We start from the raw sequence: 72,089 nt of genomic DNA on the forward strand, positions 1-72,089 counted from the left end.
ACTGAGCCAGAGAATCTTCAGCACACAGGGAAAACACTCATCAAATCTAATGTTTATCCAGAGAATCTGAGAGATTCATTTTGGAGATTTTACTGGAAAAAAGAAAATCATTTCAGTTCTTCAAATCAAACTAATTCAAAATTATCACTGTGGCATTCACATGCAAACTAAACAGCTGTAAACCGTCTGTAACAGCATGAAAACACTGTGTGAAAATATCTTAAAACACATTTCTAATTTGAAACCAGACCAACATCCAGAGTGTAACTTAGTTTTTCTGTCTCTTTGTGTGAGTAAATTAACCTTAAATACAGTAATAGCTCAAAGGATGCTTCATAAGATTCACACCCATTATGCCATTTTGGCTGTTCCATGTTCCCTCTCACAGCATGTTTGAAATCGGCTCTCTGTACTGCCAAAACGGCCTCCGATCTCTGAAAAAGCTCCTTCGTGTTCACATACAGTAACAACACAAATTTCCTTTCCTGTCCTCAAATATGATCACTCCAAACTTGCAAAATTCTTCAGCTTTGTCAGTGGCCTTAAGGGTGCTATTTGTAAGAAAAGTTGATTTCTGAGTCTCATTCCCAACTTGTCAAACAATGACGCTCTGAACTGGCAGCGAACCCATCTTACAATCCTAAAGTGTCAGTTTTTGACGAGTTGGGAAACCCAGAGCGTCATTATGTTGGCAACACCCGGTTAGACTTTCAAAAATAAAAATGGCTGACAGTTTCTATCGTGACTCATTATTACTTTTGGACTGTTAATAACGTTGTCAAACATATGTGGTTTCGTTAGGTTTGAGGAAAGATCGTACTTTGGGTTAAAACAGCTACGTTGAGTCTTGTCACTCACATCACTTACAGTCATTTACATGCATTAACTTACTTACTTAACACAATTTAAAAACATATCACTCTTGACTCTTGGTCACAAACGGGATGTGAACTCCGGGCTTCGGTGGGAAAGTCCAGTGAATGACCAGCCACACTTGTATCGTATTTTATACACCAAGAAGTGAAAGAGTGGTAACTACAGCGTCAAACTAAGAAGCGTAGGGCCACTGACCAGGTTGCTGTATGTGTCACAGCAGGAGTGAGAACAGGCTGTCGCATTACTCCTGAGTGGCTGTCCAGCCAGACACCACTGGTAAGTACTAAACTGCTGGATATTTTTAACTACATGTCCATTTCCCATTTGTTTGTGTTTGTGGCGACAAAACCAGGCAAGCCAAAAAACGATCTTTTCTGAACCTGAACCAACTGGGTTTTGTGCCTAAACCTAACCCGACCATAAGCACAATGTATAGTTGCAACATGTCTGTTAACAGAAATGTACATTGCCAACATTTATTCTGATGATTGTCTTAGATATGTCACAAGATACCAGATTGAACAAATCCTGATTTTACTCAGTTATCAATCCGGGGATTATCAATATGGCAAATCATATCTCTGAACTCTCAAGTTAAGCAAACTACTGCTGGGGAGTGAAAACGTCATATTTTGGGATTTTAATAATTTGTTATTAGATATATCAGTCTTGGGTCACCACGTCTACGTTAAATATTCAAGTGATAAACATAGGAAGGCAGCGTCAGCGCTTCAGTCTATTACATTTTCCACATTGTGGTTTCCTGTAGTCTGGATTGTCAGCATACTGTACCTAAACTGGTGTAGTTTTCATTACACTGTCTGTTTGATTTATCAAATATATGAGCTATGCAGCTCGGATGAAAATGCAAACAGGATTTACGTATTTATGTTGCTGCTTCAACATCAAGTAGAATTCATGCAAAAACCTGCCTGCACGGACGAATGACTAAATTAGGTTTCTATTTAAATATATAATATATGTATTCTGAATTATGTATTTTCCACATGTAAATAAGCGATGCATTCATCCATCCATCTATTATCTACAACCGCCTATCCTTTGGAGGGTTGTGTTGGGGGGGCTGACATTGGGTGAGAGGCGGGGTACAGCCTGAATAGATAGCCAGTTTATTACAGCGCTGACACATGGAGACAAACAACCATTCATGCTCACATTCACACCTACAGGCAGTTTAGAGTCGCCAATTAACCTGCGTGTCTTTGGACTGTGGGAGGAAGCACCCAGAGGAAACCCACACTGAGAGACAACATCAACGCAGAAAACCGGCCAGCAGGTTTGAACCCAGAACCGTCCTGCTGTGAGGCGACATAATAAATACTGCAACACTATTCTGCCCTGAGCAAAACGTAATGATGAATGCGGTTTTTTTTTTCAGCCTGATTTATAAAATCACAGAGGAAATCCTCTCTCCATTATCCACTCACCTACAGTTGTCTTTGACAAGTCTTCTTTAATGAACAAGTTCCCGAAACAAATGTATTTATGAATACGTATATGTGAGGCAGTCAAGAAAAGAGCTGGTAAGGTACGCCAGATGGAGGAAAGGATCTGTGATAATAAATAAGGGGGGATGGCCGGCAATAGCTGAATCTTTTTGTTTTTGTTTGGAAATTTGCTTATGTCATTCGGTACGGCCAGGGCCTTGAGGAAACTCTGGCGCAACATGAAAATGAGACTCCCCTCTTCCCAGCTCCCAAGAACCACCAGCAACAAAGTAACTGCGGCCATTTTAAAATACATTTGACAAAGAAAAGGACTGCTGGAAGTCTGCTGGAGAGAGGAGGAGGCCACAGGAACTGACAGAAGCCAGCCTATTAACTGCTGGCTCCCTGGGACAACACACTCAGTCATCACTCACTCAGTCAGCCAAACACACCTGCAGCCAATCACACACTCCCGTTTCACACACGGTCGAAACACATCAGAATAAATGAATACATTTATAATATGTATGATTAATATAATCTGATCTAAACTGAATGAGTGCTCTATCATGGAGGTTAAACTTCTTGTATCTTTGTTTGGTCCCGTTTAACAGAAAAAATTATAGGCTTTTGACCATAAAGGTTTCAGAAACATGGGCTGCAACTCAATCACCAGAATAAATGTTGGCAATGTCCATTTCTGCAAACCCTGTATTTTCTGTGTTTCACCTCTACGCCTCTTTAGGTTTACATATGACAATGTGACAATGCTGTGGTTATCGTCTGGTTAGGTTTAGGCACATAAACCTCTTGATTAGGGTTAGAAAAAGATCGTGTTTTGGCTTAAAATACCTGTTTTGGTCGCCACGAACACAGCTGGAAATTGTCCCGAGGTCTCCTTAAATATATGCAGTGATGTCACACTTACAAATGGATAAACGCAGTCTCGAACAAAAGTCAGGTCTTAAACTTGTAATGTGAACATGATATGACAGCCTATGACACGTACAAGTATGAACATATTTGTGGTTTGCAGAAACATTAACTGTCAACATTTCAATCAGGAGAGACGAGTGAGTGAAGTAAAGAAAATGTTTGTAACAGCAGATGATAAGTGATGATGAGTCTTGTCATAAAGTCTTTGGTGCTTCGACTCAACAGAGAGATTCTGTGATCGAAGGTTGCCGCCCTGACTCGGCTGATGAACGATGAAGCTGGTGACTCTGCGAAGACTGGGTGGGGTTGGGGGGGGTGAAAGGCGCATGCAAAACAGCAGCATGAATGAAACAGAGGCAGGAGACAATCGTATTGAAAAAGACAGCAGCAAGATGATAGGCTGACAGTGAAGGTGTGTCACTGTGCTATTGGACAGTTGTGCCCGGCTGATGTGAGCAGCCGATGTCAGCTGACGGCAACGAAATAATAAAGAGAGCATGAGTGAGGGGTGAATGACAGCATGGTGTGAGAATTAAACTTAGGACTGAGCATGTGAAAGAGTCTTCCTGTCTGAACTCACGCTAGAGCTTCATTTTATTCTGTGGCTCGGCTGTCAGGAACAAAGGACTACTACAACCCTGGTGTTTTGTCCTTTAACTTCCCCGACCACACAGGAAGTTGGAATGTTCCGTGTCGTGTAGCTGATCAATGATGTGCCTCCATTTGATCAAATATCTGACCTGTTAGTCTGTAACACACAGTGTGAAGCACTGACAGAGGTGGAAGACAATGTTGAAAATGTCAAAACAGCAGTCGACAGCTGTTGACATAATTAGATCAGTTCTCCTGGACAGGTCTGGGATCAGCCGGTCATGTTGCTGTGTTTGTAACAACATGATATCATAACAGAAGTTGTCTGTTCAAAACGTGTGTTAATACAGTGATTCTCCATTCAATAATACACCATGATTTTTGATTAATTAATCCAAATCGTACATTAAATAAAATGTAATGTGTTACTTTGTGAGTACAAATATTTGGCAGCTCAGTAGTGAGACAGTTATTTTCTGCTATTTGGATCAACATTCAGGAGATTATGTAAGGGATTGTGTGTGCTGGATGCTAATTTGTTCCACCGCCATCACTGTAATCCTGATAATGACCTCAAACGATAACTCATTATTACTGCAGATTTACAGAATCAGTTCATCTGTGCCTGCACAGTTACTGCCAGAGACAAAACAAAAACAACACTGGCTTTTACACTCCTACCTAACTTGAATCATAATTGTGCTGAGTCGCTGTTATGAAGCTCTTCATCATGTATTTACCAGGTTTCAAAGTGCCCCTTCTTACTTTTTCATGACTTTGGTTTTGTTCGCCGCTGCAGTCTGAGGCCTGTTTGTCCTCCGTTCAAGATTTAGACATTTCTATTATTCACGTCCTCTGATGAGGCTACATGATCCCATTAGCTTCAAACACTGGCAGGCCACACGATGAGCCAGCAACAAGCTGTCTGTGTGTGTGGGACAGTCAGCTACTGTTTAACCTCATTTATGGCTGCATCTCAACAGCTGACCTCGACACAATCACACCTTCACTGCACTATTGAGAGTGAATGTCACTTAGTAGCACGTGCTGTCCAGAGGTGATAACATGTAAAGCAGTTATGAAGTGAGGGCTGTAGCTGACACTGGAGTCATGTCCTGTGTAGAGGCTGACCAATATAAAAATTATTGGCTGATACAGGCCCACAGGTATATTGGTATTGGTGTACATGTTGTCTGACATGCTTCGATATGATTTAAAAAAAAAAAAAAATAGAGATTATGATGCTGAAAAAGATGCTTGGGATAATAACAAAGTTAATTATTTTAAAATATCTGCCTCCATTACATATCTTTATATCTAGTTTGATAACCACATTTAAGGGATTATTGCAAAAAAATGATCCATTGATATCTGAAAGGCGTGACTTCGGCTTTCTATAAACATCTTGAATCTTCAATGTGTTTATCAAGTGCTTTTATCAAATGTGCTTTACAATTTGCTTCTCATTTATCAATTCACACACACAGCGAGTACCATGCAGGTTTCTGGTCGGACCATCGGGAGGAGTTTTGGCTTCAGTGTCTTTCTCAGTGACACTTTGACATGTGGACAGGAGGAGGGACATCAGGGAGGGATCGAACCACCAATCCTGTGATCAGAAGTTGACCAGTCTTTCTTTCTAAGATGTTTTTATTCTCAGTAGGTATTTTATGAGCCGACTGCAGTGTTTTTTGACTAAATATGTTTACATTTGACAATAGTTAAGCCCTTAAATAAGATTAGAAAACACAGTGTTTAATATTTCCCCCCAGAAGGCTGTGAAACAGGCTTTCAACCTTCATGTTGGGAGATAAAATTGACTGTAAGTATCGCTGAACAGTTAACTATGAAATAAAGTCTGAATAATCCAACATAAAACTAAGGATTTCTGTTAAGAATTTGAGGAGGAGAGTTGTAAGGATTTCTAAAATCCTGCCTGTGGCGGTGTCTGAAGTCATGAAAGTAAAAGCCCACTTCAAATACAAACTAATATTCTTTGATATTTCTTTCGCGGCCAAACCAGAAAAAACAAAATCAAATAAATAATGAAAAATTTCTCACGGAGCCATTTCACATCCTGGGAGTCTTCTTAAGTAGAACTTTATGTGTGTACTTCTGTGCGGCCTGTTTCACAGGGAACATATTAAATACTTAATACTAGAATTAATGATTATAAATAATGTACATGATTTATAGTGTAGCATATAATGAATCGCTTCTTGTGCTACTTGTATTATCTACAGCATGCAGAACAGTTGACTTATACAGAGATTTTTATTGTGTGCCTGGTGTATTAGTACGGAGCCCCTCTAGGGTCACCTGGTAGAAAAAAAAACTGGATGTGGAAATCCGTGTGAACGGATTTGTAAACCGTGCGAGCGGATCTACAATCCGTGCACACGGTTTTACAATACATTTCGTTTTTTCTAACATACATGCATGCATTCCCCATAGTGCATTCTGCCTGCGACCAGCAAGTATTTCACCCGAGTTAAATCTGCCGTTGAATCTAGATCAGGGGTCAGCAACCTTTACTATCTAAAGAGCCATTTTTGGCCCCGTCCCTCACCAAAAAAATCTGTCTGGAGCCACAAAACATATTTGCGTCTTATAATGAAGGTAACACAGCCTAGAAAGTCGAAATTAGCCTATCAAGATTATTAATAGGCCTAAATAAGCATTCATTTATATTTATACAAACTATAACTCAAGGTACTTTCACTTTCCATTTCAATGATGCCATGTTTTGGTGCATTTATGAAACAAAAGAACTAACCTACAACAACTAGAAATAGAGTAGCAATACAGAACTATATATGCAGACCTACTTAGGTCTTCCCTGTGTTTGCGAAAATGTACAAAATAAAAAGTAGCCTCATTTGATAAGAAATAAAACACATAGCAGCAGCCCAGACTTAAAAACACAGGACAGTTTAAATTGTATTTTAGTCCATTTCAGTGTGAGTTAATCCGTCTTATTTTATCCTCAGCCACCTACAGCGATCAACCCTCGAGCGTGATCATAAAACACAATGATATTAACTCAGGATCATTCAATTAATCACAACTTGATAGAACAGATACAATTCTGTGTGCAGGCTGCGCACTTCTACAGTCGGAGAGTGTAAGAATCACTGTCGGCCTAAAACAGTGGTGATGATAAAAAAAATATATACCTGTATATATTATTCACTTCCATGTAAAATGTCAAAGCCACAGGGAGGGGCAAAAGAGCCACAGGTTGTAGACCCCTGATCTAGATAAAAATTTATTCACCGGTTTAGATTCGGTCATCGCGGTCAGTGCAAGGTGGGCCCATTCGCTGAAGAACAGAAGAGGGCAAAGTCTGTGCGCACGGGTTGTGAATCCATTCCCACGGATTTCCACATCCTTTTTCTTTTCCACGTAGAGTGATTTTACAAAATATACATCTACTTTCATTTAACCAGCTGTTGTGGTGCACAGGCCTGACTTTTCATCATTCTTTACTCTTAACCATTCTTTACCTTATCTGAACCGTGTTTTTTTAGCACCTCGTAAGACATAACGCCTGACGAGGTGTCCATTATCAGGAATTAATGGACAACATGGAGTTCAGCACTGTAAGATGTGTAGTGGAGGATGGTTTCCACAGTCATTTAGTTCCTGATAATGGACACCTCATCGAGTGTTATCCCTCTTATACCATGGATACTTGCCAAAGAAAAAATAATAGACCATTAATGCCAGTAATATATATTTTCTTGGGTTTTCAGATCAAAATATAATGTTTTTCACAAGCAACAACACCATTTTCATGTCAACACCACAGAGTTTGAATGATAGCTGGAACAATCATTACAATCACTTGTTCTCATTACAATCACTTAAAGCCCACCTCCAGTCAGTGTTTGTCAACAGTCAACCGTCTTTCTGTAACAGAGAATGGACGCGTGGTCAATAGTCATACGTAGTTATTACCATCGCAACCAGACTGCCGTTCTAGCAAGATCAACCCCACTAGCATGGATTAGCGACAGCATCCATATAAGCATAAACGTGCAGCATGAATATTAGCAGGGATAGAGATAGCTGTCACTCAAACAGAAGTTGTAACCTGTACTGTACATTTTTTGCTAAACGCACATAACGTCAGTCTAACCAGCTTTTCTAAATCAAACACAGGGTTTACTCACCTATTTATGACTTAACCGTGACTTAACAGTGGACAGTTCAGCCAGCGGACACTTCGGTTAGATCATTTTTTAATTAACCACTAATAGTGTCTAGGGTACGTCTTGCAGCTTGTGTTATAAAACACCATCCTGTGGTATTCAGAGGATGATGAACTGAAGGACTTCATGTAGTGTTTTAATTAAAATCATTTAATTAAATGTATTTCTAACGTTGAGGTGTCAGCTGATGTCAATGCCGCTTATTGTAGTTACAGGCTATAACAATGTGAACGTTTTCACTGGAGCTACTTGAGTAGATCCACAGTATAAAACCAAGTATTCACCCAGACCATGGTATGATTCCCTTTAGCTGCTTCAGTTTCATGGTCCTGGTATTGTGCATGCTGGCTCGCTTTCACACTGTCATGGACACCGGGATATAATGGAGCAATTGTTAATGATATTAGTAGAATCTCTGACAAAGCACATGTAATGTTGAGGTTTTTCTTTTCAAACTCGAATTAAATTCGAAACGAATTTGAAGGAAGGACACTTTTCAGATTCATTAACAAAACAAGTGCTCCTTGTTCTTAACTCGCCAGAGCACACTAGCTTGGAGTGCCACTTCATCCACCTCACTCGTGGATTCAACCACTTCATGACTCAGTTAACTGAGGAACGAGACAAAAAAAGAAAAAAACACACAAAATCACCCGGGCTCATCTGACGCACGGTACCTGAGAGTTCACAAAGTCACACGTCACCAGGTAGCCTGATATAGACCACAGACAAAGGCGTGGATGAAACCCGAGCTCGCCAGCCTCCTTTCTGTTGCCATGACGACAGCAGCCGTTTCCAATGCCTCGTTGAGAATGAAAAAAAGGGCTCAGAGGACCTGTGGCCAGGGGCTCCACCCACTGGGGGAATTCACAGCTCCAACCTGGCAACCAAAAATGTATATATTCAACTCATTTAAATGGGAACCAAACTGACTCATTGGCCAAAGCTCCTCGATCCTCTTACCCTTCGCTTGTCCTTTAATTTACTTCCATCCCTGTCCTGTGTGGCCTTTTCACAGCATGCTGCTGGATGAAGTTCAGGGCGTGTTGCTGTTACTGGCAGGTGTAGAAGCAGGTTGAGCAGGTTGTTCCCTGAATGCCACTCTGCTGGGCCCTCCTCCCCTCCCTCCCCTCCCTCCCTGCCTCTCTCTCCGGGGCCGACTGCTGATTCACTCTCACACGTTGGCAGCTCAGTGAAGAGATTTTGTTGCCTGTGCACCTGTTCTCATCTGATATAGCCTAAGAATAAGGTAAGGATTTACTGTGGAAGGATTTAAGTCTTTGTCTTATTTTTCTCAGGAGGTGTGTGGGAATATAAACTGGATGGATGATTTATTTTGTCTAAATACATTTAATAAGATTTAAGTCGCTGTTATATTTTTACATTGAACTCAAAGAAAACACAAATAACCTATTTTATTTATAGTGTTAAGACTTCTTTTCCATTTATTCATATATTTGGCAACTGTAACATGAAAATGTTACACCTGAAACACCTGAAAATGTTCAAAATGTAGTTCTACCTGGCAGTTTTTGCTGCTGCTTCTTCTTTTTAATGACTAAAAATAAAGGACAACAAAAACATAACTGATTTTATTTTCAATGTGAAAGTGTGTCACTGGGTGCCAAAACATCCCAACAAGTGACATACGTAGTGTCTTACATAACCTCAACAGGGGAATGCACACAATGCAGTTACATGCGTTGGAAGAAGTATGTCATCTACTCGAATCAAAGGAGGTAACCAAACACTAAAAATATTCTATTAGGGAAAGAAGTGATTGAATATTAACAAAAAATGTACTAAGAGTATAAAAAGTCAAGTGTTTCATTATCGGATCATTGTCTGAGCTGTTTTAACTGCTTCATATGCTGCTGGGTAGTTTAAGCGGTAGCTGCTTTTACATGGATACTTATACAGTATTTACTAATAATCAAAATAAGATGCCTCATGTGACCACCTTAATCGGAAGATACTGGCCTGATCAATGCCTGATCTGAATCAGGGTTTAAACTGGTTGGGAGGTTGTGGTATAAACCTTTGATAATCCGATCAATAGGAAAATATTAGGCCCTCTTAACCATGCAAACTTAACATTAACCATGCAAAGCTGATCATGTCTCTTATTTTGGAATAAATGAATTCTTTCTGCGCAAGTTTGCACAATTTAGGTGTCATGAACAAGTTTCTCGGAGGTAACAACAAATGTACTGTACTCTATACCATTTACAACAAGTATCTCTTACAACAATTAAAATATTGGCTTTCATGATCAGCCAGCCTGTTGTTGCTTGGACCACTAATTTACTGTACCAAATTCTGTCTGAATGATTACAGTTTTGTGAAACGAGTATATGCCAAATTAAAAGAACTTCAGATCATCGTCATGTTTCACAAACCCTAAGATGTTTATATTTACTTAGAAATCTAAAATTGTGATACTTTTATGGGCATTTGGCAAAGCAGGCTCCCCATAGAACAGAACAAGCCAAATTCCATTCAAAAATCTGTCGCTTTAAGCGACTGTGCCTTATCGGCTGATATATGATGATGTATATTGACAGATTAGACGCTACACAACTGGTTGAACCATTTTGTCAAAAAAGTTATAATCTGATCAAATTCTCTGGTGCATGTAAACACACATCTTCCAATCTTCCGATCCAATCAGGTTGAAGAAATATTGTCCGTGTACCTGCGGCTTTTGCAACACATTTTTAAAAAACTGATCTGATTTATATGTAATCTGAAAAGTAATTGTTAACCATAGCTGCTAAATAAATATGTTGGAGTAAAAGCCACAATATTTGTGATTGAAATTTAGTAGAGTGGAGGTGTTTAGAAGCATAACATAGAAGTACAGGTGCCCCAAAACTGTGCATTAGTGCAATACTTGAGTAAATGTACTTAGTTACATTCAAACCCTGCTTTGGATTCTGTCTAACACAAATATTAAGGTTGTACGATGCAGTAAATGTACAACATAAATTAAAGTTGTCAGATAATTAGCGTCTGCATGTGGGCTGAAGCAGCTCACAGTGTGTATTTGTGTGTCTTTAAGTCTGTGTGAGCGTGTTTATGTGGGACTGAAGTCACGGCTGACAGAGCTGTGGAGGTGATAGCTGCTACAGTCTCCGACAGAGCAGCTGAGTGGGAACTCTTTTCAACAGAGAGCGAAGGGTCGCAGAGAAACATCTCTGGCTGTTTCTTCGACCCACCCCGGCACAGAGACTCTTTGGTCAGACAATGACGGCCAAACATTTGCTCAGCAGGCGGGTGGTTTGCTGTTGTACTTTCAAAAGGCAGGTGGAGATTTTGTTCAACACAGCTGTACCCAACGCGATGACGGGTGTGAGGTGTTATAATCTATGTGATCGTAAATATCACCTATGTGCATATATACACAGTGAAGTACATCAGAAGAAGGCTAAACAAACCAGCCATGCTGCTCTTCCTGTTACACTGGTTCTACAGTGAGTCCACAGTATGTTAGGAGTCACACTGGTTAAAAATATTATCATGATTATTAAATATGTATGCGTGAGATGTCTGCCGCTTGTGGTCTCTCAAACGAAACAATGAAAACAAAGGATGTACTAGTTTGAGGACATTGTGAAGCAGGGCGTGATCATAGAGGTTGTTTTCAAAATATTTCAACAACCACCATTGCCAATGAAAATCTATCTGACATGACAGGAAGAAATATTCAGGGATGTTTTCAAGCTTTATTCGCATTATGTTTAACTTCTCTCTGAAGTTACAGCGACAGGCGAATAAATGAAACGTATCATTACCTTGAGTAAAAGTGCAAATTTTTTCTGGGTTTGAACATTATTGGAGTCAATTGGACAACACATCTTTATACCTAAACCACTGAATAGTTTGATTGCCAGTGACTTCCAAAATGACAATGTCACTGTCACCTATTGCAGCATACCAGTGACAGGCGTACCGAACCTTTGTCATACAGGTTAGTTGGGTTTAGACAAGAAAACTATTTGGTTAGGTTTTGTTTAACATTGTGGTTTCCGTTAAAATAATACGTTACTTTGGTAAATTCAGTTACCATCGTACCTACTGCACTTATGCTGTGTAGATGTACATGATGTATCTTAACTTCGTTAGTAAGCTTAAATAACTCACCATTGACTTTTGGTTTCACACTGAACACTAACCCGCCACCTGGGTGAAAGTCCTGTGCTTGTTGAACCAGACAATCCATCCCCGACCTTCTCCCAATGCAGACTTGTTGCTCTTTATACTCCTTTAGCCTCCTGACTTCCTTCTTTGCTGCTGTATTAATTACTATGGCCACTAGAGGTCGCCAACTAACAAGAAATGTAAATAAGAGTCGTATTAAGTTACTTTCACAGTCAACCTATATGGTTGTCATTTCCGAAAATGTCAAGACATTTTCACATGGAAATCTTATTAATAAAAGTATGTTTAAACTGATAATGTATAATTAAGATACAGACACAAAATGGTGGGAGAGAGGGAAATGAAATTCATCAAAGGTTGTTGTCCTTCACATACTGCATCTTATCCCCCAAAAACATCTCTGATGATCTCTGATGTTCATTGTATGACTGAAAACTTCTTCATTTCATAACACTACATAAAACTGTAGTGGTAAGTGACATTTACACTTCAAATGTGAATGTAAAAATGTATTTAATTTGTAGAGTTGTGACTGTTCTCTTGATAATATCCTTTTCTGTCAGCATGATGTGGCAGATACCCGACAAAACAATACCAGATAAAGATATAATGTCACATTTCTGCATCTCAATGTGTACTTACATCATCCCAATCAGACCCAGAGAAGTCTGTAAATGTGTTACAATGAACACAACAACTCCCATGATGCCACACTTCTTACCTCTTTTGTTTTGTTCAGAGACCCCTAGCTGCAAAAATTACATACTGTGTTCAAAGCATGGATTCAAACTTTAGCAGATTCAAACACTCTACTGCTGTTCCAAATTTCCCCAAATGAATGCAGAGTCCAGATTCACAGTGCCGAACTTTAATCTCTTGTTGCGAAAGAACCGGCCAGTTTGAATCAGATTCATGATTTTCACTGTTGCAGCTTTATAAGATCTAAATTGTTCCGCCCCTCCCCCCGTCTGGGTTGATTAAGCCATTTTCTTTAATTATGTGCTTTTAGTGCAGTACAATCAGCAAACTTGAGTCGTCTGATTGCTCCTGCGTTTACACGGCTGGCTGCACCATTAGAATCCCACAGGTTTTCCATTTATTCCCCACAGAGTAGAAAAAAACAGAAAATGGCAGCTGCGTGGACGATAAAGAAGCTTGTTAAGAACTGACGCTGACAATACGATCGCTTATTTCCATCTTGTGGGAGTGTGAAATGGGTGAGACGTGTATTGCACCTTTTCGGAAATCCCAATATACAGTATGTTGATAAGACTGTGGATGGATTTGACTGCATAACGAGATGAATGTACAGAAATTGGTTCTCTTCAGTTTGTTTTCAATTACTCGTACCTTCATTGACTAGTTAAAATGCAGTAATTTGTTTTGACAGAAATGTGAAATCCCCAGATTTGCATGTTCAAACCTCGGTTGCTGCAGGCCAACACACTGTGAACGGAGCCTTTTGCACTGCTTATAAGAAATCAGCTCAGAACAAAGCAAACGATCAACAAAGTGACTCGCAGAGAGAGTGCCCTGTAGGGAATAACTCGAGCTGCAGTCATTTGTGTACCGGAGTGAAGCCGTGGGGAGAACACATTGCTCACAGGGCACATGTGTAACAAGCTCCTGATGTAGCAGCCGGGGACGTCGTGTTCCTGTTGTTGTGGCCCGTGTTCGCCGCGCCATCAACTGAGCAGTTCTCCTCAAAGACGGGAGGTGGGACAGGTTCAGTCGTTCAAGGATTTTCATCATGACTTGTGTCAGTGCGGCCGGTGTAGCAGGTGATTTTGCGCTTGTGGAAAATAGGAACAAACAGAGATGTCTTGTTGGATGTCAAGTCTTTGTGTGTGGTCAGGGGGAGTTTAAAGGCTGTGATGAACACAGGTTTAACACCTGTGGCGCCATCCTTCCTGTCGGTGCTTGTGCTGGGCAGGTGGTAAACAGACTCACTGGAAACAAGAAAAACTACTTTTTCCTTCAAGTTTTCATTTGAAGTAGAAACATTTATGTGCAGTCACCAATCTCTTCATGTTTCTTGACTCAAAATTACAAGGCAAAGACTTCATTACATTCAAATAATTATATTGGAGCAATGCCAGAGTATCTTTCCATCTGTAATGTGCAGAAAACATATTTATATTCATTGATGGAAAATTAAAGTTATTTGGACATATCGTGGATACACTGCTGCATATTGTCAGCATACGGTAATGTACAGTCGGCTGACATGAGCATACTTCTTCTAGAGCTCTCAACCATATTACATAATCTTTCTGTGCAGATGAAGATAAGTTAACTAACTATTATTATGAACACTTTCATGACTTGTCTTGAGCCTCATTGTTTCATTTTCAGAAGAAGGAGTTGATGAAACTATTTTAACTCAAGATCCACTTACTGACACACTCTGGAGCGTTCGGCCAATGTGAGCTTCCAAGCTCATCCTAACTAGATATCTGAAAATGTCTCAGAATATTGTTTGCTGCAATGATTTGCTGATGAATCGATGCGTCAGTCAAACAAGAAATTAGCAACCAAGTATTTTGGTCCCAGATTCATTGTTTAAGTCACTTTTTGTGCAAAAAAATGTCAACTATTTGCCAGGTCCAGCTTCTTGAATGTAAGAATTTGCTGCTTTTCTGTGTCATTTTTTAATGCTGACTGAAAAGTCTGTATTTCTGGTCTGTTCGCTGGAAAAAGAGGCAATATGAAGACATCACTCTGGGAATTTGTGAAGAGCACATTTCACTTTTTTTTACATTGTGAGCAGATTCATCAATAATGAAAATAAACATTATTTTCAGCCCTTAAGAGGACCTATAGTTGAGATTTGTCCAGTTTTTTTTTTTTACAGGATTTTCAAGGCAATAAGATGTGTTTCTTAGAAATTAATTAATTTCCTCAAAACCATCAGCAGAGAATTATGACATTTGACATGTAATAAAACAATAACAAACCCATGTAATTAAATGGCCATCATACTTATATTTATCATTTCTTTTCCAGCCATAAAATAATCTGTATTAATTAGTGAGCACTCACATCTGAACTTCTATCACAGTATGTGAATCTGAGACTGAAAACCACATTGAATTGTATTTACTTCAAGAACTAAAGGAATGTTTTATGTTCTGTCTTGTGTTTCAGAGTGAAACCGAAGGGAAAATGAAACTGAATCTAAGAATCACAGCGGGCCTCCTTCTGCTTGTCCAAACCTTCCACATGGCATCGCTCCAAAATTCAACCGACTCTCCGGGGCGGACGATTCAGAGAGAATGGCTCCGTAAACTAGCCGAAAATACAGCTGGAAGTCAAAACGCAGCACTTCCTGGAGAGGAGATAGAATATGATCAGAGAGCTGATGCAACTACTGCGGAGTCGAGTAATGATTACAGCAGTGGGATAGCATCTGGCTCCATGGCAGTATATAATGAAGAAGAGGAGAATGTGGCCAGCCAAGATAAGGATGCTAATGATGGATCTGATGATCTGACTGCTGTCACCACCACCATGCCTCCCACAAATCCAACTGTTACAACCAAGGAACCTGAACCTACAGACACCACTGTTTCTCCATCTAATGCAGCTACAGATCCCGAGGACTCGAGCTCGATCAACCCGACAGAAGCTGAGGAGGGACCCGAAGCTGAGGAGGGATTTAATACAAAAACGATGACTCCTCAAAACTCCACCAGCTCTTCAAATCACTCCGACCACACTGATTTACAGACGACGACCTCAGCTCCAGAGGGCTACACTACGCAGGTATCCACAACGAAAGCCGAAGATACATGGTCGATTATTGCAACAGGATCTACATACATGACAACTTTGACAACCACAGCAACACCAGAAACCACAGACACACCAGAGATGAGCGGCACATCAACCATGTCCTCACCTACAACAGTCTTCTCATCAGAGACCACAGAAACGAGCCCTGCGACTACAATTGTCGCTGAGAAGTCCAACAGGACAGGCGAGGATTCAGCCTCAGGGGAAAATCAAGAAAGAGGTACAGCTGCAGTTTCAAGTGTCGCAGTACCTGGTACACATTTTTCTTTGTCTGGAAAAGTGCTTTGTGTGTCCTCCTAGCAGCATGACATCACTTTAAGAACAGATGTTAGGAAAAATAACTTTTAGGTAAAGGTTTGAGCAAAAAGTGAACCAAAGCAGCACAAACTCCTTTACAGATTACCTTCAGAGACTTGTTTTGAAAGTATGCTTCTTATATCACTGTCACACCTCGCTTTTTTTCGCCCTTTCCCTGACCCACATTTGCCTGCATCTATTTTCCCACTGGCAGAGGACAATCGCCCCTTCTTTCAAAGGAAAAGGCTGGCTTGGGTTTCAGGTGCTATCGATGTGGCCGCTATGAGTGAGGGGGTCTGTTACAAGCACCTTTTCAGCCGGACAATGAAACCCTGTTTTAGTGGCAGAAAGGCCTGAAAGTGGGACTGAGGTCAAAGATACTTGCGCTGCCTCTTTGCAGGGGCGTGAGACTAGTCTTTGGTGTCGGCCACAAGATCAAGTAGATAGGACTGGAAAAGGCTGCCCGTCATATCCACTAGTGTAAGTCTATCTTATCTGTCAACTCGAAAAGCTACTTTTCCTACAAAACATATGTGGGCGAGTTCTCTGCCGAGCGGGAAGAAAAGGCCTTCAGAGAGCTGGCGCGAGGGTGAGATTAAAATAAAACTCACATCACATGGACAGATGTGACAGCAGGACATAACGCTAACAGATGACGGCAATAAACAGTGGGAAAACAGTTGTGAAACTGTGGGTAACACAGGGAGAAAAAACTGCTGCACAGTCACCGTGACAGGCACAGCGTGTGCACAAAACTGTACAAAAGATCAAGACCGCTGAGTGGAGATGAACATCGCGTCTATAAATATGAACATTCAAGACAACTCTGCTTTACTGACATCAATAAATAAAAATATCCAACCACTAGAGCAGGGAAAGTTATTAGACTGACGTCAGGTAGCAGAGCCTACCGGTTAACGTCTCAATCCCGTTTTAACCGTCAGTGGAGCTGCTCGTTACAGCAGGGTCATATCACTCTCATTCCTTAACTACTTACTACTTGCTAGAGCTATTTTATGAAAAAACTTTTTATAGGAAAACTCGGCAGAAATGCATCCACAACATCACCACAAATATCTTTTCAAGTCAGATAGAGCAGAGAGGAGGGAGAGGAGGAAGACTGGGTAGGAAGAGATAGAGGAAAGGTAAATATATGATTACAGAGCCTGTAAATCAACTATTCCAAACATTCTTTTAAATGAACTATCAGTACTTTTCATACTTTAAGCAGCCTACTTTAAGTAAAACCTGCAACACAGTTGTATTACAGCAGTTAACATGGTCAAAACATGTGAAACCAGAATTGTTCCCATTTTTCCTTTCATAGATAATAACATTAAATACTGTAAAGATATATTGACTGCCAAACTGGAAATGTTGCACCCTCCTGTTTTTATTTCAGAAATCTGGTGATCATTTTAATTCAAACCATGATCGTTTCCTAACTGAGCCAAGTGTTTTTGAGCATTAACCTGACAGGATCTTAACCAGAACCTTGTCAAATGATATAAAAAAACAAGAGTTACACAAATCCATCTAGCATTGACCATATAATGTACTAGCATGCTAACGTTTGCTAATTAGCACAAAACACAATGTACAGCTGAGGGAGATGAGTGTCATCAGTTCTGCAGGTATCTGGACGTAAACTGCTGTAGATGAAAAATCAGGAGATCACCAAAATGACTGTAATTCACCACGAGATGGACGTAAACGTCTCGACCAAATTTTGATGGCAATCCATCCAATACAACCATTTTGGCCAAAACCACAAATATCAAACTAGAAACTCTGCGCCAGAGGAAAAGTCGGGGGATCACCAAAGTCAGTAGGATTTGTCAGTTTCACAGCAAATCTTTCCAATAGTTGTTGAAGTATATCAGACATTACCATCTGTTAAACTAGTGTGATAATACCACAAACACGAGCCTCGTTCAAGGAGCTTTAAAACAGATTTCCAATAAGCACGGAGATAATTCCCACTTCCAGAAATGAATGTGAAAACAGCCCTCCAGTGTCAAACTCTGCAAAGTGGAGCTCGAACATTCAACTGCGAGAACAAGAAGAAAACACACTGCAGGGGGACTTTTTTTGACCTACGTCAACTATAATCAATATGGCTGAACCAACATTGAAATGAGAGGGGTTAAAGAACACAATATCTTTACTTGGAATGTTTTCCTAGCAAGAACAATTATACCTCCTCTGATATCTTATAATGTCTGCTTTCAAACGAAGTGGGGGTGGGGGGAGCAGCAAAAGAAAACAAAAACTGAAATACACTGAAATTGAATGCTCCTTTGGTTCAACTTGCCCCAGGTTAGGGGTAAATTGATCCCAGCAAGTGGGTAAATTGAGCCATTTGTAGATAACCGGAGCCACTGAATTATTTATGTGCGAGTCCTGATAAAATACGAATGTAGTTTTTCTATGTCAAAGGATACTGAAAACAATTCTGTCTTTCACATACTGCCTCTTCTCCTCACCGCTGCTGCCCTGACTGTGAAACAGAAGAGGAGAAAAAGTTCTTTAAGTAACTTTAATTACACTTTGAGTGAACTTCACGGTGTTCAGTTTTCACACATTAAAACAGTCGCCGTACAAACAGAAGAGGTCAGAAGAGGTCAGTCTCGTTAGTGGAAGCTCCTGTCAGTCTGACTGGATGCAGCATCAGCATCATCACACTTGATGTTTTTCGCACCTTTACAGCTGTTGGAACGCGTGAGCGCGGATGCTAATGTGTGCAGGCAATGATTAGCTCAATGGTTATATATAAGCGATCCATGGAGAACTAATGTAATGTTCAGTCACACGTCACCTTATCGAGACAATGAGCACAGCATGTCGTCTTAAAATATTCAAATGTATTCAAGAAATGATAATGATTTTGGCATGTTAATTTCATTAATTATCACAGTGCAATTAGACAAATCTGAACAGCTGACTAATTGGGGTGTGTATCTGTGCAGAGTGCTGCCACTGGAAACACAATTTGGAAAAGGCTTTCCAGCCATAATTATCTGACAATTAACCCTCAAAGACAGCAGCTGATAAAAATAATTCTAATGTTGACAAATTATTTATTCCTTTCTCCCGCCCCCTCCACCCCCTCATTCCTCCCATGAAGGTCTCGAATTAGATCCCCACAGGAGTAAAAGGAACGGAGCGTGGGGGGCGGTGCTGGGGACGGCGGTGGCGGTGGCCTTCGTGGGACTGGTGGCCTACGTCATCCTGAAGAAGAAACACCGGAAGGGTTTCTCTCACAGGAAACTGGTCGAGGACTTTCCTTCAGATCCAGGTACGTGACCTTCGACATTCCCCTTTATAGTAGACGCTAAACTTATTATATTTCAAAGGAAAATCCACCCCAGGACATGTTTAATTACACTGCTATCTGCGACTGCCTGATCAAGGTTTAATTAGGTTGCCAGTTTGAGCTGACAAAGTTTTCTTATATTAAAAAACCCTCTGGTTGGAGGGCGGCAGATTGCAAACTCTCGAATAAAACTGCGGAGCAAAAATTATAGACTTCATACTGCTTCGATACAGTGTGATGCCAATTATTGTTGCTACACTGTTGTTTTGCCAAATCCCTTTTTTTTTTTTATACATAAACCCCCTGAAAAAGAGCAGATTTTATACTGACAGGTCCAGTGTGGAGGATTCAGCTCTAGCTTTTTGTAAACAAGGTTAGGAGGAGAAAACGATGTCCGTCCATTTGAACACACTTGAAAACACATGACACGACCGTTCAAGTGCACTGGGCGTGCACAGGTAAACAGGAGGCAGATTGTTTACTCTGTGGTTGGTTGGTTGCTTAGTAACAGAAAATACAATAAACAAGGCAGGGGAATGTGACTGCTCTTCACAAAATCCTCCTTGATAATTCTATTTTTATTAAAATATTGTCAGCAGCAGTTTTTGTCTTTTTTCCATCATTATATTTTCCAGAGGTGGAAAGTTATGAAGTAAAACCACATGAGTATTTCTTTTTCTGACAGCTCTTTACTTTTACTCAACATTTTAACACAAATATATGAGGGACACATGGATTGTCTGACCTCAGTTTCTGTCCTAGGGGGAAAAAGAAAAAGAGAGAGAGAAAGAACTTTGAACTAATGAGCATTAAGACAGTATTCCTGATGAGCTTCATAACACAACGCAGATGGGTGTCTGGTCATTGTTTCCAAGAAATACCCGTGTACGTGGGGACAGGGCTTTGTTGGCGTCTAGCGGTGAGGTAACCATCTGCACATCCCTTGATCCACACTCCCCTACGGTGGCCTCTAAAAATTGTGATAAAAGTGAGTCCCTCTCTAGAGCAAGTGTTTGGTTTGTCCCTTCTGGACTACTGTGGAGACATGGCAGACTCTGTGGAAGAGGACCAGCTCCTTCTATAGCTATAAAACACTTCAGGTGATTATACACTAATGGAAACATAATTATGAATATAATATTCCATTTCTGCCGATAAATCTCTCTGAATCCAACCTTTCATTTCTTTTAATGGATTAAACAAGTGAGATAAAACATGTTAATTAGTGAGCTTTAAACATCCTTGTGGGTGAATTTGTCACCTCTGGTTTTGAAGCAGAAATGAGAGTTGTATCGATCTTCTCATCTAACTCTCATCAAGCAACTAAGCCCATTTTCCAAACTGTTAAACTTTTCCTTCAAGCCCTCGGTTCCCCTCACTCTCTCTCTCTCTCTCTCTCTCTCTAACACACACACACACACACTCTCACAACTCCATCCTGCTTTAATAAGGTAACCTCACCATGCAAAATAGGATCATGCACTATGACAGTTTGCAATTTGTCTCATTCTTGCCATGAACTCAGCAGAAGACAGCGGTTTGTTCTCACAGTTCTCCTCCACTCCACTGCAGCAGGTACGCCTGAATATTTAAGATGCGTCAGATTGCATCCTGAAGGGACGTCTATAGGCTCATTTCACACAAACGGTTCTTAAATACTTGAGGAGCAACAGGAAGCCTTTCGATGTGAATGAATCACTTAAAGGAGACCTGTTCTGCTTTTTCATTTCTTTCTTTCCTTCAGTGTTTTCTATATGTTCTTATGCATGAAAAAAGGTCTTGAAAGTTAAAAAGTCCACACCAACAGAAGCTCCTCTCTCCCACAGAAAACACTGCTCCTGAAACGCCTCGTCAGTAGTCTTGCCTTTAATCCCATGACTTTGTGACATCACGCTACGTCACCACGTCACACATTTACAAAATGTATGCCTAGCAGCTAGTTTGACATGTATGGATTAAAATAGTGGCGATGCTCTGTTGTTGTTAGAGGTGCTGGCTCAGGCGTGTGTGAGCTGACCAATCAGAGCAGACCGGGTATTTGGGAGGAGGGGCCTTAAAGAGGAGCTAAAACATAGCGTTTCAGACAGAGGGGGAATACCTTGTGAGATATACAGAGAGAAGAAAACTGTGATTTTTGACCATTAAAGCATGTGAACGTATTCTAGAAGTACCCCAACATAAAATGATTACCCTTAAAATGAACATAATATGTCTTCTTACATTTAAAATCAACCATCATCGAAGAGTATGATGACATTTGTTATTTTTCCTCTGGTGGATTGGTGACCCTTTCTCCTTTCTCTCTGTGCTGCAGTTGTTATTTTGTATTAAGTGTAAGTATAGCCACTTACCTTCAATCTGCCTTGTTTACCTCTACCTCAGCCAGGTTTAGTGGTTTCCTGCTTTCCCCCGAATTACTTTCAAAAAACTCTGTATATTGGGTGTGAGCCTGTTGCATTCAGCTCTCGTAGGTGCAGAGAGGACAATGATGACTCAACAAGAATGATGTTTACTCAGGAAGAAAAGGAGCTTTGTGTGATTGATTTTTTTGAATGTTGGTCCAAAATGGAGGCCCAACAAGGGAAACCTTTTTCTCTCTCTGAGGTTTTTTTTTTGCAGAAAAACATAAAAAGACAGTACAAAATTGGACTGTAAATAAATCAGTATGATGTTGGATTGTCTGTGTTTGGCCAGTTATGTGTGGGAATAAGAACATTACAGCCCAAAACAACAAACAAGACACACATACAGTAACTGTAGCATCATAACAGTAGCGGAAGTGTTTTAGGGTGGACATTTCCTTCAATACCAGGTTTAGTCACAAGTCAGAAACATATGACATGATTGAAATTCCTTTGAGTGCAAAGACTCAGTTTGAACATGAAGGTTGAGGTTTCAAAAAAGAGACATTTTTTCATGAAAATTAATCATCAGGATACCAGCAGGTGCATGATTGTCCGCCAAAAGCTAATTGCTGTCAACTTTGAAGATATTTAAACCTGTGAAAGGACTGAATTGGTGAACAAGCAGGGCAAAGAGCAGATCAAATAATGTAGATTCAGAGGGATAGCTGTCAAAAGAGACCACTTTGTTATTTTAATCTGTAAAGCATGTTAATTACGCTCTAGTTTTACATATGCCTAAACAATACTATAGTGTTGCCTATTGCTTGACTCATGTTAATGTCATACCTGATTACACTATAAACTACCAACACTTCTTTGGCCAAGACTGTATATATTTGGTTACATTAATTTGAGATTTTTCACAAAAATATACCTTTCTATTACCTCGGACATAAAGTCATGTGTTCTTGCACGTTGTGATTGTTTAATCCAGATAAAAGCAGCTGTATATAAACTTTTTTGCACGACACGTGACCAACCAGACCGTGGTGAGTAGTCAGTGCAGCTTCAACACTCTAACTACTAGCAAACATAAAAAACAAAGCACATCCATCTTTTGGTTCTGTCAAATAGTCAACTTTAAGGCAGTTTTTGAATTATTAGATTTGTTGTCTAAAAAAAATTGAGATTTATATAGCTACATGCATATTTAACTACTGCCAGTAGGAAGTTCATTGAGCCGCCTGAACTGACAGAAAAACCATTTGAACTTCCAAAGTAAATCCAGCATTGAAAATAATATAATATACAACTTTTCCTCATAATACTGGAATGAGGCTTTAAAAATGATGAGTTCAGTGAAACAAATGTTTATTGTTAACTCGTCTCATCTCTAGTTCTCAGATTGGACAACAATGAACCTTTGGACTTGAACCTGGGAGGTTCGGCCTATTACAACCCAGCACTCCAAGGGGACAACATCCAGATGAGCAACCTTCCCGGACGCCGCTGAAACTGGAAAGACTCCGGACAGAAGTCATGAACTCCCATGAAAGAAAGTATGCCAGTTGTGCTCATTGGCATTTGATAGGAGTGTGGAGTTTTGTACATAAATTACAATGGAAATTACAAATGAGTTTGTAAAGGTCTGTTGTCAGATGCTTAAGTTAGATTATGAATTGTTTTGAGTGGATTTATTGCATTGAAATAGAGGGATCGCTGAAGGCAATCTATCTGAACTACACTGAAACAGCCAAAATTAACTGTCAGCCATTTATGTATGTTGCCAAAGAGAATCAAATGAATCAAATGAATCTTTCCTAATGAAGAATATGCTTTGCAGGCAATGAAGGATGTTAAAAATTCACATTTGTTATAAGCTTTGTTTTAATTTCAATTATTTTTGTGTGGATAGGCGCCTCAAAACGGTGTTAAAGGCAATCAAAGACAATTTGCATATGATCATGTCAGCTAAAGACAAGAAACGCAACTCCTGCTGATGCAAAGCATTTGTTGTTCTGCAGCCTAAATAACAGATGACACAGCTGGCCCGCTGAGGCCTTTGCAACAAAATCCAGAAGCCATGGCGAACAATAACATTATCCATATCAGCTATCACCTGCTGTTACGGCATAAGGAAGGCAATAAGAAGTTAAATTCAAACTGTGCCTTCTGATATTCCACAACTGGCAGTCACAGCCACAGTCTGAGAATTGAACCGTCAAACCAAAGACTTGCGTTTGTTTTTCTACACCAGCGAGGGAGGTGGAGGGAGGCTGGGTGCTGTTTTGTTATTCATAGACTGAGGTTTTGGTATTCAGGAAGGGAGTTGTGTATTTGGTCCTAGCACTACTCAGTAGCAACAACTATATCATCATAATGTACTGCTTAAATCTTCTGACCTCCAGGTGTCCAAACAGAGATTCGAGTTCCTCGTAGCGACTCACAGCGTGCACCTTGGAGAGTTTCATAGCGTTTACCTGCTGCATGCTGAGAGCGAAATTAGAGTATGTACCTGATGCAGCATATTTGAAAACTTTTATTTTTTTTGTTGTTATTCTTCTGCTAAGTTTGCTTTAACTTTGAGTGACAACCTTCAGCAAGAAAAAGTGTCTCCACTTTTTTCAACTGAGAATGTATTTGGGGGCAGGGAGGGAATAGGTAGGGATTAACTCCGCTCTCTTGTCTTTGATGCCTTTGTATGAAAAAATATCAAATATTTCATAATTGTTCACAACTTAGCTTTCTTATTTTTCTATAATATATAAATATATATGTAAACACTTCTATATCTGTATGCGTGACAAAAATCCATCCAGAAAATCCATCTTCCAGCTCCCCCAATCCTTTCACTCATCATTACTTGAGTGGAGCGCACACTAGATCAATATGCGTCCTTATTATGATTGATATGTGCCTCGGCTCGGCCTGTACGGCCAACAATAACCCGGAGACGTGTGATTTCTTTTGGTACCTTGACAGGCAAGGCAGGTCTGCTTCCTTCCTCGCTCTAATTCCAGGCATCAGTCAGCGCGGGAGGGATTCTGTCGGGGTGAGAGAGAAAGAGGAGCTTTGTGTCGCAGTGTTAAAGAATCGCAGTGATTACTGCTGCAGATGGATAATGAGAGACTTCTGCATTGGTTACCACTGCTTGAGAAATGTAATGAAACTTGACGATGCCTTAATAAACAACCAAACCCCCCCCAAAAAAGCCTCCACGTGAGTTCTTCTATTCAAGATATAACAGAAATGGCTCTTTTACTCATTAAAAACACAAAAACAAGCAGATGTACGCACACTGTTTATTCGGTATCAAGAACACGTTTGCACAAGCGATGGTTTCCTTCATTCGTCACAAAAAACGTGCTCTGTGGAGAGATTGTGCCTCTTTTAATTAAGCACAACAATTAAGGCTGTGAGTGTTTGGCAGGGTGCTGAAATCAATTAACAGGCGGCGAGTCGTTGCTAAAGAATGTACACATTTCTTTGGGGGGTATTGGCAGGTTAATTTACATTTCCAGCTGAGCCAAATTAATTCCAATGAAATTAAAAGATTGCTATCTAAATTGAGGCTATGTCAAATTTATTATTGGCTAAATTTGAATTCATTTTCTTCGAGCTAACTCGCTGGAAATTAGTTTAACCTATAAGATTAGCCTGTTGTAATAACCCCAAATCACTGTCTCTTTATCAGATGAGCCTTGACAACAATTAAACGGTCAACAGTGCGTTGTGCTGGAATCCTGTGATTTTTAATGAACATGGGGCCTTTATGTCAGCATGGAGACTAAAGATGGGAGTTTATTCAGAAAAAGAGCTCCATAGTTAGTTGGTGAAACACTGTGTTTTTACTTTCCTTCGCTAAGACATCAGCATATGTCATTGGTCTTTTACTTTGACTTCTGTCCAAACTGTAACCACCAAAAAGAAGAAATACATATCATTTATGTATTTTTCTGTCATATTAGTGCCCAGAACACTGGCGCTCCCCAGGGTGCGTGAATTTTTGGCACCGACGTACATGTGATTGGTGCAATATCTGTGTGGGCGAGCGCTAAAAATAGTTCATAATATCACTTCAGTTCCAACAGCCACACAGGCAATATCAAGCTGGGTTTGTGACACTGGTAGCCATCGCTTATTCCCTTCAGTGTTTGAGCACTCCTCGTGTACTCCGTGTTGTAAATCATGAGGTGGTGCTCTGATTACAGGAATACCTGCTGCTGATGTGAGTTTTGATAGTTTGTCACAGAGAGGAAACACACACCAAGGGCTTTAATGAGGTGCTGATCACTGACAGGAGGCAAGAAAGTAAAAGAGTGTCACACATTCTGGCTCCACATGCAGTTTTCTTGAATTAGATAACGTTTCAGCCCTCAGGCCTTCAAAATCAAGACATAATGAAACACAGGCACTAAGTTATATAGGCCACACCCAAATAACACATGTGAGAGTGATCAGGCAATCATGCTCTAACACAAGGGTGGAACCAAACAATCAATAAGCCTACGGTGGCTAAAACTTTATGGGATACAGCCAATCACACTACCTCTAAACCACATGTACTCAAACTCCACAATAGTTTGGATTAAATACCTTAAAATGTTGCACATTTATGGGCAGATTCTGATAGATAGATAGATAGATAGATAGATAGATAGATAGATAGATCTTTTCAGGTGGACTATAAACTCAACAGCACAAAGAGTCCTACAAAATTCTGAATGTTGTGAAGGGACTGATGTCTTAAAGGAATAGTTCGATATTTTGGGATGTATGCTATTGGGCGTTTTTAAGTTAGCTTGAGAACAAGAAGAATCTGCAGGCTCGTGTCTCATTTGCTCCAGCAGATATGCGAGGCCAGCCTCCCATTCTGACAGATTTTTCTGCGACTTGGTTTGTCACGAGCAGATCACAACCCTTTGATACGATTTGATACGATTTGATACGATGACTGACGGAGGAGCATGACTGGTCAAGTTTGGAAATAGTCACATTACACTCTTTGCTGCTCTGACTGGTTGTAGGTCCAGCCTGCAGGTTCGTCCAGCTCAGCGCACCGGGCTCACAGAACTAAGATCAAACTATCACACAAATACTAATCAAGATTCGGTTACTACAGGCCGGTTTCTTGCATCAAACATTTAAAAAAAAAAAATCACATTTTAGTGTACTGTTAAACTGATAAATGATGTAATCAGGCCGCCATTTTTTTTCTCCTGTTTTAACAAGGGTGGACATTTCACTTAACCGTCGGTGGGGACAATAAACAGAAACATCTTCAAGAGCGATTCCTGAAGAGGACAACAAAGGTGCCACCTAAAGTGCTGTTGGACTAAATGTATATTGAGGAAACACTGACTACTAGGCATGCTATTAAAATATACTGTGTAATAAAAGATAAATTACCTCAGGCATGTTACAAGCATGTTTAAAGACGTGGCTGCTGAGTACCGATATTTTGGCTGTGAGACTCACAAGATTTGCATGGGGCGCTAGTGTGGAGGTGCATGTTGACCGAACCACTTTTAGGCATACGGGGGGAGGAACCAATCTTTGAAAAGGTAAAAACACATTGTTGTTCGTCTTTAATTAGCAATAATGTTTTCAATATTATCATAATCGGTAATTTAAAAATCATGTTTTCAATGAAATAGATTATTGATGGGGAAACCCCACTGTCCCCCACATGATTTCCTCCCGTGTGTTTTAAACAGACTCAGAACCACCTCCACTCGCATGTGTCGCTCAGCACTATGCCACACTTTGTTGCACTGACTTGTTTTAGGTTTTTTTGATTCTGGACAGAGGCAATTTTATCTGAGCCCGTTGATGTCACCCCTTGGAAATAGAAAATTATCTGAGAAGTAAAAGACAAATACACATTTGCGAATTAGTCTGGCCACGGCCAAAAACAAGGATAAAAACCAAATGTAAAGCTTGTAATCACAGTTGCAGTTTCTTGGCCAGGAACAGTTGTTCCTCCAACCAGCGGAGGTTTTACAATGTCAGTGGATTTCTCAGGAAATAAATTGAATCCTTTTAATTTGCTGATGGTACATAACCAAAGCCAGATGTAAAGGGGAATAATGTCCTGTTTGTAGTCTATACAGGGATATGACACGCTCCAGTCTGAAGCACACCGTGGAAGATGACAGCTCTTCTCCTGGCAACACCGGCCCTCAGTTGTCAGTCAGTGGCTGCCATGGGAAACGACCCCCAGAGACTCTAAGCTCAGATGCTGCTTCCAAAAATATGTCCAAAAAGTGTGTTATCCTATTTTGAAGGGAGGATGAAATATGCACCATAGCTGAGAGTGAGGAGAATTCAAATTTCAGCTGGATTTTAATATCTTTTATGCAGTAACGTTGTGTAATGATGTAATTTCCAGAATGAAAACAGTCTCTGACACAACTGACGATCAAAGGAATTTGTTTCAGTTTGTTCTTTTCTTCTCACTGATGAGCCACATTGAACTTAATGAATAACATATGAATGGAAAAAGCGCATCGGTATTTGGAATAAACCATCGGCATGTCCTGATACACCCCAAATTCCCCAGGTTTGCTTAATAATTGGGAGGAATGGTGGGAAGCTGTGGCATATGGAGGCTGATGTGTATAGCTGCTGTTTCAGCCAAACCTGCCCAACAGATAATCCACAGAGACAAATTCTGGTGAAAGAAGGAACAGCTTGAGCTCCAGTTTGACAACACATTCACATCATATGAACAGCTACTGGCACACTCAGGAAATATTGATGTGTTCATCTCTTTTTTTGGTGGATTTGTGGCACAGAAGGAGAATATGTAATCAAATCTAAGTTGGATTTTTTTTTATGAACTACTTGAGTTAAACTGATACATTTCAGCTTCAGTCTTGCATGTTAATCATGTTGCACTACTTAGAATTCCTCTTTGTAATTTCTGCAAACTTTTAGTTTAACCAGGAAGTTTTGATGATTTACTACATGTGCAATATAAGAGTAATGACAGAATAAAAGACAAAGCACAAAACTGGTGTTGCCAGTTTTGTGCCAGTGTAGGTGTACTCAGAGCGATCTAGTCTAGATTCTCTCTTAATTGGGCAAGCTCAGTTTGGGGCAAAGTAAGTATAATATTCCCAAAAGTATGAACTTACATACTGTATGTGTGTGCATGTGGAGGTTGGAGGTATTGTTCTGCATTTTAGAAGTACACCTACAGCTCAGACTGTTGTGACATTAAAGGGATTCCTGAGGTGCATTTAAAAGCTAACTCAATAGGTTATGACAGTGAGAGTATGAGAGTGAGAAATGAGGCCAAACAGCAGGTTAACATTCTCCCTCTGTCACTGTCTCGCTGCACAGGGCGGCAGCTCTCTGCTACTTATACATTACCCATGTGTCTGACAGGGATCTTTCCACACCGGTTGCTGCTGCTGTTGGGTCACTGGGGTGGATCTGAAAGGTCAGCGTCCTCCTCTGACAGAACCCGTTCTGGGAAAGATAAACAAATATGAAAGGTTTCCAAATATACAGATGAGACAGGGGAGTGATATTTGCATGGACAGACAATGAATACTGACTGAGTCCCATGTATCATAAACCGGGTTGCTGCCAGTTATGCAAACGTAGACACCTGTAAACTTGTGAAACGTGGCAGTGGTATCCAAAGCATGATGCCTTTTCTGGACAACACACAGTAGACCCTGCAGGCACAGTTGCCAGGTAAAGAATAGTTTGACTTTCACTTAGCCCTCGCTCTACTAAGCCCCGCTGACATTAAACAGCCACAGAGTATAAATACAGCAATTTTTTCCAGGGAAGTCTGGAATAAATACTGGTTGAGTCTGAAATAAAAGCCAGCAGCACATGGTCTGCAACGTGAGTAAACGGTGATTAATAAAGGCCAGGTAATAAAAATGGAGGGGGAAGGAAATACCTGTAGCTTACTACAACACCTCAGGTGAATTTAGTGAGCTTCAGTGGCACTAACTCCATCAAAAAAGGCAAAAGTGTCACTACAGCCTAGCTGCTCTGAGTTTTTTTATTTATCTGAAATACCACTATCATCTCTGACTGGAGGGGCACTGGAAATTCTCATACCTCTGCCAAGGCCAATCTGTAAGCACAAACTTCACTCAATTGTTTTACTGTATTATTTGTCATCCTATACTATATCTAAATGTAATGGCTTTGTTCTACTCTAGCGCATGAAGATGCAGCAGCCGGTAGCTTCTCCAAATTATGCTACGTCTTTTTTTACCGTCATTTTTTCAGCTTTATTGATGAAACACATACTGCCTATGGGGGAAATACTGTCATCATCCCTGGAGAAGAAAGCTAGTGTTTTGGATTTAGAGCAACGGACTTTGAGACCATCACGTCCCACGGCATCTTTCGACCATCTAACCTGACCGGCTTGACCGCCCCCGCGAGGTAAACTGTTTGAGAAACCGTCCCCAAGGCTCTCAGTGAGGTTTTTAAACACTCCAAGTGACACATGTCACAATCAAGCCAATGGCAACAAGTAATTTTGAAGCTCTTTTGTTCAACTATGCTCGGACTTACAAAGATAATAGGAACAAGTCCTGACTATGCAGCGTTAACCAGACTTTGGACAAGTATAATTCCAAAGATACGACAGAAACTGGGCCAAGAATGGACTAAAAAATAAAACTACACCAATGGCTGTTCTGAAGGGCCAGAGAGAGAGAGGGAGAGTGCCAGCTCTTGCATAAAGGTACATTGATAAGTGCTCTTTCAATTCAGTAAAAAGCTGTAAAGCCCTGTATTAAAGCCTGGCAGCCAAAGATAATGACTTAATGCTTTCATCAAACCCTTCTAATCAATCAGGCATAAAAACAGACGATCACAGGGACCATGTCTCTTCTCTTTGGTCTGTGTGGACATCATTACATTACTTTTAACTGCTTGTATAACAGGTTGGACCAGGTTCCACATAATTGTGTCATACAAAATTGTAAGGCCAAAGGCTAGCTCAAGCAGGTTCAGACTAAGTGCTTAAGGCAGTGACCAGCTTCTTGCTGATTCGATCACTTGGCTCAGTTCAAGCTGCTTCGAAGCGTGAGCCAAGTCTCCGCACAGGCCAGATCACGAAGTTCTTTGTTAACATAACATAGTTTTAGATAACATTAGTTTTAGTGGAATCTAAGACATTTTTTTGCTTTTCACTGGCAGTCACTGCGCCCTGCAAAGAAGCAGCTCATCACATGTTGGTTTTTGAACAGATTTGTATTGAATCTGGCACAGAACAGACTTGAAACCAAAAGCATCACACAAAGACAATCAAAATAGTGTAAAAGTTCTTAAAAGTTTTAATCAAAAGCAAGTCAAGGATCAAAACCAGGAGATCAGCCAGAGAAGGCAAACTTAACCAGACAGGGGACAAGAAGAAAAAGAATCATCAAAACACAATACACACAGGATCAGAACAGGCTGGAAATCTAGGGCAAATATGAACTAAACAATCTGACAGTGGTGGTGGTAGGGAACTGGTATATATACTACTGGGCTGATGAGGGGGGACAGGAGGCAGGTGTAGGGAGTGGGTGGGGGAGGTCCGGTGGTTTAAACAGCAGGAGGAGGGTTAATGCAGGACAGGAGGCGCTGGAATGATTAGAGTTGGTGTGACAGAGAGAATAAACAGAATAAACATTATGATCTGACTGGAGTTGTGACAGCATTTAAGAAACAAGAAGTGAAAGTTAGATTGCTTCTGATTAAATTTAACCACCAACTAGCTGTTACTTCATATTTATCATATAGGCATGAAGGAATAAGCCTATTTCTCAATATGTCATACTCAATCCTACATGAATATGACTAGGTGTCACTACAGTGACAGTGATTTGCGAAGCATGAAGGAAAAAGCTGGTATACTGCATCTACTGTATACACTCATTAGAGCATAGATACCTGACTCGAACCCAATGCTGGACCAGCTGGGTTTGGACAAACATTCAGAATTGATGTCCAGGTTCAGGTCAGGTTTGGTCATGTCAGATGAGATGATGCTTTCAAGTTCTTCGAGTGAAACTGCGGTATAAAATTCTTAAAATAACAGAAAGATACAAAGGCCTGGAAAGGACTAAAGCAATTTGTACTTTATGTAATGATAACTGCCTGGGGGATGAATAGTGGGGGTATGAAAGTATCATTGATAATAGAAAGAAATATTTGCCAAAATACTTTGTTAATCACCGGTCTATATCTAAATTTATCGCAGACTGATAAACCAAATATTGTATGTAAATTAGGAGCATTTTTGAATAATGTTTTGCCTCTTGGCTTGTGCTGGGAATCTATTCTCGTTGTTTACTATAGTATTATGGTCGTGGTGTTTTATGCACTCCACACCACAATGTAGTAAATACAAAATCTGAATCTAAAAATAAAATTTTTTATATTTTATATCCATGAGAGTAATGCCTTTTTGTGACTATACTACACTTTACATGTCTGCAACCAGGGTAAACAGACATGCTTTAACCATGCTAACAAACAAAAAAAGAACGACAAGAACGCCTGTTGAGTTCAAGTCGGGCAGAAAAATGTGCCATGAGCCGCACTCTACCCTCATGTACATATCTAAACTTGTACTGATGAATTCACAGACAATTATCACCCGACTCTACACTTTCCATCATCGCTACAGAGCTTTATATTGTCTTTCATTGGTTTGGGTTTTAAATGCAACTTTAGTGTTTTGGTTGGCAGCAGTCAGCGCTCTTCAGTGAAAAGGCCCTTAAAATCCACAAATGCATCCTGCCCAGCACCAAACAAAGTTAATGACCATCTGGTGACCAGTTAAGCAAGATAGCTGCCAGGCAAGAGACCACTGTTCGGGCCAGTTTTTCAATGTGTTAGCGCCTAACCATTAGACATTTTTAGGGAGATGTCGGGACAATGTTAAGCAGTGTTAGTGGCGACAAAAAAGTAAAGTAAGCCAAAAAATAATCTTTTCCTAGCCGTATCCAAGTGTTTTTTGTGCCTAAACCCAACCAGACCTTAACTAGGTTTAGCTAGGCAGACTATCAATACTGGTCTTACCCTAAATAGAAAGCCATCCAAGCTAGCTGCTGCAGTTTCACCACAGTCTCATTCTGTGCTACCTAACAGAGACATCTACTTACTGTATATCTCTAAAAAAAAGGCAGAATATTGTCCATCAAGCTCGTCTGAACAGCTTGTGCAACATAATCCAAGTATTTTGTGGACAGATGTTTGCACTGCGGGTCTAAATGCCCAATATTTACATCATTATTGCTTGGATTTTCCTCAATGAAAATCTTAGTTGCACACTGAGCCAACTGCCAACAACAATCTGGAGGAAGTCCTGAGACTGTTTATAGAGGATTATGTGGAGGAGATTCGAGGAAGCAGGTGGTACTCTGACATGAAAGCAGCACAGTGTGGTCAGGGTGGAGGCTTTTGGCTTCAACTGCGATGACCTGGATTCAGCTCAGATCAAATGGTCACTGTATGTTCATAACGAGTTGATGGATGGAGTGCTTGTGTCATTGATCTGAACAGGAAGTACTAGTTTAACTTGGTGGCAACATTTTTCAGGGTTTGGCAATTTATCTTCCCGGAGAGACAAATTAGTTTAATGTCAAAGAATGTGTTAATATGTAAAGTCGGCAAGTTAAATACTAATTAAGAAAGGCAAATGAATTAATTCAAGACTAATTTGGATGGATTTTAAAAGAAGTATTCACAGGCAGTGTGTGGTTACCAGTCACAGCAGCAGCTCTGCGTACTTAAATGGGGGCAAACCTGCTGTTCTGGACGCTTTCCAACTCAAATGCTGCAAAACGACCTGATTAGAGAAAGTGAGTAATTCCACAGTGAGGAGAGTCAATCAAGACCAATTCTTGTCCTGTCTTGACTCGAGCTAATCTAAAAGCATGAGAGTCGATTTTTGGAAATTTAATCTTTGGAAAAATTGCTGCTGAAGTCTTGATCTATAAAAGCAGTATATCACATCTCATTCCAGAGACAATATCAAATAGATCAAATATCATTAGTCATTACGTTTGGATTATGAATGCATGCAGCGATTTCTTTCCCCCTAAAAATAATCAGTCCACTGAGACAAACATTTCAGTCTTGACCTTCTAAAAAGCAGTTGACAAAATATTTATGTCAAGGTCCATTTTAGTTTGGAGGAGTGTTTATCAGTCCTGTTCTCAGGGCCCCCTTTCCTGCATCTTTTAGGTGTTTTCCTGCTCTGACGCACCTGATTCAAATGAACGGGCTGTTATCCGGCGTGACTCCTCTGATAAATGAATGAGCCATGGTTCTGCACCAACTTTGTGAAAGGACTCCTGATGTAAACATAAGGCAGTTAATGAATCTACAGCGCGTGTGACAATCTCCAAAATAACGATAAGAAAATATGACGAGCCATATCTCGGCCTCGGTACAGTGTAGTTACTGGAAAGAAAATGTTCAGGTTTTTGTCTGTTCCGAGGGAGGTGCCATTTTTATGCAAAGAAAATCCGGTGAAAGCAATGAATGCTGTTACACAGTAAATATATGCTTTTAGATCCTTTATGCTTCCATGATAAAAGTAACTTGCTCCTTATTTACTTCAGTAAGATCTCACATCAAAGCTGCATATTCATTACAGGCAATATTTAAAATAAAAATGACAAGACAAACTTCAAGGCACTCTCTTTAAAACTATTACGCTACTATTAACTATTATACTAGAATGCCTTTTTTGTACTGGCATGGTTATGTTAGACCTTAAAAACAAACCTTCGTCAGGAAGTCAAAGATCGTCTTCATTCTTTGGCCTCATGACAACGGCTTTATGCTGAAACACATATGGATTTGTTTATAAGGTCTAACATGACCATGCTTGTACAATAAAGGCCTTTGATAGTTTAATACAATGTGTGTTTTGGAGTTTTTCTAACAGAATAGCACCTCAAGTCCAGGCAGTGCTCCTCCCCTTAAATTATTTTTTTAAATTTAGATTAAATTCAAAAAGTTTGGAAGCAAAAGACATGTGGGTGTGTATGAAAATGTTATCAGGAAAACGGGGGCGCTGCAGAAAATCTTTGAGAAACCCTGTTTTAACATAACATGGATGAAAAGTGGAAAATTGGGTCTCCATTAGCTTCATGAAAACAGAGGCTAATCTTATTGCAGTCAACACACATACGACATTAAAGGTACCGTGTGGAGTTTCTAACCACTAGTAGCGCTATGGAGCAATATATTTCGGAGCTGGTCCCTGATTTTTTTGCAAGCCGCGTTTCACATCCTCGCTGCCATTGGTTTCACGCTATTTCAAGGACTGTCAGTTGAGGTGAAAGAGTGTAAACAATGCACAATATAACATATTTTAAAAATCAACTATGCAAATATTTCATGAGGAAGGACACACCCACAATGGGTGTCTTGTTTGTTTGCATGACAACTCAAGATCCTGACACATCCTAACACCAAGTCACGATGTGCCAAACTGAAACAGCTGCAAAAATATTGTACAGGTAACTATTAAAACATCGCGTGTCACAAAAGGACATCTCTCACAACAGTCCAGCATCATTTGGATGATTAAAATGCCTTCATGTTTCTTACAATTAAGTATTCAGTATACTTTTTAGAATTATATGACGAGGGGAGACATTGAACTCAGTAATAGAGTGAAGACTTAAAGAGTGAAGATCGGTCAAACTCCATCCGCTGATGAAGATTATGTGATATGATCAGTAGAGGGGAGGAAGGAGTGATGCCATCCACCTTGTTAACCTGCCATCTCCACTCTCCATCTGCTTGTAGCAGAAAGAGCGCGGAGGCAATGAGGTTGTTGAACTGAACATGTTAGTGCAGTCTTTCTGCCTCATTAATCCTTTGTCTGACGGAGGTTTGTGCAAGTTAGAATCTATGACCCCGACCATGGCTCTGAAATATCAGCAGCCTTACTGTGCTGTGTATTGATAAATCCATGGTGCTGAGGTAGCAAACTGACTTGTATTAGCCCCTGTTTTTTCTCTCAGTCCTGCTGTCAATGTTGCATTGGATCATTGGACTTGTACTACCCACACTTACTGTACATGTTCATACCAAACATTATTATATACTACATTGTAACCTAAATACAGGAGGTTCTTAAAGTGACACTGCTGCTGTTAGTATTCCTTTAATAGTCCAATAGTTGTCATGATTTTGGTTTTCAGTTTAGATGTTTCCTGTTTTATTTTGTAGAATTCATCCTGTGACTTCCCACTTCCTGCCTTTGTCTGTTTCATTTGTTCACTAGCCCTTGTGTATTCAAGTCTTGTCAGTTTATCTCTTTAATTTTCTTGGGTTCTCCTTGTCGCCTTTTTGTTGCCTGCTTTTTTTTTTGCTTGCATTTTGGTTTTGGACTCTTGAACTTCAGCTCATGTTATTAAAGCTCAGTTTTGTTTATAAGTGCCTGCCATTTTGTCTGCATTTGGGTCCTGGTCCCAATTATCTTTTGTAAATGAAAAATTTCATTCCAAAGTCCATTGTGGTTTTGTAGTTTAATGGGTCCCTACTGAAAATACATATATATTGCTTTCCTTAGCAAACATTCATTTTCATTCCACTGTAAATTTCTCATCTTAGGGACAAATGAGAAAAAAATATATTAATTTTGTCCCAACATTGTTTCCAATGTTTGGCTTAGTATTTGCAAAGTAATACATCTATATTTACATTGAAGCTGCATGAACAGTCACAGCCCTGATATGATCAAAAGCTCAAGATCAGCCACTTAACAATCCTTGAGGTGAGTTTCTTTTTGTCCCTTGTTGATAGATGCATGAATATGGCTAATATCTATATAATATCACTGAACACATTACTGATTGATTACCCAGTCCTGATTACACTCATCACTGCGTGTGAATATTAAACAGGAGATAAAAGCGACCTTCCTCATTTCAATGAAGCTACACAAGGACTGCAGGCGTCCCCCACCACTGAAAATGTGTCCAAACCAACTAATTTACACCTTGAAATGAATCAATGTGAGCTCACTCGTGAGATTGCGGTTGTCAGTTGTGTTGACTCGCTGCTGGCTCAGTGCTTTTGCACTTTTCTTCTTTTATATCTCGTCCTCCCGACATTGTTTGTGGTTTTGGCAGATAAACAAGCAACTGAATACAGAATAAAACAACAGATGGTTTGTGCCAGTCAAAGTGCCTCTTCAAGAGTAAAATGTTATTTCTCTGCTTTTCTCCTCTATCCCTGCCCTCCTACCATAGATGCGCACACACACACACACTCACACACGCACACACTCGTAAACATACACACAGGCAGGCTGGCACATAGAAGATCTGAGGCACGAGAACTGCAAGGCAGGCAGAAAATTTGCCTCTGGTCCTCTTCATCTTCGCTCCTCTCCTCAGCAACACAGCTGAGTCCTGGATCCAACATCTGAGCAGCTGCTGCAAAAATGTTGCCTTTTTCTTATCTTTTAACTATCTTCAAGCATAATTTGTTTCTCTGCAAAATAAACCAAAAATGATTTAGGTTAATGAGTAATTCTGTGAGGAAAGAAAAGCCAAGCCTCGTTTCATTTGAGGTTAAATGGGGTCACAATGCAATATGTGCGCAGGGTTTTGCATCTTGAGAATCAGAACATATGGATTTTTATGGCTTCTTGAACATCATCTTCCATACATAATTATTTTATTAAAGTCTATTTTCAAAAAGAAGGGTTGTGTGACCAAACATGTGGATTAAAGAGACATGTGGCTCCTGTGTAATGTCATAAATACAAGATCATCAGGGAAGAATACAAAACATCGACATGTGTATTAGAGTCAGACAGGGATTGAAGGTTGGCCCAGCAAGATTTGCACCAAAGTAAATGTCTTAGCAAAGGAGAAATATACCCTACATATTGGCCCTAACCAAATGTGATGCACGGAAGGAGCAAACCTCAGCATCTCATGAACAGCTCAATGAAAAATGCGGCGGAGTATCGTACAGAGTGAACTCACTGGGGAAAATGTAGAGCAAAAGTAATCAATTATCGCACCTCCCCCCACATTCCCATTGCAGAGGCCCCTTGATTATTTAAGGGAATTAGCTATCGATCAGCTAAGTGAGTCAGCGGGACAGCCACCAGCCAGCCAGCCGGTCAGCAATACCGCTGTTGACTTCACCCCCTCAGCCGCTCGTCATCAGCTTTCTGAAACAGAAGGAAGGCTGGTTAAGCACTTGCCACTTCTCACTTGACACCAGACTTCAGACGACTGGGGAGGAATGCTGAAATTAACAGGTACTAATTATGTATGGGAGGCAGGCAAGCTCAAATCAAGGTCAACAAATGTTGAGGAGGCACGGAAATCTCACGCCATATGCCAGACTGCTGCAGTGAAATGTGTGCTGAGGCTGAGTCTCTGCATGCTCCCAGTTCATTATCGCCATTATCATCCAGGATGTCTGCGTTCACACCAGAGCAATCAGCCACGGAGTTCAATCATTAAAAGAAGACATTGTGCTTTCCACACCCCCTGAACAATTTACAACAATGCACAGCTTCATGCAAAGAGGCTGTCGTCCTCAGCAGATCCCATTATCTGTCCAGCCACAGTGCTGTCAGAGTGAATCTTCAGGGAGAGGACTCACAGTGTCTCTGTTTTGATGGTTTCTATTTGTGGGTATAAGCATATTCAGACTATCTTGAAAACAGACATTATTATTACAAAGGCAAAGAAGATGAAATGGACAATGTTTACAGGGGAGCGCTGCAAAAACAAAATGTGGAGGAGACGATATTAGTGGCTCAGACTTTAGTGAGTGCAACTTCAAGTACACAACATTAAACTTTCCTGTATATAAGTGGGCCATGTAAGTCATGTTAATGTGAAAGTTTGGAGGAAACAACTTTCAACCTTCATACTTTTCTGAATACAAAAACCTTTCTATTAGATTTAATTACCCATGTTGTACTTCCATATAATTTGCTGACGTTAAGGATTGGGTGCTTTCAGCTCTTCTAGTTAAAGCTAAACATGAACAATAACATTTTAATTTAACACTGTATCAAATGACTTTGTATAATGTGAAAGGCTTGCTGTTAATCAAGGAGCAATTTGTAAGAAATGGCCATAATTTTAGTTTAAAACGTACAAAAAAATGTACGTTTAAGTGAAGTTAGCATGCTAACCAGCTAGCAACGGCCTGTCCTGTTTTGTACTACAACTTTGTCTCGACAGTCCATATGCCAAACCCCTCATGAATTCAAATTTCTCTTTTATTGTACCAAGACAAGCTCAAATCTCAAAATATTCCCCTCTACATGTTGTTTTCACCCGACTCTGATATCTGACTCTCTGTCGCCTGCTGTGTCTCGTCGTCCCAGAACTCAAAGTCTTAGTCAGAGCCGCTGTAAATCACCTCCATACTGTATCCCCTGTTGTCAAACTGACATCCGGCGGTCTTGGAGTCTGTTTTCAGTCCCGATACGGTGCCTTGTTGACTCTCACATCAGCCTGCCAAATCCAGTTGAGCTAGGCCCAAGACTCTGAGATCGTTGTTCAGAAAAACTCGGGGGCCACTGGCTCCACTGCTAACTGAGCCATGAGCTAACTAGCTAGTTGTCAGTTACTCTGGTTACTCTTTATTATCATACCTTTAAACAAACTACAGAGGATGATCGAACAGAGCTTTTTATCCCTTATTTGCTTTGGTTTGATATTGGTGAGTAAGGTTCACTCTTAGCAGCTCCCATCATCCCAATTTGCACATTCACACAAGAAAGTGAGACAGCAGCAATATTTGTCAGTGCAACCGTGTGAAATAGGTGGTGCGGGAAGCTGGAGGTTGAAGAGACTTCAATAAATTAAATGGAACATACTGCATGTGCATGTTAGTGGTGCCATTCACTCACATCTAACCATTCTGCATCTCTTTTGTGGCGAGGTTTATGGTCTGGCAGAGCAGGGTTATGTGAAAATGAAATGTACGACACAGCTAATATAAAATCCTATTCATTCTGGACTCTTCAGGTCTCCCTGTTCCCTCAAAGATGAGCACTGCCAAGACAGTTTGCAGTGTATCGACAGCACTGTGTCAAAGTGCAAAAGCATTGTACGAATTTACTCTCTTGGACGGAATTAATTGATTTTAGTCCAAAGTCTCACTGTTGAAAAGAGTGCGGTGACCGGCTCATGAACCATGAAAACACTGCAGACACACAGTTTCAAATGGAAATGTTACAAGTTTATTCATTAACATACAATGACTGAAGGACATGATAAAGTGATGAGGTGTGTTAGTAAGAGTTATTGGTGTGTCAGCCAATGAATGTGTGAATATGATGGATGATATGATGTCTTGTAGAATGCAAAAATAAAACCAATAACAAGGCTGATGTAACATCAGTGAAAAAGCTCTAATAAGCCCAATGTGTTTAACTACTGTACCTTAATGGCAGCCAGAGTCACAAAAATAAGCTGGTGAAGAAAGTTGCACATCCAGCAGCAGTCAGCTAGATGTTTTACTCAGGACTGGCTGAGCTAAAAGAAAGCAGAATGTAGGATTTATTATAAACCCAGAGACACAATTTTGAAGTGAAAGTATTGATTTTTATGTAAAAGTAAAATTGCTAATTTGTTAGCAGATCCAACTTTATAAGGCAATAATACATTACCCCACGTCGTAAAAGTACCGTTACCTTGAATAAAATTATAGACTTCTTTAGGTTTGAACATTGTTGGAAACATTTGGGATAATGTGAGTACACTACTCAACAAAATATGTAACAAGGGTTAGTAGGAGGTGTTTCCAGACATTTTAATGCAGAATTGTTGCATAATATATATTTAAAGATAACAGTGTAACTGGACCAACAGGTATCTGTTTCCAGCGAAAAAGTGCAATGCTAAACGCAAAGTGAGTTCTTTCTATAAAAAAGGCAGATTACAAACACGTTAGCACGTTAGTAACTATGTCTGTCTGCTTGCTGTAGAGTTTCCTCTTTCCTCTAGTGGCCAAAGACTGATCAGTGTAGCTACAACCATGTTCATGACACGAGATGCTTTGTGATTCCTTTGCTGATACGCTCTGTAGCAGAAATGTCCGAGACAGGCAGCAGCCAGCCTCCATTTATCATTTGAATGCCGAAAGCTTGTCTTGTGTGGGAATGGCCTGCACAGACGACACTCTGAGCTGATTTCAAAGCAGCCACTGCAGCAGCTGCTGTCGCCGTGAAACGAGCACGACGACGGCTCCTAGCGCCGCCACAAATCCCCGGCAGGAATTTCGCGTGAGCAGTTGCTGCTAATTAGTGTTTGATAGTTTTATTTTGAACGGCCGCAAAGCTCAAACTTCAATGGTAAAGCGTATGACAACCATGATTACAGCTTCGAAGTGGTTGTCAACCACTAAAAGCATTTCCTTTATTGCACCGGCCCTGCATGAGTGGAAATAAATACACACTTTTATTGACATGCTCTTGCGGTTTGAGGTGCCGCACAGTTAACAATCTGTGTTCACACCACGCCTCTATTGATAATTGATGTCCTGCATTATTAGCCCCATTCAGTGCCATTAAGAGATCCTCTCTGTCAGTGATGTGTGTCTCTGGGTCCCACTGCTCCCGTGGTGCGTATCATGCTGTGGCTGAGACGAGGAGCTGATTAAAATCTGCCACAGCCCAGTGCACCGAGGACACTCACAGTTATTTCGGGGCCTGCAATGCAGAGGACTAGACTCCTTTTCCCCTTTCGCTCGCTGACATCAAACCAATCGTACCTTGTTTCCTACTTTTTCTTCCCACTGTATTCATGTCTCTGTATCGAAAGAAAATAAATGCTTTTGAGGGCCTTCAAAGTGGAAACTGAGGCTGAACCTATTTCGGCGAGAAAAATACTTAAAGACAGGTATATCTAGACACACAGGCGAACACCAGAGCAATTTTTCTTTAGACAAGAGGTGATTACATGCTACATTACAATGCAACTCATTACTGCTTATGGCGAATTAATTACATGCCTCTCGGCTGAGCTAAATTAAAACCTGTTTGGTTGTGATACTCAACAGAAAGACTGATGAACAAGGCTATATTTGATCATTCACTGTGTAAAGACTAAAGGCTGGTAGAAGAGCTAAAGTGGGCATTAGTTACACTGTGAAAAGAGTGAATTCTTTGGTTACTTCTTCCGAAAGTTGTTGCCAAAAATAATGATTTTTGATAGCTGCCAGTCTTGTCCCAGTTTCACTCAATACTCACATCACAGCCCCTCTTTGTAACTCATTTTTTGTTTTTTTCCTCAAGCAGTAGTAATTGATTTTTGGCCACTTGGAGACACCAGAAAGTCCTGCAAACTCACAGCAGAAAAAAAAGGAACATTAGTATTCATTTGGAGTCAACCCTCTCCTTTTAGTTCTGATCTGGTCTCCACTTCTGAACAAAATATCTCTTTAGCTACTAAATTTGTGTTGTTTGGTGCTGGGCAGGTAGTGTACAGTGAGTTACTGCTGCATCTTGGAATGACACTGATAACAGTGTAAGAGTGAAACAAGACAGTTGAAGTGGAAAAAGACAACTTTTCAATTTAGCGTTTCCAAGTGGTGTTATTGTTGCCGCCACTGTAGCAAAGACAACTGGGTCATTTTCTTTTTCTTCAGTGTGGCAACTATCAACAACACAGGACACAGCACAAGTTCATTCATTCATGTAGTCTAAAAAGGAGATGTGAAAGCAGATAGAAATGGTGCCAGGCTGCCAGATTGCCAGTCAGGCTTCATCTTTGCAAGCTGATTTTGAACATTTACTTCATCATGGTACATTGAAACAAAAAAACCTTGTCTATTACCAATTCAAGTTTCAGGCTGTAAATAAAAACAAAGTGCTGAAAGATGCCAAAATGCTCAATTGAGCTGGAAGAAGCTGCTGAGCTGTGTGACAATTCTTCATCTGTTTGACCAATTCCACAATATCAATTGGAAAGTATTTTGACCCATTGTCGATATGAAAACATTAATCAATGCAGCTTTAACATGTGCTTATCCAAAGACATGTGATAAGAACCTGTTGCTAGGTTGGACAAGCCTGACAAGGAAAACATGGCGATGCCGATCCCATTATCCATCTGCAGCAGTGTTTAATTGATAGTTTCTGGGAGTCAGGCAATATAGCTTCAAGAAGTCAACAGCAAGGACTACAGTACGCAGATGATGTGTGTATGTTTGTATGTAGAGATGTATTCATGATGTTAAGTTTAAAGAACACAACAATATGACGCAAACTGAGACCGAGTCATTACAGTGTGAAGGTAACCAAGAGAGCCACACATTCTTTGAGTGGAGGCCGAGGATGACAAGATTATGAGTCAACATCGCTCCTGCACTGCCGGGTATGTCCCTTTTTCCCTCTTTTGAGATTATGAAGTGCTTGATGTAGTTATTCCTTACAGCAGACCATGGTGCTGACTGTTATACATTAGCTAGCACATTTCTAACTTTGGCTAATAAATGTGACGTGTCCATGAAGATATTGGCATCAAAATCATGTGACTCTACATCATAATGTTACCTTTGAACAAACGAGCGGTCGTTGGTGATGGTGAGGTCTGTCACACAGCCTAATCCACTCCTTACATCTGACAAACTCTGTCTTCATTATGGGACCATACCAAATACAACGCCTTCCACACAATAAGCTAACTTGTTAACATGTTTTTCTTTCAAAAAAGACAAAGCAAGCACATTGCAACACATGAGTTTAACAGTAAACAGGAAAGTTGACCGAGATACATCCAGGTGGTAAGCTTTGCTCAACTGTTATTCACAGGGCGAAAATGGGTGGGACCTAGGAAGAGTCAATTAAATATACAAACAATAATTAGACAATGAAGTGTTCCAATGACAATCCATTTGCAGAAGTTAAGCAGAACTAGAAATAAATAGAGCCCTCTGTCCCAATAAGTACACTATACAATTCACAGTGCTATAACTCATACCTTTGTAAAGTGTGGACAGTACATTTCTGCATGGCATGATTAAATTTCTCTTTTTCTTTCTGACAGTTCAAACATATTTTTTGAGGATAAAGGTAACTGCAAACCTAAAACATTGTATAATCTGTATATGTACTCTTAATTTAATAGTATTTAACTCTCACTTCTCTGTTATGTCACTTATCTGTAACCAGCTGTCTCTAGTCACTTAGCATCCTTGTACAATAACATATATTGCAAATAGGCAGATGACTTAGCATCCAGAATTAACTCTGAAGTGCCTGGCGTGCAGGTGACACTGAGGGCAAACACACAGTATAAACCCATACATCACTTTCACTGTCGATGAACTGCATGAAGCTGAGGTCAATAAATCAGCGTACTGTGGCTGGTTCAACAGCACTACAAATATTAAAACGGACAAATTCTGGTGGCAAATTACCTTAAATTTGGCGTGTAACTCATTTATGGCACTTAATACAGTAAGAGCTTCTGTATTAAATGCTCATGAATACTCATGAATTATTTGTGGCGTACCCTCAGGACATTGCGCCAGTTTGAACAAAAATGTTCAAAATAACAGTAAAATGAGTTCCGCTAATTGCCATTTAAACTCGAAAAACACGTCTTTACCACGGTGTTCATTAACTGTTTTCACAGCGTGTGTTAGAGCTACTGTACCGTCAATCTGCCTTAATGGTGGGTTTATTCATCAGGCCAGTACAGTGAGGAACATTTTGAATAAAAGATTAAAATAGTTGCAAATAAATTAATGAATAAATGTAATAAATATAGGATAATAAAAACCACCATATACACATGGCACTGTATCCGTATGTTTGGACTTTTAATTTATCAAATATGAACTTTCATATATGTTATATATGACAAGAACCACAAAGAAACATTTAACAAAGACAAAATCAAACATTTAATACAATCGTCGAGGTCCTGTCATTTTCTCTCCTTCATTGTGTTTTCTGGTGTCTTTGGGTTTTGCATCATGTTTCCCTCATAGTTCCTGTGCTGCTCCACAGCCTTTTCCTTCCACACCTGCCCTTTTCCCAGTGCTCAGCTCCTTTCCTGCTCTCTTGTTCCTCTACTCATTCCCCTCACCTGTGTTTCTGCACCTGTACGTCATCGTCTTGTTGGTTTGGTTTATGTTTAAGTCCAGTTTTCACTTCATTCTTTGTTGAGCTGCCTGTTCAGTTTGCCTGTTCCTGATGATCCACCTACCTGGGTCTGGGTCTGGGTCTGGGTCTGGGATGTCCTGCAGACACTTTCACACAAAGCATCTAAACTTACATCAGAATCTAAATGGCTTTTATTCTCACACACGTTCATTAACACTAATCTAAACTAAATAAATGCTCAGGTTGAATGAAAACAAAATGACTATTAAAATAAATGCTGAAGTGTGTTCACTGTTTGATCTGCCAGTTGGTGTTGAGTACATTGAGTCCATCAAAACAAACATACAAACAAATGCTGTCTGCTGGGTCTGGCAATGAGCTTAAGAGAGATGGAAGTTTGCCGGCTTAAAAAAATAAAAACAAACCATAAAAGCTCACAGGTTTTGTCTCCTAAATCTCACCCTTTGATTTTGATATGATCATTATTTATTAATTTATAAAGATGCTATTATTAGTTAATAGTAATACAATAAGAAGCATTAACTAACAATTAACTAATACAATAATAAGCATTTAGTAACTGTTGATAATTGTCTCCTGTTTACATTCACTAAGATCATTAAATTTCTAACTAATAATTGTATATGGTTGACAAAGATGTGGTAACACTTTACTATAAGGGACATTAATTAACATTAGTTAATGCAGCAACATGAACTGACAGCAAATTAACAGTTAATTTGTTCATTTAACAGTTTCATGTCATGTCTTATCTTGTAGACTATATACTTTTATTTTCCACTTCCTGTCTTTGTCTGTTTTCTCGCCCTTTTCTTTGAAGTCCGTGTTTTTATTTTACTCTTTATTGGTTTGTCTTTTGTTTGTTTTCCCCCTCTGTGTCCCTGCTTTGTTCTCTGTGGCTTCTGGCTTGTCCTCAGTTTTGTATTTCTTTTTCGTTTTTTTCCTTGGACTTTCCTATGATTGCCTTTTTGTTACTCGCATTTTGGATTTTGGGTTCTAGGACTTTGGATTTCCTTTGACGATGAACTGTGACAAACAGGGGCAATAGATAGCTTGCTAGATAGCTAAGTTTTGTTAGCCGTCAGTGCAGTCAACTGTGGATAAGATTATGAAAATGTCAAATACGTTTGTCACCTTAAGCAAAATCTTAAAAAACATTATTTGGTCCATTGCTAATACAAATAAATAACGTGCAGCCTTAATTTCAAATTATCAGTTGTTTTTGTGTCATTGTGTTTTGAGGTCATTTTGTACCTTAACAAACTGCATCTACACATGTAGAAGCTGTGTGTGTTGCTGGCCTTTGACAAAGGTTGCATCCTCCTGCTCTTTGTCTGCATCAGAGGAGCAGGGAAGAAAACATCTCCTGTGAGCAGTTTGCATGCCAGTGCAGCAGAGACACAGGCTTTCCATTCTAAATCTGTATCCAGCTCTTTGTGTGCTCTGCTAACCCGGCTGATGGTGCGCCGCTGTCAACACAGAGCCTGGTACGGCAAAATTGTACACGCTGTCTCTAAGATCCAAGACTCTGTATTTCCATAGCAACCAGGGCATCAAATTGGGTTGGCGGGGATAAACATGAAAACAACATGCGGAGGAAAAAAAAGACACAAGCACAACATATGTACTGTGTTTTCAACTACAGCAAGAGAAGATTAAAGCAGTTTGCCTCAATACAACTGCTGTAATCACGGCCTTTATTTAAAATCATCCAGAGGAATCTGTCATCAGTGTACAGAGCATTTACTGCCTTGAGTTGTGTTGTACTTATTACTTTTAAAGTCACAGCTATTGTTTTTATAGGCTTATCTGTAACTGAACATAATCTACAGGTATGACAATTACAGTTTTTGATGAAAACTAATTGTAACTGAAAATATCAATATATATGCCATAACTTGAAGTCTGTTCATGTGCTGTTTTTGCAAACATTATCAAGCCTCCAGCTGTATGATGTTCCTGTCTGATAAAACTCACCAGGTTACCAGGTGACCGGTGACAAGTCCTGCATGATCTAATATATGATTGGGTACCTGGAAAAGAACGACAGTGAGGCCCCTGCGCCTTTCTGAAAAGTTCCAAGATTTGCAACTTAAAGTGCTCGGAGCCGTCTGAGGAGGAGCGCTCTGACAGAAAGACGCTGGGTGCAGCACTTTTTCTCTAGGTAGCCGCATGCTGCCACAAACGCTGTCTGCACATTGGGAACAATTGAAAAAAGGCACAATTTTATGTGGAAGTTAAATTTACATTCACTGTTTCCCTCGAGGCCTGACAAGAGTATGGAGTGCATTTCTGTCTTCATAAAACATTCACAATTTTGTTGAATGTTTTAAAAACTGCATTGTTGACATCCATGTGTGCTAGCTTGCAGTGTTCCTCACATAGACGTTTAATGAGACCTGGATACAGAGATGTACAGAGATGGAGCCCCATTCATTCCTAAAAAAATGTATCCACAGTTTTACAGCTGCTTCTTTCACAATGTAAGCTTACTGTGAAAAGTATTTTGGGGCCCCAGTGCATCATGTGACGTTGTAATTAGATGATTTGGCCACTATGAAAACTGGGCACTCCTCTTTGGGGTTGGTTCTTCCTCCTTACAAGTGCGAGTGCATTACTGGGCACCCACTAGCAAAATGCTAGTTTAGTGCTACTAGTGTTCAAAAACTTCACGTTACCTGACCTGTCGATACATTTACGAGCAACGACAGGTTCCAGTCTTGTTTATGATTAGATCATTAATTGTGCCTTAAATAAGAAGAATAAATAGAAGCAAACATTTGTTGCGGGCCTGTTACCTGTCTCCCTCATGACACTAAAGGCAGACACGCTACATGTCCAGCCACCCCCACGCCCTCCACACCCTTACTGTTATTTTGCTTTGAAACACTTGCCACATTGAATGGAAATACATACTTTGCTTCCCTAGCTTATATCCAAGTAGTTTACACATTTCACCCATCATGTCTCTGTGTCCTTCCCCAAATATCCTCTTTTTTTTTTCAACAAATAAATCAACAGTGAGGAAGCCCAGCTGTCTCATAAATCACATTTTATTGCAACTTTATTTGTTAAGGCATATCTGCCCCTCTAGCTTGCACTTGCTGTTGCACTCTTGACAAGGAATTACTTTAATTGTTAAATAGATTGTGGCCGTGTCAGTACCGGCAAACATGCTCTGCTTACATCGATTTAAAATTGCTCTGTCTTGGCTGGAGCTCCAGAGGGGACATGAGGTTGAGTTTTTACCGAAAATCCTGTTGACACTCCTGGTATCTGCATCCCCCCCTGGCATGTAGTTACAGTCTCTTTTTTATTTCCACGCAGGAAAGTCACAGTGCATCAGCACACATAATTACATATTTCCTCTGAGACCAGAAGGTATGTGGATATCATTATTATACAGCGTATTTGTCCACCACAGACTGGAAATTGGATATGTATTTTTTCTCTTGTGCATCCGGTCGAAATTGTTCGAGAACACATACGGCACTTTCAGAGAGGTAGATTAAGAAAACAAAGGTAATCAAGCAAAACACATAGATGGTACACGATGATATCCAGTTCTGGTCTGTGGTTGTTTTTGTATCAAAATTTGATTTTTTTTCATTCTTGTGTGAGAAAAATATAAAATCATTTACATTAAATACTTTGTGTGACTCAATGAGTGAGATTCAACCAGGTCGGCAGAATAAATGTTGGCAAAAACAAAAGGTACATTTCTGCAATCCCCAGATATGTTGAAACTTTAGGCGTCTTTATGATTCAACTTTAGATTCAATTATCAGTTTTATCCTGTGACAACACTGTGCTTATGTTTGGGTTAGGTTTCAAGATGATTTTTTGGCCTAAAATACATGTTTTGTTGCCACAATCACTGCTGAAAATTGTCCCGAGGTATCTGAAATATATCCTGTGGTGTCATGCTTTCAAATGTTGAAACACAGTTTGAACTACGGTCACTGGTTTCTCAACTGCAACTCCACCACCATCCCCTCTGCCCCCAGATCGAACAGTCAGGTAATAAACATGCGATATGACACGTGCAAATGTGAAAATATCAGTGGTTTACAGAATGTTAACTGCCAAATTTATTCTGGTGACTGGGCTGATCAACAGTTGGAGAGGATGGTGGTGGAGCTAAAGGCGAAAAGGCTGCCAAGCCACTGACTGCAGTTCAAGACTTTTTCCAACATTTTTAAGTATGAAACCTCTGGATATACTTAATGAGACCTCGGGACAATTTCCAGCAACGTTTGTGTCTTTAAAACCTGGTATTTTAAGCCAAAACATGAGGTTTTTCTTACCCTGACCAAGTGTTTTTTGTGTCTTAATCCAACCACAGATAAGATAAAATAAAAATGAAAGAAACGTGTCAACATGTCTGTGGTTTTGCAGAAATGTACAGTGCCAACATTTATTCTGGCGACGGGGATGATTATCCAATGATTTAGTGTTTACAAATGCAGAAACACCATCTCAGACAGTGGTCTCTTGCATGTGAACATGATATGACATAAATTGTGTTGATGGCACATATGAAACGTACAAATTTGGACATATCCGTGGTACGCAGAAAAGCAAAATGCCAACATTTAATTCCGGCGTCCAGGCTGGTGAAATATATCTGTCTCTCTACCACCAACACAATGGCGCTCGTCCATCCATCATCTCAGTGTTAATCCACTGAGTTTCCTTGTCCTGTCCTTGTATAATCCTTTAGCGACGGAGAAATGTACTGTATTTCTCTCACTTTTAATGTATGGAGCATGTATTTGATTTTTCCAGCACTATGCTCACGGGGCGGTTGGACTTCATGCACACAGCTCTGTGGATACAAGGCAGGTGGCAAAATTATTACACCATTATACTTCCATTCATCAATTTGATACCGACTTTGCACATATCTCTTCCAGCACTGCAGGGTATAACTGCACGGTCCTGTTTGAGAACACGGAGACTCTTGTAACAGCTGCCAACCGAGATAACAGATTAAAATAACTGAAGTCATGATCGTGTGTTCAAGTTGCTGCTGAGTCGAGCTGCAGGTACTGAAAGCAGGCGGTGGTGGTGGTGTTGATGCTACACCCTCTGCAGGATGTGTCTCATTTCCTCTTTTCTTTCAAAGTTTATTGTATTGATTATTCATGATTGTATTCCTGTCTTCTTTTTATTTGATCTACTGCCAGACGGCTGTTATTCCAACCTTGCTTGCCGGAGTTCAAATGTTCATCTTGTTCCACTGTGTTTTACTGCTTTGAGGCTTGTCTCTATTGTACTTATGAATTGTAGTTTTTCCCTTTTATTGTTATGATCAATTAATAATTCAGTGATAGTAAAGCACTGTAAAGACTGCCACTGAATCAAAAGAATGACCAATTTCATCCTTGCAGGGTGTGGTGTAAATTTTATAGTTTTTCGTCCACTGGAGATGAGAAATTTGACTGTAAAGAATACGCTGGTTTCTTGACGCCTCTGAGGAAGGTAAAAATTAATGTTATAGGCACCATAATAAACTTTACTATTCATTTTATGTTATTTTTTTTGCAGGTCGGCAAGTTTCATGTGGCATGTGTGTAGTAAAATCTGCTATTATTACCATAAAGGAACATATGAGGGTTTTTTGCCCATTTATTACAAGTCAAATATACTTAACATTACTGCAGACAACTTTCCTCAACAATCCATTGTGTATAGCGCTGTGATTTTATTTCCTCAGCTCCAAGGCAGCAGGTATTTTGCATCAAATTTACATTTCTGAAAGGTGTGAAAATCAGCTTGCAGAGCCTTGAACCCTGCTTGAATGACTGAAGGTAATCCATTGTAGTGCAAATCGTCACTGCTTTCGTGTTTTTATAAGGTGTTGTGTTGGAAGGCAGCACAGATTGTCAAACCAGTTCACACCTACAGTATGTGCAGGTTACCCTGATGGTGGCAAGAGCAGATATGAATGTTTACTGATTGACTGAGTTACAGCTCTGCATTTCCAAACTGTAAAAAACTAAATGGAAGCTGGTGGGTGTGTTTGTAGGTGGGGAAACATAAAAGAAAGGAAAAAACCCAAAAGTTTTATAAACAAAAAGTTAAGGTGTGTATTTAAAAATCACAAACAAGAGTAAAAAAAATCGAATGAACTCTGAGTCATTATAATAAGGCCTTTAATATTACATGGCTGTCACCAATGCAGTCTGGCTGAAAGCCTTCGCCAGGATGTGAAAATACAAAAAAAACTAACAAACAAACAAACTAAAATAAAAACAGTTATTCAAGCAGTAAAAAAAACATGCAATCACAGCTGTGAGTACAAGGCGAAAGGATTGTGGTGCCAAATGCAGACGTAGGCAGAACAGGTCAAAGAAAAAGGACTAAAGTGACATTCAAACTACCGGGCTTTCAGTCCAGAATGAGAAGGCACAAAACAAGCAGACAAATGCACAGGGAGGCAGCAAGCAGCTCATCAGCAGGTAGCAGATGTCAAACAGAAAAGGTTTATGATTGATTTCTTTCTGCATACATACCTGACGGGTTTAAATGACACCAAAAGTACATTTACAGCAGTCAAAACATTTCAGCTTGGTCGTAAAAACATCGTCTGCCTCTCTCCCAAGATAAAATCTGCCACAAAAAAGGTTCCTTTACTGAAGCACAACTCAAGTTATTCATAATAATCCTGCCAAAAGCAATCAACATAACTGAGGACATGTTGGTTAAAGGTACATCACTTGCGACCTCATAGCAGGACGGCAAGACAAACAATTAACCTCATTCTCAATTTCATACATATTTAGTAACCCTTCCGTTAGACGAGCGCTGATGTAAGCATTCGACCATGCACTTCCAAGCTAAAATTACCGTTTGATAGTGTTACATAATGCAATAGGAGAGGCACTAAATCAATACTGAAATAACAATGCACATCTTGGAAACATTTTTTTTAACCCCAGCAGTGAAACCAATGGATGTAGGAAGTGGTTTAATGTGAACATAGCTAATGGGATGTCATATATGTTGCTATACCTTTAAATATGCCCAGATGTCCACTATCCACCAGCCCCTCAATTGCAAAAGTCTTATTCCTTATTGTTCTACTTATTACTTACACTGGTATGTTCGATTTTGGTGAATATAATATCTTGTGGGGCTACAATGTAAATTCAGAACTAAATATTATTTGAATCCCATCACTTTTAAAACTGCTGCTCCACCACTGCGAAAGTCAGAGGTCATCTTGTGGACAGGTGGAGAGTGACAGGTCTGTGAAGTTCATGCACCTATTGGGTTGTTCCCCAAGTGTATATTGTAGTCTCCCCGAGGCTGTCACATTTATAAAATGACACATCCAACTTTATCAGGAAACCAAGAAACTTTTAATTATTTTCTTATCAGCTAACACTTTGTTGAGGGGTTTAAACCTGCAAGACGAGCCTCACAATTACCAGGCATCAGCCTTCCCACAGTATATTAACGATTATTTGAGAACTTCACTTCATCGAAAATCATAGTCTGTAACAAACTGTTCCTGTAAAGTGTTCCTCCATGTACCTCTGAAAGAGCTTTCAACCAAACAGTCTCAGCTCAGTGTCATTACTTCTATGTTCTGGATAATGATAAATGAATTGCGCTCATCCTTGAAGTGTTTCTAATGTTTGGTTTTATATTGAACAGCACAACAAACTTCATCCTCCTAATGTAAATGACTATGAACGTTAAATCAACATCTCTCTGAAATTCTCTCTAACACTCCTTTACCTTTTATAAATCCTGCCTAAAGTAACAGTAAGTTTCTTACACATCAAAGTGCAACTCAAGTGACTACCTTTCACTGACTTAAGCCTCCCACATAGTGTTTAACCGGATTCTTGAAGAAAAGAAAAAAGATTTGTGGTCTCTCAAAGAGATTAAAGTGTTTCTGAAATATGAAGAATGCACAGAATGTGCGGCAAGTCATAATCAACCCAGCAGGGTAGCCATTTTGGTGCCAACGTGTCCATCTGAGCACACAAGGCTGTCATGAAACAAAAGGGAGTAAAGGCAGCCTGTTCATAACGGCCAGTTTTTATATGTAGAGGCCTCAGCTGGCATCACTGAGATGAGTGTTTTCTCTTTAGAAGGTAAAATTATGCTGCTGGGTTGAAGTGGGTGTTTACATCACACGCTGCTGCACATAATATTGGCCTGTAGGCATATCTCTCCAATGATTGAGCTTTTTTACTCGGACGTCTAAAGTTATGAATGACAGGCAGAGAAAAACCGCCAGTGAAGGCAGATGCTAAAACTGTGATAAGACCATCATGGGCAGGGCAGATGTATTAATGTAAGCGCATGAGAAAAAATAGCTTGTGGCCATTTTCGAGGTGATTTGGAGTTCATGATGATGTGTGACAGGATGTGGAGGAAAGACCTTGAAACAGTTAAAGTCAAATTTGCACCTAATTTTTCCTCTATTTTTCCGCAAGGTCTCGTTATGCCAAACCACAAAGCATTTCCCACCTGAAGTGCGTATTATCTTTGGCCTGTCCAATTGTGGCTCGCAGCTACTGCCTTTATTTATTTTCCATTTAGCTGCAGCACAAAAATGCTCCTTCAAAGGCAGCTAATTTGACCAACAAATATGCTCCTGATTTGCTACTTGCTAGGACATATTTCATCCCCCCTCCATGCGGGAAAATACAACCCTAGAGAGGTTAGAGAGAGGAACTTTCTTTCTTGTTATTTCTAGTCATGTGTAGTTCAATATTCCAATCATTATACATTATGCTACTCTGCTCTGCCGAGCCAGGACTGCACACAAAGCAGGAAGCTCCGAAACCTGCTGTGGGATTAAAAGCAAGCTTTGCATAGCTAAACAGCGAGATCTCTTGGAGCCGCCAGTCTTTCCAGTGTGCCATCCTCACAAATCAATACTGACATCAAATGTGACAGCTATAGATTTAACAAGTTTGCCTGGATCTCAAAGACGAAACTTCAGTGTAGTTACCTCACTTTCCTCTACAGTGCCTCACCCCAGTCAGGAGGTATTGACTGCATCATCTCACTGTGAACTGAAATTGCTATTCTTTCCCTAATCTTTGCTCTCTGCTGCTTTTTGAAATAATCAGCACTTCTGGCACCTGCAGCTCTTTTTCTTCGGCTACGGGGCTCTTAGTTGATATTATAAACACGTTATCTATTGGAAATCTCTTTCACACGCTCTTTCTCTCGCTCCCCCTTCTCCCCAAACTTGAATCATCCTGTAATAAATATGGTGTGAGGGAACCGGGTCCAGCGGGAGGAGAGGGAGGAGAGCGGGAAGAGATTACTAGAGCTGCTTGTAGAATTTTAAAGATCCATTATCTCAAACTGACCTGATTTAATAAGCACTAGGGGACACTGGAGTATTAAATCTATCTGTGCTTTAATGAAAATTCACCTAAATTATGTCGTTTTCAACTGAAAGTCTTCCTCCGCTTGCACAGGATACAGCCTGAGTAAGTTGAACTTAATCATGCTATAGGAGGCACAGACACATGAGAAATTTCCACATCTGAGAAAAAAAATGACGGATTTTCTCTGCTGATTCAGCCGAGCTGACACGGAGATGATTTTATAAGGATGTGTCTTTCCATGTGCCTGTGTCAGCAAAGGTGGGGACCATAAAATAATTGCTCCCATCTTTTACGGTCGTCTGTGTGGAAACTTTAATTTTTTTGCGTCATTGACAAATCGTGCGTCTTGTCGACTGTGAAACAGTTAAATCATGCAGCATTCAAACGGGCACTTCCTCGCCGGCTGGTGTGCTGTCACATCTTTTTCTTGCCTATTCTTCCCCGGCCTTCAAATCCACAACATTACTGCAGAGGAGTGGACTGCACGCCCACACTCCTTTACATAAATTAAATAGTCGTGTCTTCAAGCCCTGTAGCTGACAAGCCATCAGCATATGAATTTACATCGCCAGGCTGCATCCTAGTAACCGGGGGTAGCCTGCCATTTGAGAAACAGCAGTTACTCAAGTGTTTCCATTTAAAGTGGCAATAAGAACTATTTATCAGGAAAACAGTTTTAATACAAAGCAATCTTGCTGCTCGTGTGTTGCAGCAGAAATTGAAACAAGACATCCTTACTTTAAATGGATATTTTCAAATTATTCTGTTTGTGTGTGCATCATCTGACCTTTTGCATGTGAGATGGACCTGCATTCATAGGGCTGTGCACAAGGTAATTTTTTTTTAAAGTGAACCAAACCAAAAGGGACAAGAGGACAGTCATACCCGGTCCGAATGAAACATAATTATATTCTTTCCAAAATGTGGCTGCTCTAAAATGACACAAACAGACGGAGGGCACTGCCGTCAGCATGAGTCACCACCAATTCACAAATAGCCGTCGTCAAAAACCAAGGATGTCACTTTGTGTTGAAAAAGGTTAGGGTTAGGGTTACGGTGCATTAAAAGGTCAAAGCCTACAATACTATGGAGAGACAATACAAAAATACTCAACAACTTTTACAGCACAACAGTCATCATGCATACGTTTTTTAACATTAGAGAAACTGATTTAACATGAGTTCATGAGTCGACTTGAATCAATCTCGCCTCATTCGTTTAACATCAAACGTCAAAAACAACTACAAAACATGTCATTTATATTGTACTTTATAGTTAAAGGAGCAATTTGTAAGATACTTTAGTTTAAAGCATTTAAAAATATAACGAAAATCACGTTACGTCAAAGACATCCATGTACTGTGTTACAGAGATGTCTAATGGAGTTAGCATGCTAACAAGCTATCCCTGGCCCCTCTCTACCACTTCGGACAGCCCTTGTAGTTTCAGCTGGGAGTCGAGCTGTGGGTTTGCTACTCAGCCTATTAAGTAAATAACATAAACGCACAAAATGGCAAGACAGCAAATATTTTTATAACTATTTTTCCCACTGGAGAAAAAAAATGTCTGAATTCAACTTTCTCTCTTTGGCAGAACTAATATTAGTTTTTCTCATCCTTAACTCACTAAAACACACTTCATTCTAACTCAGCATAAACAGAATAAATCACTAAAACAGTCCTGGTTTGTCTTTTCACAATCACTTCTGGTTTAGCAAAAATAAATCTGCAACTAAGGTGTGAAAATATTCCAGCTCGACACAACCTTTTCCGGCTCCCCTCGCTCCACTGCCGCTTCGTGCCCCTCCTGGCCCCGCCTGGCCGGAGCTGCTGTAAATCACCTCTTTATTGCGTCCCTTGTCCTCAAACTGGCATCTGTCAGTCTCAGAGGTTGTGTTTAGTCCCAAGCTGTGTTCACTGGGAGACCGATTGTCTGGTGACTCCTCCTGTGATCTGAGGATGCAGTGTGGGCGGACTCGAATCAGCTAATGGGGCCCCTTTGCTCCACGGATACATGGATACTTGCGAGCAACAGCAACAAGTAGTACATCCAGAATAGTGAGCAGCAGTAAACGGTTATACTGCCATTTCTTACAAATTACACCTTTAACGTCTGCTGTCTCACCTGATCAGTATGATGCATCGCTATTGACATACAGACTCCAGTTACATATTCAAGATAAAAGTCTAGTTTATGTCACACAGATTTAAAAAAGGTTAATGAAATAGCCGTAGTAAATGAAGTTTCACTATCTTTATGGCAGTGTTTTTCTATGGAGCATGCTTGAAATATTGTCAGTGGAGTTATTTGGAAGTAATTATGCATTTCTACCATGCAGACGCTCAGCAGCGAGTGTCAATGAAGGTCAGTCAAAATTAAAAACACATTGCATAACTCTTCTCCAGCACTCCACTGCTCTTTTCCCCAAACTGATCAGCTACCCTGCCTTCATCAGGATGATGAATAAAGGATGATGCGCTGGAGAAGACGTGTGTTTTAATTTTATGTGAAGGCAACATTTCTAAAACTGAAAATGTGTATGTCAGCTCTTGTGGCACAATCCCTTTTCTTCTTTCTCAAAGCTAAAATCCTACTCGTTATGTTCTTTGGACTATCACTGCTAATTAAGATCTACCTTTTCCCACATGTAGAGTGTAATTGTTATTCTCCCTCTTTGGTTCTGAGAGCCCTGAGTTTCCTCTTCACAGACCCAAAATAAGATGTGATTTTCTATTTATTATCTCCAAAACCTGCTCTGGGCTCTCTGTCTCCTTTACCTGCCAGTGAAGTGAGTCTGTCTGTGAGTGTGTTTCAGCCTGTAATGGGTTTAGAAGAACCCTTAACAGTGTAGCCTACAGCTGCATCCCTCGAACATCTTATCAAAAACATCCGGTTGTGTTTAACCTCCAGACCTTCTTCTCTGGAGCGAGGTAGCTCTGTGTCTTAATGTGCTGGGAAAAGGGAAAAAAGGGGGAAATGTGTCACATTCATTTTTGTCCTGAAAACCTGAAACATCCGCTGATATTTTCTTTCTGTTGGACAGTCTTAACCCTTTCTGAGAAGTTCACTCTGCCAGTAGAATCATTCATCTGCCCAGTTTTATCTGGTCATGATTCCACGAACGATCCTCTTGATGCTGCTAATGGAGGACGATTCAGCTCAGCTTCCTTCATTCAAATTCATCTCTCAACTCGACAACGCTAAATTATCTCAACATATTTATCAGGTTAGTGTCTATTAGTACAGGCAGCAGTTATCCATGTCTTATGCGAGTGTACACTCCAAGATGAGGAGCTGAGGGTTTTAGCACCACTACTGGATTTCATTCAACAGCAGTAATGTTATTATGCTGACAAGATTGCTTCAATTGCTGAAGTGCCCTCAAATTGTCTGAGCCCGTGATACAGATGAGAAGAAACAGCAAAGAAGCAAATCAAGGAACTGACAATGTTCTACACTTGACATTTATTCAGTCTTAAAAACAAGCTAATTACAGTTACGTAAGGGATAATGCCCGTCCATTATCAGGTGACATTTTTCTTAATGGAAGTGTTTTTGGGCCATTTGCGTATTTAGTTATATTGTTGCATTTGCAGCAAATTTCCCAAATGCTGCCAGCCCAGTCCCCAGAATATAATGTTAGTAGTGAACCTTTCTGCAAACCACAGATACGTCAAAAGACGACATTAGTGCCAAACGTGGCATATCACGTTCACATTATAGGCTTGTTAGCCACATTTCTCTTCACATGTGGTGGAGGAGATGGTGGAGGTGTTATTACAGCCAACAAAGCTGCCACAGTATGAGTCACTCCACTGGATGTTTTTAAGGAGACCTTCAGACGTTTCCATCTGTTTTGGTGGCAACTAAAATCAGCTATTTTTCAGAGGAAGTCTGATCACCTCTATCTGTGATCATGACAACTAAAAAAGGTACAAACCATGATGCTTTCCCAACCCAAACCAAGTGGTTTTTGTGTGTAAACATGATAAGAGCATAAGCACAATGTTGTGACAAGAAAGAAAAAGAGAATTCAACCCAAACAAACATAAAGTTGCAACATGTATAAATGCTCATTTTAACTTATCTGAGGTTTTGCAGAAGATTTACTCGATTGGGTTGATGCTGTTTCAGCACGTTTGCCCTCATAGTGTCACAATCGTGCACTTTCTGAAATCCACCCCAGCCACGCCCTTTTGACTCCAGCAGGTACATTTTATATATTCAATATATTCAAAGAAAACTTCTGTAAACAAAATCCAGGCAGCAGTTACATTGTAAAGCACGACATTATTATGAAAACACATTTGAAAGTAAGGGCTGTTACAGTTACATTTCTTTCACAGCCATTAGTGAGGAATGGTTCACATGAATCCCAGATTACCAGCACGATCCCCCTGCTGGGCGCTGAAGCTAATCCCCGTTAACATATAATGGCATATAATCAGCTATAGCTGTGAACATACATGAACATTAGATCTTAGCACGTCACCGATGTTAAGCCTCAGTCACAGGGAGGAGGGGTGTTGGAGGGAGATGCAGCAGCAGAGACAGTTGGCATTTGGAATAAGAGTAATAGTGAGAGATGACAGTTCATAAAGGTCACCAAGTACAAATCTTCAGTCGGCCACAGGCTGAACAAATGATGCAACCATGAGCTAACAATACTTTTACTTTACTTTTTTAAGCCGTGCAGTTCTTGTCACTGTTAACCCCCCTGTCCTGTTAGCCTGGGGAGTTTGTAGACAGTTATGGGCAAACTCCAAGTAAGCAAAGTACTTCAACAAATGATGATGAGCTTCACCAGGAGGCCAAAACACTGTCACTACCAGTTGAAAATTTGTCAACTGGTAGTGTCCAGCAGCAGCAGCAGCAGCAAAAAAAGAGCCCTGTCAAGACTGTCCTGACAAAAGTCATTTGGTCAGAGATGGAAGAATGTTGATGTCTCTCTCTCTCTCTCTCTCTCTCTCTCTCTCTCTCTCCCTCTCTCTCAGGACCATTATCGGTACAAAAGGACCTTATTTCATTATTTCACAATGACTCATAGCAGGTTAAACTAAAAACATTTAAAGTGGGTGACTCCCTTTTATCTTCAATAAGCCTTGACAGTGTGACAGTGAGCCAACAGTCACAACACCACAGACGAGATGTATAAATGTGTGTATGCACTAAAACAATGCATATGCCCAATGGACTGATTCCCTTTCTGATGTCCCGTGTCCTCTTGTATATTGTAAAAGAGTTTTTATCCACTTCTCGGAACCAAATTTCCTCCCAAGGGACAAAATTTCCTCCTAAGGGACAATCAGAAGACAAAAGTCTGAACTGAACTGAACTGAACTTCTCCCACATGTATTACAATATGTGCGCCTTACGCAAACTTCAGACCACATGTTCACACCCTTTTTAAGACACAGCTGCAGTTGAGATGATGGATTGGACATGAAATATAAGTTAAGAGGAGGAACTTTAAAATGTAAGTTAAGGGTGCATTTGTAAACTTAATTCTAAATGACAGTGTGTAGAGCGATGAGTGATTTTGATTTACATATGAGCCATTACTTCCCTGTCAATGATCTTTACATTTGATCCTGAATCATGAAGCCCTTTCAGATTGAAACTAAATTCACCTCGTATGAGCTTTAATAAAAGTAAATGCCTTCATGAACAGGAAAGTTGGAAAAGCTGTTCTTATTCTGAACATACTGGAGCTATCAGCTCAGTTTAAAGATGACAGAAACATCTGTGCATTATGTGGTTGTGTTAAAACTTCCCACTAAGTGACACAATCTGACAACAATGGCACTTATAACCTAGCAACACCTCGCTGCAAAAACATGTCTGCTTTGTGTCAGAGATATCACACTGACACGTAGCAACATGTCAGAATCACTCGCCACCACTACACGGATGTCTGACAGAAACAGAGGATCCGAGAGCAAAACTTTTGATATTTTCCACAAGATGACCTTTGGAGAGAAGTCAAGATGAAGCTACAGCTCGTGATTCTGATCTCAAAGGAGAAATTAAACACAAGTGAAGCGAAACAAGCAACCAGGGTAGTATGAAGGAGAAGAACTGCTAAAAAGCCTGAAGCACTGTAGAAACAAACACTAATAAGGACTGGACCGGAGAAACACACAACATCGTGGACTCACAGTTCATACTCCTGGATGTGTAGAAGAAAAATGGATAAGAGACGTGTCAAGACGACAGACCACTCAACAGGGTCACCAGATGACACGGGCGGACTTATTGTCATCCTAAACATCAGTGAAACTGATAGGGTGCTTGTGATAAGGAGGAGGTGGACAATTTCCATGGAGATTAAACTCAAGGCCGAATCAGAGTTACACAGAAAATGCAGCTTTCTACAACAAGTGACCATGTACATATTAAAACACTCTGTCTAACTGGCAAAGCATGTTTTTATTGTACAGTATTATGTCATAGGTACAAACTGCTGATCGAAAATGTGTAAATAAATCGTCTTGTGTCTTTAAATTTCATGATACCAGATCAAGCATCTTTTGAATTAATGTTGTGTTTTGTAATTGTTGTAATTTGTGTATTACATTTGTATTAATGTATGTATAGTATTAATTTAGATCACTTTCTGTAAAGATCTGTGGGGTTTTATTTACTTGGACATTAAAGGGTATTTTTTCTGTTGTTTAAAAGGAAAATTTGATTTACTTTAATTCAATGTTGTCAAAAAATAAAACATGAACACTTCCAGGGGTTGTGGATACTTTTTTCAGCACTGTATCTGTTGTATTTGTGAGTGTTTCAGGGAATAAAACAAGAGCTGACTTTAATTTAAAAAATGTCAGGAAACTGATTATCTTAGAATTACCAAGTAGACTATTACATTTAAGTTGTACTTTAAGTAAAGTTGTTGTATTTATTCAGTTAGCTGTAATAGAAGTAGTCGGTTTCCTCATTTTTAACAGTAATATCAATGTAATATTTTACAGTGTAGCAAACATATTTACCTTTACTTGCTTTTGATACAATTGGGAGCAGGAAATGAACAGTCCTGCTGAGTTGTGTGTGGTGGAGACAGCTTTATAAGTGGTTTAAATATTGAAGACTGGGGTAACTTTTGGGATCATTTATGGGATCCTAATGTCCTAATGACACCTAAAAAGAAGAACGCCGTAAGCTGGACCTGACAGCAGGGGAAATATAAACACAAATTAATATTTGACTTTGTGAATGACCCATGAATAAATGCTTTACTGTAGACAAATGTCATTTTGCATGTTCAAAAACTTCTTGTGATGCTTTAAAAACGAAGCAATGTCTACTTGTGATGCCCCGCAGCATCTGTCTACCAGGAGTGACCAGTCCAGACAAACCCTGATTTGTGTTCTTCATCTTTAAAGGGGCTCTATGTTACAATTTGATTCAATTTACATGTATTAATCACTTTTTTATTGGCCATATATGAGCGGATTGTAGTGTGACATAAAAAAAAGAGACCTTTCACGTCTCTCTCTGTTGTTTATTCAAGCCTGTGGATCATTTGTTTAAGTTGTTTAATGCTGCTGGACTGTGGATTTGACTTTAAACACGTCCTCGAGTGTGTTTAGACCATACTCTTTAATTAATTAATGAACAAAGACCCAACATTTCCCCCAATGTGCAAGCACTCAGAGATCCTGCCTTTACCCACTCTGCTAACAGAGTCATAGTAGCAAATATTAGTTACTTTTCTTCTTTATTATCTTGTCAGTAAGCTCACATCCACGACTCTAAGTTACATAAGCAATGAAACTTCTCTTAACTTCTCTTAAATTTCAACCGAATCAAAATACTGCCAAAACTGCCTCTTCAGTGGTTACAAAACATCTACAGCGATTATATTGTTATTTTTGCTATTATGCACCAAAGGTTGCGTACGGTCAGTGTCAGCAGCACACCAGTGTCAGCACCTCACTGTTAGAACTCTCTCAGGTATTATTGTATAATTAGTTTGGGGATTAATTGACTGTATCTGCTGTAGACTCTGCTGTTCTCTGGTATAATGGCATGTGGGAGTAATGCGTCATGATTCAGATGCTGTTATAAAATGCCTTGAAGGACATTTTCTCTTTTCCAATTCTTGACAAGGACACAATTATTTACCAGGAGTAAAAAAATAAGACCACAGTTAATATTCTGGTTTTCTGGAGAGGCTGAACATTTGTCATTTCGAAATAGTCTGAAACCTAATTAGAGCGAGCTATTCACAACAAGGACCCTCAGTCCACACAGTGTCTCTGAGGAGTTTGGTAGGAGGGATGTCTGGGGGGATTGGAAGTCAGCTTTTATGTAAAACAGTGTCCTCTGGGGACAGTGGAGAGGAGAAGAGAATGGGGCAGTCCTTGGCCCGGACCCCCATCATCAATACTCAGAATTGGGCAATCCATAACGCGAGGAGTAAAAGATGAGACCGTGAAGGGTTGGGTTTTTATCAAAGTCAAGGGCAGAAAAGCAATAAAATCAATTTATGCAGGGCGCATCTTAGATTGTTTTCCGACTTAAGCTCACTGTCCTGGTTAAATTTAATATGTGAGAGCCACACTGTTCACGATCAATAACTCAACTGTTGCTGTGATTTTTAGCTTTCAGTCATTTCAAGCCTGGTCCAGCTTTTTACTCTCCAGCAAAAAAACAAACAAAACAAATGACAAAGCACTATGTTTCAGCACAATATTGTGTATTTTTACAGTGTTTTGATAATTTACCTCTTCACGAGATGCTTCTAATGAATCTCGGCTCCAATTAAGTAAATTACTGCCGCTCTCTTGTGGCTTTATTATCTGTCAGTTCTGTGAATGCTGCTGGTTTGATCTGTAGAGGTAACAGACAACATACCAAACACAACAGGTTCAGACTCAATAGAAATAGCAAAAGCAATATACACAAAGAAGAATTTTAACATAAGAAATTATTAGGTAGCACTTTACAGTAAGGGTACATGAATTAACATGAGTAAATGTAGTATTATTTTTTAATGAACTTAAAAAAGCTGATTACTTTAGGATATAAAATCATATATAAATCAAGTTCACCTGTATTTTCAGCCAGGTGTAAAATATATATGATATATATATATATATATATATCATATATATTTTACCTATCAGATGCTCGAACCACCTCAGCTGGCTCCTTCCAATGCAGTTTCAAGGCCCTCTGCCTCTTCCGAGCTCCTCACCTTAGGGAGGACTCATTTGGGCCGCTTGTTACCAAAATCTCATTCTTTCACTATCCAAAGCTCATGACCCCTTCCGGCTCAGTTCCCTCTTCTCCATGACGGTCTGGCACAAGGCTGCAACAAACAGCCTGTTCCTCTCACGCTCCATTTTTGTTGTCGCTTGTGAACAAGACCCCAAGATACATAAACTCCTTCACTTGGGGCAGGAGCTCATGCCCCGTCTGTAGGGGGCAAGCCAGTGTTTTCCCAGCAGGGAACCATGGAGGTGCTAACACATCCCAGCCGCTTCACACTCAGCGACAACTCTAAGGTTCCTGAACCAGACACTCTCCTCACGACAGGTTTGCCTTAAGATCCACGATCTGCCTTTAGGTCCCCCCCCTTCCGGTCACAATTCGACCTCTTCAGACACAGTTACAGCCATTCTCCTCTTGTCCATTAGATGCCTGACTTTTACACCCAATTACACACCTGTTCTCACCTCCCTCATCAAGTTGACAGGCCTACTCCGCCCACCCTTTCACCTGTTTGCACTCTCCTTCATCAGCCCGGCAGATACTTAACCAGCCCATTCGCACTCAGACTCTGCCAGTTCATCCTAGTAGCCTTGGGTTTTTGTTATCTGTTTCCTGTGATCCTGCCTGCCTCTCTACAACAACTGCCTCATCATAAAAAAAGCTTTTTTACTTACCAGATTCAATAAATACAACTTTGTGTACCAGTGTCAATCCACATAAAACTCAACCACTTCAGGCTGCTGAGGTCCCCTGAGATTAAAATGTTGTACCTGATAAGTAAGCCACCTTTTAAAAAGTAACATAGACAGACTATACAGTAGGCCTATAGCATGTCTATTACTATACTTTATTTATTGGACCTCTGTTTTTTCCAAAGAAAAAATACAAACGTACCCTGTAGTTATTTAGGTGAGCACCCGTACCTGCCTAGATATTGAAATCTCACACCCTCACCGTCAATATATCAATGTAGTTACGAGATTATAGTTTATAGACTTCCATGGTATCTGAGAGAGGGATGCGGTTCACTAACTTTACAAAGTGAATCATGGACGTGTTTAATACCTTTCATAAAATAAGGTCAGCAGTATTTTTCACACATAAAATGTGTTTTGAGAGGGCAGAGTTTGAGCAGGTTTATTGAGCCAGTTAAGACACAAAATCCCAAGGCTGACATTTTTCACAGAGTCTATCCAGCAGTTTGAGTGAAACATGTAGTGTAGTGAGTCCATTTGATGAAGATGAATGTTCCTTATAGCTTTAGATGCGCCCCAGACAAGGAAAAAACATCAAACAGACCTTAAAAAATAGGTGAACTATCCACTGCTGTATCCTGTTCTGGTTGGAGAAAGGTCCGTGAAGGGACTGAAGTAATTATTCAACTGTAGATGATAAAGTGCGAGCAACTTCCTGACCCCGTCTGTTTTTTATCACTTTGGTTTCATCACTGTCTCTAACTTTGTGAACTGTCTCTATAAGTCCTTTCTTTGCAGGAAGAACAGCCTGAAACTCAACCTGTTAATAACACAACTCACTGGCAGAGTTTCACAGACAGTTTGACATCATCTGGTACAACGTTGTTCTCACAGGGGCACAAACTCAACATTGTCCATTCAAAAATAATAGCTGCACCTTGGAAATAAAGAGGCAGCTGTGGCACCAAACCAAGAACTTTTCCGAAACCAATAAATGTGGATGAAATATAGGATAACTGTCAAATAAACATGGGTTAACTCGTTAGCCGTTAGCCAGTCTAACATCGACCGACTGAAGCATGAGCTAGCTTTAGCCACTCAGTGTAAGACTGTTACTCTATGTTCATTAAATTATAGCAGTCTAGCCTAACTTAACTTAGCTTAACTTGGCTCGTTTGTTTTTTAAAAAGCAGGTTTATTAGCTATCAGGTGTCTGTATGAGATACACCAGGGGCATCCTCTTTCCAGCAGGACGACAGGTTAACATTTTATCTGTGCTTGGAGCTGTGCTGTGCCTGTTGATAATGCCCCTTGAAAATCAGGAATCAGGAATTGTTCTGGCGAAAACAGGCTACAGTACCTCTCCCCAAACCCATCGTCAAAATCTCACGGTAGCCTGCTGAACCTAGCTGACCAAAGCTGGCAAACCTTCACACTGACCCACTGATCATTGTGCAGCTTTCATTCTCAGACCTACTCTGTTTGCTTGAAATATATAACTGTATCGCCTTCTATATACACATAAAGTACAGGAGTGTAGTATTGCTATAAGGTACTCCAGAGGACTCCATAAGAGACAACCATGCAAATTCTTCAACATGCTGAGGGAAACCTACATTTTAGCCTAAACATTAACTGTTTGGGTATTTTCAAAGGGCCAGTCTCAGTTTTAAACATCAGTCGGAAATGCTCAATAAGAAAACTGACAAATTAACGGCCCTCTTGTGTGACCTTTACCCGTGAACTAAAGACACTTCAGAGCCTGATCATTCTGTTTGCCCTTACTAACTTTTAATACTTCTCATGGCGTAGTTAAACACACAAGTGGGTCTAACATAATTAAATATCTTGCTGACACTAAAGCTGAATGCTGACTGAAACAACCTGACACTAATTTCCACCCATGCAGAAACAGCTTCTGCTTTTCACGTACAGCGCGTTAATGGACCACTGAAAATTATCAGCCACTAAACCAGCTACCTCAAGTCCAGAAACTGTACAGCACAGATATAGTCACACTCTTAAGGAGGAGATTAGAGGCTCCAAAACATTACATTTACTGTAAAAGTTCTGATGCTCAGACTTTTCTTTCCTTAGAAACTATTTTGCCATTTATTAAACATTTCTTATTTGAACTATGAACAGGATGTGTTAGAGAAGCATCCAAAAAAGGCCTTAGATGTGTCATCCAAGATATAAAAGTAACTTTAGAGAGGAAACTTAGGTAAGTGACTTCCAAGTTCTCCTATCTTGGAGAATATTAATAATGCATGAACAACATCAAATTGCAGTTTGGGATCTTCTGTTATCCGTGTTTTAATGTCAAAAAGATGGAACAAACTGTAGTCTATGAATGTATAATGCTTTAAGAAGTGATATTTTGCCCACAGCACATGCACACAGCAATGTGGAGAACAGGACAAAATACCACCGCTAAAATGTCAGCATGGCTCATGTACAAACAGAAATTAAAGCACAAAATTTCAGCTTCTCTGTGCTCTCCTGTTTATTCAGCCTTCAAGGTCAGTTAAGTCAATTATATTTTGTTTGTTTATGTTTATGTGGAAGTAAATTAGCTGAAAAGAAGAACAAGGTTTCTAATGAGGTGAGTTGCTCATCTCGACCCTGCTTGTAGAAAGAAAGCGAAGGAGAAGAGGGCCTGAAAATCTGATCAAATGTCACATGCCTTCTCCTTGGTGACAGTTTTAACCACTTTTGGACAAAAGGAGGGTTAAATAATATAAAATATCATGCCCACTTGTGACTCCTGTCAAATAATGAAATATATTTAAAGGTCATTTTGCTAACATTTTTATGCTGACAAATCTTTTTATTTAAAAAAAAAAAATAGTACAGCCACATCTACATCTTCAGTATCTCTTTTTCTTAAAAACATTATTATGATTGTGAATCAATAATTAAAAAAAATGTGTCAAGTACAAAATGACGTCTGGCGGTTGGTTCCAGCTTCTGATAAGGTTTGTGAGCCAATAGTATAACGCTGTTCGAATCACCTGGTATCTGTGTTTCATCAGCAATCAAGAGTCTTGGTAGAAAACATAAAAATGGATTTCTACAACCAGCATACTATACTGCCCTGACGTTAGCTAGCTAGCATGACTGTGATGGAAGGATGAGATGAAATGCCCCATTTAGTGGTTGAATGTTATCAATAACACCTTTAACTTCTAAGTACCTTTGTACTATTTAGTTTTTGTCCTAGTCCTTTTAAACCCTTTTCTTGTTTTGTTTTTGTACTTGTTTATACCATTTACAAACTCTATGCGTCCTGTACCCGTGGCAACAATGACGATATAGCCTAGTTGAGTTTGGAGAAGAAATTCAAACTCAATATTTGGGTGTTTATGATATTAATGAGGTCATTATACAAACTCAGAAATATGTTTTTGTTCCATAACTGAATAAACAAGCTGTTCTCAGAGGAAAATAAGGTCCCCAGAACTCTGTTTGAAGCTGGAAAGATGGCAGGGTCCGCCACATATAAACAAAGTCAAACAATATGAAATTGTGTTGTCCTTTAAGGTCAGTTTGTTAATTTAGTTGTCAATGAAGATATTTCTCTTCTGATTAAAATATCTTCTCCAAAACTACACAGTGCACCTTTAAAGATGAATGTGACCGACTGCAGTATTTGTTTTTAAATCTTCTATAGATATCACAATAATATCGCTGTTGTGAATTTATTTGGCCTTGATAATAACAATCAAGTAATTCACAATTTCAAAAACAGTATTCGGTGCAATAGAAATATTGTTTTTCTGCTTCCCTCCCCTAATTGGCTTGTGAACCGCTCACGTTTGTTTAGGTTTTCTGTTTCGACCTCCCCCATGCTGGGAACCCCTGTGTAAAGCAGTGAAATCTTGAATCAAGAACTGTATATACTGCCTGCATTGATTCTGAAAGTTCACAGCCAACATGGGAACTGTTAAATCTACTCGTGGATTGTTAAATCTTTAAACACTTGCTGTATGTTTTTCCATAGACGGTTCACTTACATCAATTCAAAATGAGATAGGAGGCGAATAAATGATTCACTATTTTGCATCACATCATCATTTTTTTAATTTATTTTTTTATTGTGTGTGTTATTCCCCCGGCAGCTTGTGGAATTATTTTTTAACACTGTACATACATCTATAGAACGATTTATGGCCCCTCCTCGATTCCCTCTTAAGCCTCTTTGACTTGCTGTTTGCTCTGACTGCTGCGACAGTCATCAATGACAGGCTCATATTTTCTGAATATTTCTTCCACCAGAGTAGCTTCTTTTTAAAAAATAATAATAATAATAATAATCTAACGGCAATCAGACTGTCAGGAGCCACTTAATGTTTAAAAAAATCTGAATTTTTTATGTGCAAATTCAGATGAGTTTTCTCGAGCTCTGTGACCTTCAGATCAACAAAACGCAGCTGCTTTGAGAAACCAGTCATAAGTGAAGACTGTGTTGATTTTTTTCATTCTCGCCATAAATACTTAAAGAGAGCTATTACATATTAAAATTTCGACAAAGAAAATAAGAGAGCAGCATTCAATGAAGACAGACGCATCTTAGAAATATCAGTTTCTCCTTAACTGAGAGCAATAGACCTGTTTTCACCACAGTGACAAAACATATTCAAACTTTTTTCAGATGAGTTTCGACAGGGTCCAAGAAGCTAAAGAGGCTGGAGAGTCATCACAGAGGGATTAATGTGATGTTTGAAATTAAATTAAAATATGAAAAATATTTAAAAATGTAGTCGGGAGGTTTTTTCCACACAGCAAAAGCAATTCAATATGCACATACCAGGAAAATGGATCCCAGACTCTTTAATATCACACCGTTTTTCATTTAATTTCCAAAATGAGAGCAAGTAATTGACTTTAAGCCTGGAAGCTGATTGCTAATAAAAAATAAAGGTGAAATGTGAGCTGGAAAGCAAAAATCTACAACTCTCCTCCAGCAGGGAGGTTGTGCTTTGAAAGTTCCAGACACAATTTTTATTTTATGACTTTACAATTTTCAAGCTATCATACCTGGAAGGTCCCTTATAAGGAAAAATAATTGGATTGAACAGAAGGTAAACCTGATGTGGACGTGGGGGCAAACAGAGTAATCCTAGCTCTTTGATTGTTTTGTTGATTGTCTCTTTCTGTTTTATTTGACCAGTGAAATACGACATGAAACTAAGGCCGGCTTGGCTAATTATTTCATCCAAAACATACTTCAAACCTCTCCGTGTACATGCTCGAGCCTCCTGGGGAGGTATAGCATATTTATTGTTGTAGCCTGCAGAGGCAATCAATAAATTCATGTATTCCTCTCCACACATTTTACTGTCCAATCAATTTAGGTCTGATGTGTCTGCAGAGGTGCTTTTATATCAAAGCCGAGATGGTCACAGAGCTTCTGTTCTGTTTTGAAAGTGCAATTTTCCGTGGTTTTGTGCTCAGACACAGAGAAAACAAAACAACAGACAGAAAATATTCACGAAGCATGACTGGAAGTTAGATGTTTTTATTCAGCAAGATGAGGACGTTATTATTATTTTTGATTAGAATCAAGAATCCTGCTGTGCTCTCCATAACAAAAGCTCCACACATGATTATGAGGAGACAAAACAACAATCACTGAGGAATTCAGTGTGTGTTTGAATTATCTCTGTGGCTAAAAATGAGTTGATATACTCAGGCTGTCACTGCTGACTGTTTTCATTATTAATCAGTCTGTTTATCATTTTTACAATCAATCAACTGATATTTATACACCTCTATTAAACCTTGGAGTCCAAAGACACAAAGCTACTAGTTCTGGGATCTGCCTTTATTTGCATAAATTGTGTAAAACTGAGGAAAACTGTCATGTCTCTGCAGACTTACTTCACTAGGGACAGTTCACCCTGAAATCAACAACACATATTGTTTCTCTTACTTCTCTCAGCCGTAGAGATGTCTGCCTTCTCTCCAGTATAATGGAACTACATGGCACTCGGCTTCTAGTGCTCAAAGCGGCAAAAAAGGAAACACATTTGAAAAACTCGACAGCGATGTCTCTTTCCAGAAATCATGACCTGGTTTACTTAAAATAATCCACAAACGTTGTTGTGAGCAGTTTTATGTAGGAACTGTTTTCTTTCACATCTCTGTGCAGAAGAAGATCTACTCAGGAACCGGAGGCTAGCCCACTAAGCTAACTAAGCTAATGCTACAGCTCAGCCGAGGAGGACGCCATTAATGTTTACATGCAATGCTTTCACGAGCACGAGCGTCTCATCCATGGGTAGATGCTCGCCTTCTTCTGAGTGGCGGCATGGTTGGAGGGTGCTGTTAAGTTTTTCACATGTTTTGGGGGTTTTTTTGGAGCTTTGCGCACCACAAGCCGAGTGGCAGCTAGTACCGTTATATTCGAGAGAAGGCCGATATCTTCAAAACAGCAATATACCAAGGTTATCATCATCCTACTGCAACCATGGTAGTGAACGGTTCACATATGATTCAAGAAAACAGATCATAATCCAGAGAGTGTTGTGCACAGAAACAACACACTCACTGGTTTCTGTGGATTTTATGACAAAATCTTTCTCTGATGAACTCGACTTTATACCACTGACAGGTCATTATATTCTTCGTTGATGTCATTGCTTACCGATAAGATGTAAATTCATTTTTATTACGTTGAAGTATCACTAATTGTCACTGATGACTTCAGTTTAAGAAAATCACGATCACATTAAGTCGTCAGCGCAGACAAACACTGTACGTCTGCATTCCTGTGGAGTAAATTATGCAGGCTGTTCATCACTTATTCTGTTTCATGGCTCGTATGTATCTCTCTCTCACTCACACACACTCTCTTCCCCTCCATGACTGCCATCAAACATGCTCCTTCTCAGCCATCTTTTATTCCCTATATTCACTGTCAAGCTGCCATGACACTGTCTCCTACAATGCACTTTAAACATACGCTGCGCTGGCGTCAAATTGAGTTCAGAGTGTGTTTGTGATTTAAGAGTTGCAGCAGAGAATGCAGAGCTCGAGCAGGCACAGCATGTGAGCTGCTGCAGTGTGAACTGACCAACAACCTTGAGCCTTTCATGGATAAAAAGGACTTCTAAGTCACGAAGGCGCTTGTGTCACGCTGCACCGCTTCCCATTCACTTTTATTCCGGGATCAACAAGAGATTCACTTTGGCGCCAGTCTCGGCTTTGTGTTTCTTTTTGATCAGAGTGCAGGTTCTCATATAATCTGCGGCACCTCCGTGGCTGGGAATAGCAATGGAGCAGGTGTCACACTCACCTGACAGCAGGTTAACTCAACTCATCTCTAAAATCCATTCAGCCCTTTCGTGTTTGACATCTAATAAGCCCAGACTTACATTAAAAGCCCATTAATGCCATCTAATCGCAGTGTGCCGTGCTCCCTGCACCCTCCCCCTTCACTCTCCCTCCATGAGGTATTAGACTGGGCTGAAAGAGAGATTCTCACCTATAGTACTCACTGCACAGCCCCTTAGTTTCACTCCATTAAAAAAAGTTTCAGGACTGGATGGAAGAAAGATTAGACTGCTGTAATGGAGAGTCACAAAGGGGGAAAGGCAGACTGCTCTTTCAAAGCACAATCTTTCGCTATCTTATAATTAAAGACATTGTTGATCGTTCTGCCATTATTACCACATTTACACTCATTATCTGGATATCTTATCAGAGTAAGA

General features: G+C 39.9%; 1 protein-coding gene across 1 annotated transcript; it reads left to right on the forward strand.

Moving 5' to 3' along the window:
• The first annotated feature begins 9,238 nt into the window (after positions 1-9,238).
• On the forward strand, positions 9,239-25,183 carry LOC311255897 (uncharacterized protein). Its single transcript, XM_084350575.1, has 4 exons — positions 9,239-9,314; positions 15,374-16,241; positions 19,446-19,616; positions 23,377-25,183. Exons 2-4 carry the CDS (start codon positions 15,392-15,394, stop codon positions 23,490-23,492), a joined length of 1,137 nt encoding a protein of 378 aa, XP_084206701.1. The 5' UTR covers positions 9,239-9,314; positions 15,374-15,391; the 3' UTR covers positions 23,493-25,183.
• Positions 25,184-72,089: the final 46,906 nt, after the last annotated feature.

Source organism: Pagrus pagrus (assembly GCF_965226575.1).
Source record: "Pagrus pagrus genome assembly, chromosome: 1".
Lineage (NCBI taxonomy): Eukaryota > Metazoa > Chordata > Actinopteri > Spariformes > Sparidae > Pagrus > Pagrus pagrus.

What these genes read in the sequence shown, in the direction of transcription:
- LOC311255897 (XM_084350575.1), top strand. Translation starts at nt 15,392, where the DNA reads ATGAAACTGAATCTAAGAATCACAGCGGGCCTCCTTCTGCTTGTCCAA. An exon ending in AGGGGAAAATCAAGAAAGAG is followed by an intron (nt 16,242 to 19,445) that starts GTACAGCTGCAG and finishes CCTCCCATGAAG; the next exon opens with GTCTCGAATTAGATCCCCAC. An exon ending in GGACTTTCCTTCAGATCCAG is followed by an intron (nt 19,617 to 23,376) that starts GTACGTGACCTT and finishes TCTCATCTCTAG; the next exon opens with TTCTCAGATTGGACAACAAT.